Here is a 72,089-nt window from a genome sequence, read left to right as displayed (position 1 = left end):
AACAGGTGTGTGTGTCTGGAAAAGGTTAAAAACAAACAAACAAACAAACCCCACAACCCACAAACTGACCCAGTTGGCATATGGGTGGTAGAGAAAAGTTGAACTGCAAGACCAAGAACAAAAGCTGCTCTACCAAATCCAAATGCTTTCAATATTCCACTAATATTAAGAGGAAGAAAAACAGTGAATGGCAGGAAGAAGCATGAGGGAAAAAATGAGCAACAAGAATCATTTGAATTTATGGGGCAATTGATTCTATTACTTGAAGGTGGGGGGGAAACAAATGTTACTTGGCTTAGCTTGAGTTATTCTAAATTTAGGTCCTTTTCATATTAGCTTCAACCTTCACAGGAAAGAAACAAAAAATAAAAGAAAGAAAAAGAAAAGCAGGCCTTCAACTGTTTAATAGCCTAGGTGTAAAGTAGCTTATTAGTGAAAAAGAACAAAGCCTTTAAGTAATTTGGCTTCCCTGGCTACTCTTCACTAACAAAACTATGCCTCTGTCTGTAAAAAGGATGCAAGGACAAATTCCTGATGCACTGGATATAATCTGCACATTTAACACACCAAAAGGTTGTGCCAGATATACTATTGGCTTCAGTAAATGAAGGATTTTTAGTAAATTAAAGACTTCACACATGGAATTTGTTGCAAACTCACAAAAACCTTGTACCTACTTGATGAGTTCAGATGAAATGTGTGGTTAACATCACGGGTGTTGTTGTTGTTGTTTCGTGGTTTGGGTTGGGTTTTTGTGTGTGTGTGTGTGTGTTGTTTTGGTTTTGGCTTTTATTTTCCTAACTATTTTAAAAGCTAGAGTAATGACATTGGGGAAAAAATAGTATTAAGAGATGTTTGTTGACCTAAGAAAAGGCACAGAGCATTTTACAGGCTACACAAAACCAAATCTGGCCCAGTAGGTTGGGACTGTGTTGATATAACATGAGCTGCAGATATTCAGTTTTATTGAAACTAATTCAAGGAGACAGTGCATACATTATCTTGGGTAAATTTTTCTGCTGTTCTGAGCTGAAAAACATGTTTTATGGAAGGTTTCATATTCATAAGTTTTGTTCTCAGACAGAGCAGAGTTAATTTCTTATGACGTTTTGAAATGAACAAACAGTAAAATCCTAGGTGACCTTTCTGGAGAAAATAGTTCTTCCTGACCTGTGCAGTTTTATTTAACAGAACACCTTACAGCTGGATTTAGGATGGGTGGGAGGAAGGAAGAACATTGCTCAGAGTGCTTCCCATAAGTAGACAGCTTTTTCTCATGCTGCTCCAAGGACCTCGGCAGCTGAAGCTCCCCTAGCCCCATGACACACCAGATACGGGGCTATCCAAGCCCGGGGCTCTGCCTGCTGATCTCAAGGTCCAGCACAAAGCAAGCTGCTGTTGTATTGAACAAAGAAGTCAATGCATTAAACTAGAATTTGCAAGTTTGGGGGACTAAAGGCCTTACTCAGCAAGACATGCAAGAACATGACCAACTCATTATGACAATAGTCCTAATTACTCTGAACCTAATTGGGATTATTAGTGGCTATACCTCCCACTTAAATGCAAGTCTCTTCCTGTTTATGCTGCTCACTGCCCTGTGGACTCAAAAACTTCAATTATGTACACCCATTTGCTGGTAAACTGAACACAGAGCTGGAAAAAGATTAACCCTCCATATTGATTCTTTCCTCACTCTTAGTGATACTCGACAAAACACTATAAAATATATTTACTTCTAAGTTAGTAAAAGCACAGTATTCACGTATTTGGGGATTTCTGAATCCAAATAATGAGAAGAATCAAGAGAGTAAGTTCATACTCACATTTAGACATACACTAGATGTTTTTTTACCCTTATTTTCCTGTCCAGGAAAGTTCTGGAGTCCCCATCCCCAGAGGGATTTAAAAAACATGTAGATATGGTGATGTGGAGCATGGTTGAGTGGTGACTTGGTAAAGCTGCATGAATAGAATAGAACAGAATAGAATAGAACAGAACAGGTTGGAAGAGATCTTAGAGATGATCACGTCCAACATATCATCCAACACCATATAATCAACTAAACCATGGCACCAAGCACCCTATCAAGTCTCCTCCTAAACACCTCCAGTGATAGTGAATCTACCACTCCCCCCAGGCAGCCCATTCCAATGGACAATCACTCTCTCTATGAAGGACTTCTTCCTAATATCCAGCCTAAAGCTTCCCTGGTGCAGCTTGAGACTGTGTCCTCTTGTCCTGGTGCTGGTTGCCTAGAAGAAGAGTCCAACCCCTACCTGTCCACAACCTCCCTTCAGGTAGGTGTAGCAAGCAATAAATTCTCCCATGAGCCTCCTCTTCTCCAGGCTAAGAAATTCAATGATCTTAAAGGTCTTTCCCAATGTAAATGATTCTATGATTTGAAAAACCAAGGGTTATTTTTTGTAACTTTCCTATTTGCCATGCTTCTGTGGCTGCTAATGGTGACAACAGGGATATTTTCTGTTAGTCTCTCATTACAGTGCAATGTTATTTGATTATCAGTTTATCACAATTTCAGTTACCATTGTTCTGCTTTATTTTGATTTCTCAATCTGTTACCTAAAATATGTTTACACATTGTTTTCATCTCAGATTTCTTAAAAGCAATAGACAAAAAAATCTAATAGATATGGTCACGCTTAAAAAGTCTCATCAGTCACAAAAGAAACTTCAAAGAAGGGCTGAATTTATACTATCAATAAAACAACAATCAGTAAATTCTCTATACTTTGGGTAGTTAAAGACCTATAACCCTCTAAAGATTATAAGCCATAAATAAGTATCAAGTTACTGCATTTTTAACCATTATCCATTAATAATACATCTGTCTGATTAATATATATTTTTCATAACTCATTGATCCTACTAATGAACTGCAAATGGGTAGTAGCTTCTAACAAACCAAGTCTAAAGATATATCTAAAATAATTCCCCAAAATAGGCAAAACACAATATTGACTGTTTTCCTTTTTTAATTTGCCAGACTAGACAACTTTCAAGAAAAATCAACTACCTTAAAGCATTTTATGCAAATTTGATCCAGTCAAAGTTCCCATTTCACTAAAAAGTGAGGAAATGGAGGTGGTGTAGTTTTTGCTATGAGAAACGACAAGACTAGCTACGACCAAGTTTAACTGAAAAGGCTAATTAGTAGCATCTGATAGAGGGAACACTTGTGTTTTGATACCTTGAAAGAGATCCCTATATTAGATCCCAAGCAAAAAATTATGACTGTAAACCACACTTGGTTTACTTCTACAGGTAAATTAGTTTCTCTTATCCATAGTCATCTGTGGCAGTGTATTCACAAAGCACTATTTTACAGCAGCTTTACTGAGTGACACATTTCCTTACATCTTTTCTTTTATCCTTGTCAATTCATTTTATTTTACAGCATCTAATACTCCTCTCTTCTTCCCCATAAGAAAAAACAATGTCAGCCACAACCACACACACACACAAAAAGCAAACACAAAAAGTAAGTAACCAAATAGAATCAGAACAAAGGCAAAGAAAATAACAAACATACAGTAAAATAAGCTCAAAGACACATACAAGAAGCTTTGAACAGCCATGATGGAGAAACCTCCTGAAAGGAGGTTGGAGCAAGGTGGAGGTTTGTCTCTTCTCCCACATAATAAGATTTAGAGCAAGAGGAAAGAGCTTCAGGTTGTGCCAGGGAAGGTTTAGGTTGAACATCAGCGACAGGCTGCCCAGGGCAGCCTGTTGGAGTTCCCATTCCTGGAGGTATTTAAAAGGTGTGTGGATGTGGTGCTGAGGGACATGGTTTAATAGCGAGCTGATAGCACAGGGTTGACAGATGAACTTGATCTTAAAGATCTCTTCCAAGCAAAACAATTCTGTAATGCTAAAAATGTCTTATAGAAACTATCCCAAATTTATATGGAATACGAGACAACAATCACAAGATAACAGTTACTCTTAGAAAGGAAAAGATACTTCTAGAAATAAAACACTATATGGTAAAAAGTCTCTATCAAGCTAAGTATCTACTATGGAACAATACTGAAACAGAAGCAGGAGGGATAGGGGCAGATGTTTTAAATCATTGCTTTTAGTTACATAAAACTACTTCACATGGCACATCAGCTGGTACAGCATCACTGTCTGGACAGCCATTTGTGTTCTGCTTTCTCTTAAAGGCAAGCTGCAAAGCTAAAATGAAACCTAAGCTTGTTTTAGATGTGAGATGCATTCCCTTATCCCCAATAAGTAGACAAATGCTTCTCACTAGCCTTGAACAGATACCGGTAGCACGAGCACTCCAGTTTGATTCAGTGGATGGATTTTCCAATACAAAGTTAATTAGGACGCTTCTCCTCTCAGACAGGTAGCTATTAACTACACTGGGCACATCGTCCACCTTGAACTTCAGGTGGCTTCCAATCCACAGAGGCTTTGATAATACTGTGCCGCCTCACTAGCTCCCTCTATCTCATTGAAAGGGCTGCTCTTACATGATAGAAGATTATCATGACTAAATTGCCATTTCCCAGAGTATTTTTCAGAAAAGACTGGATTCCCTGACATTCTCTAGGATTACTGCTGATATGGAAAAATGTGCATATTTTAACATTTATTTCAGAAGTTTATGGCCATGTCCTCCAAATTCAAAATTCATTATGTCTTTTTTTGTTTTGCAGTTCTCTTTGAGAATGGAAAACAAAAGGGAAACTTGAAGAATCTCACACACATTCCAAAAATTTATTAGGAAATACCTAAAATTGTTGACATTAGGGACTTTCCAGGTCTTTAACCACAAAAGGAAGCTCAAAAAGAAGTGAAGAAATGGGAAATTATGTAATCTGCAGCCACAGATGCAGCAGGTTCATGTTGTTCATATCTGCCATTTCAAGTATCACAGTATGGTGGGAGTTGGAAGGAACCTCTGGAGATCATCCAGTCCAAGCCTCTGCTGAAACAGTGTCACCTAGACCAGGTTGTGCATCCAGACAGGACTTCATTCTCCCCAGAGAAGGAGACTCCATAATTTGTCTAGGCAGCCTGTTCCAGGGCTCTGCCACCCTCATATGAAAGAGTTTCTCCTCACTTTCAGATGGAATTTCCTGTTTGCCTGTCACTTGGAACCACCAAAAAAAAAAATGTCTGGCCCCATCCTCTTGATCACTGTCCTGTAGTTACTGATAAGCACTGAAATACATTCCTTTGCATGATCTATCCATGTAGAAGTCGTGATGATTGACACTCAGAGCACCAGCTTGTAATCTTTTTCACATTCATAAGTAAGCATTTTATCACAGACTAGGGTGTGCAGCTAGCTCCGATGTGTGTTCTATTTATCAATACCTTTAGTTAAATTATGTGTAAAATTGCACCAACCTTATCTGTATTGGAACCAGACTCCCCAACCTCCAAAGTACCACTTATATTTTCTTCCAAGTGCAAAGCATAATGAGTTCCTTGTGGGAACTTAAGCAGATTTAAAGTGTTCAGAAATAAAGACTTTGTAATTCATTAACAAGCAGGCTGCTGTGAATTTTGTCTTTGAGACTAATTCACACTCAAGGCCAAATTCTTCCTTTAGATCTGCATGACTGATCTCAGTTCAGATATTCTACTCTGCTTGTAAACCAAGCCTTTTAGCAATTCACATATGTACAAGATAGACATTCAGAACCCAGATCTCACATCTGGTCCCAGAGGAAAGGGCTCCTCCTCAGCGTCACAGCTCAGTAGGAAAGAACCACTCCCATACAGCTCTCATAGATTTTCCATGTCCCATGTGATCTCTGGTGGATTTTCCCCAGACAAAGTATAATGGCCATCCCCACAAAGTCGTTATCCCAAATTTAGGTCACTCACTTGTAAAGCGAGTAGTTAAAAATCTGTGTGATAATTTGGAGCCCTGCACCACAGCCCATCAACCTAGCTGATGTTTAGCTCATCAGCTACTTTAGGGCATTTCTTTTATACACTGACCATCATTTTCCACTTTGTATAGGAAGCACCTGTCCTGACAAAAGATTTATCAGAAGTGCCAAATTTCATACCTGCAGTTCTGCTCAGAAACAATTTTCCTTTGCTCAAGTTGATATCATTGTAAGAAAGAGGTGACCAGAAGAAATTCACACTCTCCAGTACTGCTGCTAAAGAATGGTATCTCTTTGAAGGGAAGTCTGAGGACTGTACTGACATGCAAACCAGACAACACACATCTCTTTTGTGGTGCTACAGAGTAGAATACAATGAGAAGGCAACCAGCCCTTACTCCTCCTATAAATACACATATGCTCCCACGGACAGAAACAAACAGTCTGCTGATCATCTACCCAGTGATGGGCCTACTGCCAAAATTTGCCTGTGAATAGCTGGCAGATGTCTGTGTTCTTTGCCCAAATTAACATTTCTTATCTTACAGACTGTGTACAACTTTGTGTTCATCAAATGCTTGTCACTCTTTCCAGATAGGTATCCTTTAGGAATGCAGTACAAAACATACGACCTTCTATTCACCTTGTGAAAGCAAACTCTCAGAACTATATTAATGGATGGTGCCTTCCTGTTTCCCAGGTTTTAAGTATTCCAGCATCCACTGAGTTGTGCAGAAAGAGAATTTATAAAGTTACTCATGCTATTCTGGGCATTTTGCTAGTTTCTCTGGTCCTGAGTAGAAGCTGAAGGCAGTCTTCACCTTACCACTTATATTGGAATATGTTAATTCAAATAGAGGTAGGACTGAAAATTCATCCTGAGGTTTGGATCGATGGAGTACATGGCTGCCCTTCCACTTTCAAGAAAAGCCAAAACCACTTTTCCTCTGCTTTATTATACATCTATTCCAGCAGCTTCTGATATTTCCCATTCATTCATTCTGAAGATAGAAGTCTACTCAATTTTGTGAGAAGTGTCTTAGAGATGGAAAAAGAAAAAAAAAACAAGTAGCAAACAAAAAAAACACAACAAAACACACAAAAAGCCCACATCAAACAAAAAAGGCAGAGGTGTTTGAAACTGTGAAGAAACAGAAGGTGGACATGAAAGACATAAGGATATAAGTATGGAAAGTGAGTATCGAACCTCTTCTGACTGCAAATATACTTCACATAAAGGTAGCTTCTTTTCATCAGGAAAAAAAAAATATCAACATGGAATATCTGGATACTTTGAGTGAAACACTGGCATTTATTTTGCACTTGGCAGAAATATTTTGATTTTGACTTAAATACTGTTTTGCTAAACAGAATTTTCTCGCAGTGCCTCAGATCAGGCCTAGCCAGCATGGATTTAGGAAGGGCAGGTCCTGCCTGACCAACCTGATATCCTTCTATGATCAGGTGACCCGCCTGGTGGACGTGGGGAGGCCTGTGGATGTAGTCTACCTGGACCTCAGCAAGGCCTTTGACACCATCCCCCACAGCAAACTCCTGGCCAAACTGTCAGCCCATGGCTTGGATGGGAGCACACTGCGATGGGTTAGGAACTGGTTGGATGACCGAGCCCAGAGAGTGGTGGTGAATGGTGCCACATCCAGCTGGCAGCCAGTCACTAGTGGGGTGCCCCAGGGATCAGTGCTGGGCCCTGTGCTCTTTAACATCTTTGTTGATGATCTGGATGAGGGCATTGAGTCCATCATCAGTAAATTTGCTGACGACACCAAGCTGGGGGCAAGAATTGATCTGCTGGAGGGTAGAGAGGCTCTGCAGAGGGACCTCGATAGGCTGGACAGATGGGCAGAGTCCAACGGCATGAGATTTAACACATCCAAGTGCTGGGTTCTGCCCATTGGCCACAACAACCCCATGCAGTGCTACAGGCTGGGGTCAGAGTGGCTGGAGAGCAGCCAGGCAGAGGGGGACCTGGGGGTACTGGTCGATGGCAGGCTGAACATGAAATAGTTCCTAGCTGCTAGTAATAATACAACTTCCTAATATGCATTTGTTGCCTTTCCATTATGGCATATTACAGATGGCAGAAGCAGGTGAAAGGGATTGGATGTACATCTATTGAAAAAAATTATGTTTTCTAGGCACATGGGCTCTTCTGTTGATAAGTTTTCACTTGGCACCAAAAATGGTCAAACTTGGAGAAATCTGTACTCAAAATAGAGTTTCCTGAAACTGAGAGAGTCATGCATACATCTTTCCCCTGCAAGATCATGGTTAATTAATGATTCTGCAGGTCTCATTCCTCATGAGATAACTATTAAAGTGAATGGATGTATCTTGCCTTACATGTTTTGACCTCTAGAGAGAATGCTGCCAGTGAGGCTAAACAGATAAGCAGATCAGTGTATCACACTTTAAAAAGATGAATGAAACACTTAGGATTTAGCAAGACATTTATCAGATAAATTTCACTAGGAATGTAGGTTTTGGATTGCTTTTATGGTCCATTTTACTGATGATATCTGGCAAGCTCTCCAGGTACACAGCAGTGTGCATCAGAGAATGAGCTCATGAGTTATTATTTTAAATGGCTCACAGTAAACAGCCTATTCTATATAAAAGGCATTCTACCCAGCATTTGGTGGATAAGCACAATGCAGGCTCAAATGTTATTATTCCCACCAAAAGACAATAGTTGATTTTTCATTTCTTTCTTTTGCTTCAAAGCTTTGAATAAAAGTCGTTGTGAGACTGTCAAAGCACTTCACACTTGGCATCTGAATGTAATTATGCCATTCAAAGAAAAGTCATGCAACACTGATTACACTTGGGTTTACAACTCCAAACTGCTTTGTGAAAGCAAATGAAACAAATACAAACAAATCTCATCTGTCTTGGTGCCTCCAGAAGCAGAGTCTTCCAGGGTAGGATAGAACTGATGTGTATTTTAGCAATGGGAAGCCCCAGTCAAAGCATCACCATTATTCACCAAACACCCTGTCTCATTGTTATCACTAACAACAAAAGCATTTGGGATATTCTATGTTTCCTCTTAATCATGGAATGGTTTGGGCTGGAAGAGACCTTTAAAGGTTCTTCTAGTCCAACCTCACTGCAGCCAGCAGGGACATATGCAACTGGATCAGGTTGCTCAGAGCCCCATTCCAACCTGATCTGGAATGTTTCCACGATAGGGAATCTGCTACCTCTCTGGGCTGCCTGGGCCACTGTCTCACTACCATCAGTGTAAAATTTGTCTGCCTTGCATACAGTGTAAATCTACTCTTTTTTTAAGTCCTGTTGTGTAACTTAAACCACAAAACCAAGAAACAGAACTAATAAAACCAAAACCCCACAAGGTTGAGCAATAGAGCCCTTGATAGAAAGACATGCATTTCTAAAAACACATGGAATCATGCTACAATTACGATTGTTTTACCTGATCTTGCATGTAAAATACTACATGTGAAATATTCATTCCCCTCAGAATTACAGGGTCTACCCCTTAAAAAGATAGAGTGAACCTTCTTGATCATGTAAAGATAACCCATAGGATTTTGGTAGCAGTCTCTTGTAAGCCTGCTCAATATAGAAACTTTTTCACATCAAGTGGGAAAATAGTCAACAAGTCACAAGTTTTCAGACAAAGGGTAGCATCTGTAACAGAGAAGGTCACACTTTGAAAAGAAATCAGTCATTCTCATTTCAGGAGATGTGAGTGCACCTCTGAATCAGTTGTATCATGAAGAGTAGAAATGCTCCCAGTCTCTCTGCCTGTAAATCGACATTTCTTCAGAGCCATCCATTCAAACACAGAAGGAATAGAAAGACAGATATATCATGGCCTCAAAACAATGTTATTACTCATCAAGTGATAAATGAATCCCAAAGTCCTAAGAAATTTTCCTCATCAAAAAATGCTATGCCAGAATGAAAGCCACAACCAAAAATGGTCGACAGTGTATGATTGCAGTAAAAATAACATTTCAAAGAGAAAAACACCTCTACAAAGATAGCAAGTACATGGGAAAACAACAAATACCCTCATTTACTGCCCAGTCTCCCCTCTACAAGTGCACGAACACAGTGGCACAAGGCAGAGAGTCACTTTTACAAAGCAGAGAACGACCACCCAGGCACTGGCTACTGGAAATAACTTTATGAATACAACACCTCTTAATTCACCTAAATCTTTATGGCCCTCTCCAGTGCTTTATTATAAAGGAATTCACTCTGACTTCAAATGGCAGGGGCAGAGTAATGTGTTAAGTTTTCCAAATCAGGAAATTGAGAAAGAAAAAAGAAAAGAAAAAACCAAGAATAAGCAGACTAACATAGGCCTATTGTTTTAAGAGACTATTTAAAACTTCTTTTAAAGGTAATGGATTTTTGGATCAAGCCCCTGGAACTTTTCAAACTGTTGGGTAGATAATTTCCTCTCCACTCTAAGCGCATTCGTATTGTAGCTTCTTCACACGTGAAACGCTTTTCTTTCTCTGAGGTACTGGAGGAGTCCCATGGGCAATTAGATCAGATACCAGCTCCAAAGAGCTTTCCCTTCCACATAAATAAATAAATAAATGTATGCATCAACAGCTTTCTTCTGGAGCCAGGATTCAAGAGACTCAAAATTACTTCACACACATGTCACTAGATGAATCACAGACATTGTGACTCCTCTCTCTGAGACTTCTCTCCCTTTGCTCATATGCCTTAAGTGTTTTTCTCGCGATGTGATTTAAAAGCCACCTTTCTCACATTTCATGATCCATGTTGCTTTTATCTGTAACATTTTCTGGAGCTATCCTCATTTCTTCAAATATTGAGATTCCCAGCAGCTCCAAAGGTTGTACCCACAGCTGATGGGGAAGAAGATGAAAGATGGAGAGAAAAGCTCTTCATTATTCAAATTCTTACTGATTTTTCAATGAGCTCTGCACAGACAGACTGTAGCTCACAGTTTAGCTCTCCTGATAAAGGCACTGGGAGATGTTTTCTGTAGGAATGATTCCAAACAGAGTCTTTTCCTGTTTTCTTCTGTGTCCCCAGTGAGCCTCACCACCTTCCACCCAACAAGTCTTACCACTGCCAAATACCAGCTGTTGCTATTCAAAGCTGTACAGATGAGAAGAAAGGGGCAGGAGGAGCATGCTGTCTTCTTCAACTCAGCTGACAAGTATCTCTCATGCTTCAAAAACAATTTAAAACTGCAATTATTTATTTTGTTATACTCTCCCTCCCAAGCAGCAGTGTTTCTGACAGAGTCAAAAGGGGGTTCTTTATGCTGAAAATGAGCAGTTAATTGAATAAAACAGTTTTTGGAACATGTGAAAAGTAGCATATAACAATACCACAGCACAAGTCTGCTTAAGTAGTCACAGTATCTGTGTATTATAATTCAGGTCATACAATTACAGAGATTTTTGTTAAAGAAAAGGAAAAGTGATTTAATGACCATCTTACAGCCCAAAATACCTATGCTACATGAAAAGAATTCCCTCTTGCCAGCTCCAATTGCAGATCCTGGCACAAATGCCTATTCCTCAGCTGTGAAAGGTTTTTAAAGAAGCAACAACCAGGTCCAGAATCAGAACCTGACCTGTGTGATGTAGTAAACACCACTTTTCTGTGGATTGAAAGCCTCCAACACCAAAGCAGACGCAGGCAGGAGACTCTGAATTCTCACTTTCACTGGGCCCTATGTGCTGCAGAACTCAAGACCTTGTATAGTGGCTTATCATCAACTTTTTGTCTTGAGACAGGCAGAATCTACAAGATCCTGCAGAGTTTCAGACTTGGGGATGGGGTGGGGTCAGAATAGTGTGGTAAATCGCTGCTAGGAGGTTATGAACTCTTTGGATAAGGCTACTGTTGGGGAGATTCCCTAGAATAATTTAAGAGACACATCCTTACCCAAAGGGATTGTTTCACATTTTTTGTAGCTCAGCTAGCATTTTTAACCTGTGTTTGAACTTCATGTGTTAGTACAGAAATTTTTTTCCTTATTTGCTGGTATAAACACTAATGAAATTCTAACATGAGACCCAAGCAGACCCATAACCCATGTGCTTATAGAATCATTAAATGGTTTGGCCTGGAAGGGATCTTTAAATATCACCCAGTCCAACCCTTCTGCAAGCAGCAGGAACACGTTCAATTAAAGCAGGTTGACCAGAACCCTATCCAGCCGGACCTGGTGGTTCCAGGGATGGGGCATCTACCACCTCTCTGGGAGATCTGAGCCCGTGTCTCACCACCTTCATGGGAAAAATCTTCTTCCTTACATCTAGTCCCAGTCTCCCTTCTTTTAGTTTAAAATCATCACCCCTTGTCCTTTTGCAAGAGGCCTGCTAAGAAGCCTGTCACCACCTTTCTTATAAGCCCCCTTTAATTACTGAAAGGACACAGGTCTCCTCAGAACCTTCTCTTCTCAAAGCTGAACAGCCCCAACTCTCTCACAGCCTGTCCTCACAATAGAAGCGGTTTGGCCCTTTAGTCATTTTTGTGGCCTCCTCTAGATCCACTCCATTAGGTCCATATCTTCCCTGTACTGAAAGCTGCAGAACAGTACTGCAGGTGGAGTCTCAGAGCTGAGCTGTAGAATGACCCAAACAACAAGTTTAAATACATGTTATTTAGCACATTACAACTTCAACTGCTCTTTGCTGTCCCGTAGTTGAATTTTCCCCCTGACAGAGGATTATGACTCAAATTTTAGTAAATCTTCAGGAGGTCACCTGTTAAAAAAGCTTGTACAATGTCTTTTAAAATTTCCATGGGTCATTTTGGTGGTTGTGCTGATTGGTATCAGTCTTGAACACAGCCAAGCATTAAAAAAAAACACTAACACATTATTTAAGTCTGATAACCAGATTTTCTGCCTCCTGTCTCAAGCCTCAAGATTTGGTCTTGACTTGTTTACAAGCTACCAGAGATAACTGTGATAATGTGTCCATATCTGAACTACCAGTGACTCAGTCAAATTTAAAACAAAATATTTCTAGAAAAGATTCAACCTGTTATTTCTACATGCCTTTACCTGAGGCAAAAAAGTGTGCAAGGAGCTACAAGAACACATTTGCACATGCATTCCTTCCATTTCTTTCCAATTCCTCATGAAGGAGTGGACTTTTTGACTAGAGAGAACTCTGCAATTCTGCTTATCTTCAGTTTAAGACAAGGTAATTGTGCTTGAAGTATTACAGCAAGAACATTATTAATACACTTCAGGTCTCTTTTGCCATTTGTATGAGCAAGGGTAACAATTAATCTGCAAATAGAGCTCATTTTGTATTTTTAAGGGAGGGATGCATGCAAGATTCAGAGAGAAATGTTTTTCCATACAGGCAACACGAAGATTAACTGACACAGGACTAGTACCACAGGAATTCAATAAGAAAACCCCACCACAAGCTGCCAGAAGAACAGTAACAAGCTCCAAAAAGGATGGAAGAAAAAGAAAATATACACTGCTATGGGAATAAAGCCAGTTAAAAATCATTTTAGAACAACAGAATCAGATAGAAAATGTAATAAAAAAAAATGCTGATTTCCCCTCCCAACACTTTAAGAAAATAGAGGGGAGCTTTAACTTGGGGGAGGGGTGGAAAGAATAGGTAAATCTAGAGTGCTGGTCTTATCTATAAGTCTCAGTATCTCAGTAGTGTGTATCATTTGATGAAACTGATTTGATTTTAAAAAGCAGCTAAGTTTCTTCTTTCAATGAATCAAGATGTGTTCTACTAGAAATTCACCAGCCCACAAAAAAAAATCAAACTTGTTTGAAAGACAAAGGTCTGTAATCCATGAGCCTTTAGCACATTTAAGCATTATGGGTAAGATTCTACAGGAATAAACAAAACAAATCAAAACCTCATGATAGTACTGGGCTCCATGAAACAGAAGCCAGAGGTGCAGGAGACTCAAAATGGCAAGTTTGACTTCCCCACAAACCCGGATCTACAGGGTTTAGACTCAAAACACTTAAATCATTTGTTGTGCATGTGCTAGGCACACTGAGTTTGGTAGCATTGCCATCTTTTAATTGAAGTTTTATAACAGCACAGTATTATTTTCTATTCAGAACTCATTTCTATTTTAGCCTGGAGAAGAGGAGGCTCGGGGGTGACCTCACTGCTGTCTGCAACTACCTGAAGGGTGGTTGTAGCCAGGAGGGTGTTGGTCTCTTCTCCCAGGCAACCAGCACCAGAACAAGAGGACACAGTCTCAGGCTGCACCAGGGGAAGTTTAGACTTGTGGTGAGGAGAATGTTCTTCACTGAGAGAGTTGTTAGGCATTGGAATGGGCTGCCTGGGGAGATGGTGGAGTCACTGTCCCTGGAGGTGTTCAAGAGGGGATTGGACGTGGCACTTGGTGCCATGGTCTAGTACTCATGAGATCTGTGGTGACAGGTTGGACTTGATGATCTTTGAGGTCTTTCCCAACCTTACTGATTATATGAATCTATGAAATGTTCTAATCTCATATATCAGGACTGCTGTGCACTTGAAAACTAATGACTCAGACATTAAGTCCCCAAAATACCTTTGTGAGCTCCAGAAAAAAAATCAAGGAAAAGACCCATGCATCAACTTGGTTTCATAGATGTAGCATATGTTTTGCAAAACAAAACAGTAAGGTAGAACACACCATTTTGTTTCCCTATTAAGTTTCAAGCCATATAATGTAAGATTTAGCATTGTGAATGGGTTTCTGGGTTCTCTTAACATCTAAATACACAGCAATGTATTTCATTGTATTAATATTTATGCTTACAATACTCAGCAGAAAGGTTGAAAATGGGCACAAAAATCTTACTTGTTGTGACATCTTCCCAAGGTTATAGTGTCTTAATTGCCTTCTTCACAAAGAAGCCCATGCTCAGTGTGTGTGTGTGGAGGGGGGGTGTTCTGGGACACACTGTCATCTTACAGCAATTGCATATCTTGCTTTAGAATGTTCCCCAGGGAACTGGAAGAAGATAGTGATGTAAAGTCACAAATTGAAACTGAAATCTTTGTTCCAAGGTGTGCCACTTCTATAGCTAATGCCCCATTTCTAACAAAGTGCAACCTTATTGTGTGTTAAAATATGAAGCAGCAACAAAACCCCCAGTGCTTCCCAAATCCTATGCCTTGGCAAATAGGCAGATATTTTCAGATGTTTTCAAAGACAGCAGATCATGCTGTACAAATAGAGATGGTTTAATTAGTCTTGATAGCCCAGGTTTAGACTAATTTTAATTAAAGAGAACAGTAATTGGCATCGAGAATAATAACATAAAAATCATTTTGCTAGTGCAACAAAGACTTGAGATATTATGATATCTTTAACCAAAGCTTTCTCCCCAAGAAGTGTTCAGTGTAATATTCTCAGCTGCTAAGAGGGAAGACATCTCTCCTGCTATGTCCATGTCACCAGGAAAACCATGACACACTCAGCCCTGACCTCCCTCACACTCCAGGATAAAATCTCAGGTTCCTTCATAGGTTCATAACACACATCCCAGAGGAACAAGAAACACCAATCACTAAACTTCAGAGATTGAAAGCAAGCGATCACCATTCCACACCCATAATCAAAATGTGACTGGGAAAGCACATCACAGGAACACTGCACACTGGAGCAGAAAGGCTTCACTTCACCCACACCTGAACCACAAGCCTGGGATATGTCCAACACCTGCAGGTGATTCTGTCTCTCTGAGGCAGAAATGCCTTTAGCAGCTGCAGCTCTGTACCCTAATCACCACATTTGGGGGGATGCCATTTCCAAGCTGTGTGTTTCTGTTACAGCAGACCTAGAGAGCTACTGAGACTCCTTTATCAACCTGTCCTGTCTCTGAAATGCTTAGTAAGTTCCAAACACGCATGCCAAAGCTCCTGAATCTTGCAAGGCGCTGCTCTTGTCTAAAATTCACACCAGATGTTACAGGGGGTGACTAAGTCCTAGGCCTTTTCTGAGGAGCAGGTTGCTTAGCTGATACCCAGCAGTTAGGCAGGCACATTACCCATCAAGCTACTTTTAGGATTCTCAGCTTCCTGATGTCCCTGTGTCATGCTTGGTTTGGTGAATGGTGTGGTCAAAGGAAGATGGAAGCCACATTCATTTCCTCCTGTTTTAAAGAGCTGTGTTTAAAACACAAAGTAATCAAGTGTTTAATAGTCTATTACTGTTTTAATACTAAAAATAATTCATATTTCCTAATATATGCTATAATCACAGTATACCTATTTCACTACATGCTTTGATAACTGCTAGAAATGCAAGAAACTGTCTTGTTAAAAGATGGTTACCTTTCCTAAGATCTGTAAAGTATATATGGCTACAATATACCCTAGAAAGAACCAGTGTTTAAGACCATGTTGGTCCTTTCCCTAGTACACAGTTATTTGTTTCAAATCTAAAGATACACACAGTTTAATTTTCTTTGTGCCACTATGCAAGCACTATATATTCTTCCTACTGTTAGAACACCATCATCACCATCTATAGCTGGCAGCAAACACATTGTCAGTAAAGATCATAGCAATATGAAAGGAAATATCTCCATCAGTGTATCCACACTCATATCTGGATCAACATAAAGCTCCAACTGATGGTTAAAGATTTAAACATATCACCATTACCTTCCCATAAAGTAAGCAAAAGATATTATTTCATTACACTATAGCACTGAAATCTGTAACATTCACACTTGATTTAAAAAGTAGTACAAACATCCAGGTATTAACACCCAATTTTTGTGACCCATTTACCTGGGTACAGTTCAACAGGTCATACTACCTACACCTGACAAGAAGAAAGGAGGAGAACATGCCTCCTTAAATACTTTCTGTGGTGCTCTTATCCCTTCTGCACATTCCCAGGCACTAACTAATTAATCAAAAATCACTGATGCAGGCAATCACTCAAGCAGGCACATGAAGACCAGAATCAGGGTTAGAACTTAAGAGCATCTGGTTCTCAATTAAGAGGCTGCTCTGCAAGAGCACAACACTCATCTGCCTGTTATGCACAAGGCAGTGGAGGCTTATTTATAGTTGCTCCTCAGGAAGCTGCAATTTGTATTAAAATATGTAATGAGTGAATTACTCTTCAGTGCCTGTACTTGAGAATAACAGTGCTCCTACCAATCCCCATACCATCTAAAACTGTAGATAATACCAAGGATTTGTTCAAAAGGCAAGCTTAGTTGGAGTGAAACATGACCTTTATACAGCAGAAAACCAACTGCTATGTTTATTTCAAGGATATTTCACCAAGGTAGAATTCTGATGAATATTAATGGGGCACACAACATTAGGCAAAATCAGATTCAGTATTCAGTATCACTAAGGTTGGAAGAGACCTCAAAGATCATCGAGTCCAACCTGTCACCACAGACCTCATGACTAGAGTAGGGAGGACACTACTGCCCACTGCAGGCTTGAACTCACAACCTTCCCATTAAGGGTCTTATGTGCTGCCAACTGAGCCACAGATGTAACACAGGAGATTAAAATCATGCATGAAATCTGTAAAACCACATTTTTGTCCACTACTAGTTTGTCCTCTCACACGCAAACACTGTCTTGAATAAAGTACTGCTCAGGGCTAAGTTCAGATGGTGCTTTAGAGCGCACCTAAAATCATAGACTCATAGAATGTTTTGGGTTGAAAGGTATGACTGAAGGTCATTGAGTCCAACCCCCTTATAGCAAGCAGGGGCACCTTCAAGTAGTTGCTCAGTCTTGTCCAACCTGACCTTGAACGTTTCCAGGACAGAGTATCCACCCTTGCCAAACCCTTCCTTGCTTCCTCCACAGCAGCCACCCCTTTACTCCACCCTGCTGTGCATCTTCCACACCTGGCAGTCAGTTCCTGGTTCCACATAATTAGTCTCTAATCTCTACCAGTTACATTATCACCCGCTCTTCCTACTAATCCCTCCCACCTTTGCCAATTAGCAAATTCTTACTTAATCCTTTCTAGTATGGAGTTGAGGAACACAATTTCTGATAGAGAAATTAACTCTTCCCTCAGTTTGTTACAGCCAGGTTGTGGTTCCTAAATGAAACACTGTGAATCCATAGTAAATCCTCACAGTGTGAGAGGAAATGTTGCAGTCTCCTACGCGAACAAGCGGCTTGTGCTTTAAGCAGGGATGCACCGTGCTTCACTCATGCCTTACAATGCCTAAGCCTTAATAATCCAATTTTAAAAGGTTATGTAAATTAAAATTAGATTACATGAAATGTCCTTGTTAACTGGTTTGTGATAGATCTGTACAATGCAACATCCCAAGGACATTCTATTTCACCCAGTAAAATCTGTAAGTAATATAATTGAATAAAGAAAGGACAATTCTGTGTGGTTTTGGGTTGTTTTTTTCCCCAGTTTTCCAAAGAGGTTTCTTCTACCTAAAACCAAAGAAAGTGTATGATTCATACACATGTTTAATGGATGCAATAACAAAAAGCAGAGCTCCACAAGACCCAGCAAAGAATTTGAATACATATTGAGCAAGCAGGCCTGTTTTGCCTAAGAATGACAGTAAATGAAGTCATCAAGTATGTGAAAGTCTGGTGCAAAGAGATCTGAACAGCCTTTGTCTCAAAGCACACAGAGCAGAGGGCTTAAGAGGCAGGAAATAAAGATTCAGGAAAAACAAAAGCAAAAAGCAGCTTTGTGGTGGCAGAAGTAACACAATGCAGGTGGTGAAAATGGGAATTTTCTATCACAGGGAGTTTCGGAGAAAGTTTAAAGGATCATTAGTCAGGGAAAGCCTTGCTTAGAGGTGATGGTGGTTACTCCAGGGCCCCGTAATTTGCTCTATTACTCTGGAAAGAGCAGTAATCCTTCCAAAAAGCTGTTACAGGCTTTACTGAAATTAAAGTGCATCTTTCTACACAGATCATTAGGTGTTTTCCTACTCTATTCTCCTGCAGAAAATAAGAGGGAATTCGCAATAAAATGAAAATATGATCCTGAGGGCAGAACATGTCCTTTAAAAAAAGGGAATTACTGAACCTAAAATATGCTGAATTAAATATGTCACTCTAGATACTCAGAGTTTAAAATAAAACCACCACAGACTCAGATTTTCCTCTGGTAGATTTTAAACATGCGATTTAGCAATTTACATCCACCAGCAGATTGGCAGAGTTCACTCAGAATATATCCACACAGCCAAAGCACAGATAGATCCTGTTTTACCTCATTCTCTTTCTTTTACACAGCTCCACATTTCAGAGCACTCCCAGTTGTGAAATTCTGCATAACAAAGTCAGCTCTCACCTGTTTCTGGAAGTAATCTAAATTTACAAGATGAAGGATTAATTATGTGATTCATATTAAGTATAGTTTGAGTACAGGTAAATTAAGAAGGATTAGAGAACAGTAAATCTATTTGGTGGACCATTTTGGGGTTTGTTTTCTTTTTAGGTGCCTGTCACGTTCATGTATCTCTGGAAATTTGCTTGACCACAGCCAGAAGGAAAGTATATGGTGAAATCAAAACTCGAGACAAGTTTCCCAACATTTACTTCAAATTAAATAACTTTCTCATTCTTTATAGCTGTGCATATCCACTTCTTGCTGAAATAATCCAAGGCCTGTATCAAGCACACACTGGAAACCATTCACTTGAGGTCACCTAGCCTATATTCCTACTTCCTTCTGGTTTATTCCCCAAATTATGCCCTCAGATACCAATTTCTAAGCTAATTTCAAGTATCTTTATGGACAGTTTCCAGCTTCCTAAAGTTTTCTGAATTCTTTCCAATATCATTCATGTATCTCCTAGTTAAAGAATTCTTTACGCTATGATTTTTCTCCATTAGCTTATTTTAAACTGTATGATACTCATGATAGCGAAAAAGGGAAGCCACAGGCCTGAATCCAGCAAAAATACTGGCATACAATTCACCTATTATTTAGATGCCTTTAAGAGTTCCTTTTCATCTCCAATTTTAAAATCCATGAAAGCCACACAAACAAAAACCCCCAAACTAAACAAAACCCCAAATCAAAACCAAAACCCCCACATTACTGCCATGTATAACTCATTAAAGATGTCTTTAATATCAGCATTCTCCTATTCTTTGTCAAAACCACTTCAAGAAAACAGGGATAGAGAAAATGATACTCAAAGACTGTGAGATTTTCCCGCTGATCCTATTAACTTGTGAATTTAGGACAAACTTCCTTTTCATATGGATTGTGAGGAAAAAGGATGCACTTGGCAGAACTATTAACAAGCAGAGATGTTGAGAAGTATTGCCATCATATTGCAAGCACACAAACGTGAAAAGCATGACAAGAGTGACATCTTTGTTTTACTGAGCTACGTCGATCAATTCTCAGGCAAACATGGGAAAACCCAATTCGCAGTCCTGGGTAGGACATTCCTGAAATCCTTTTCCACCCGTGGTTGTGAAGTGTTGACACTGACCTGGGGGCCAGCTCTGAAATCCAGTAGCACTTGTTCAAACAAACAGTGCATGCTTATGGGAGCTCCTGTGCAAACAAACTATAAATATTACCCTCAAGTTACAGATTGCTCATTTGTTCATCTACTTAAACAAGCTTAAGATACGTATTCAAAGTGAATCAGATTTCAGCCATATTGCCAACTGCCACTACAGTGTGTGGTTTTCTGGGATAAGACATTAATACAAGGTAGAACTTACATTGTTTCTACAGAAGGGTGCCACCACTCTGGATCACAACAATCAATTCCACTTTCCTGGACTACCCACCAATTTTATGAGCAGCAGCTCAATGAAGCAGGGTAGTTTAGGCTGGAGAGAAGGAGGCTCAGAAGAGACCTTCTCACTCTACAACATTCTGAAAGGAGTTTGGAGAAAGGTCAGGGTTTATCTCTTCTCCCAAGTGACAAGGAAAGGGACAAGAGCAAATGGTCTCAAGCTGTGCAGGGAAGGTTTAGGTTGAACATCAGGGGGAAAAATATCTTCCCTGAAAGGGTTGCCAAGCCCTGGAACAGGCTACCCAGGAAAGTGTTAGAGTCACCATCCCTGGAAGGCATTAAAAGACTTGAAGATGTGGTGTTGACAGACATGGTTTAGTGATGAACTTGGCAAAGCGGGGTTAATGGTTGGACCTGGTGATCTTAAAGGTTTCTTTAAGAGAGATTTCTATATTCTATTTCTAAAGAACTCCATGATACTATGAGATGTATTGTACCACATAGTGATGGATGTAGACATTTCCCTAACATTACAGAGCTACTGTAACAATAATATTGTTTCCTTTGTTTACATATAGAAATCTCTAACAGGTACATAATTCTCTCATAAATGCCACTGGATTCTTTACAATGACTATAAAAGCACTCTAGGCTTTCAGAATATTTTTATTTTCTTTTAATACCTGTCTGAGCTATAATCTTTTCTCATGCACAAAAGCCTAACTTCCTAGAAACATATCTATGGTAACTTTACAAACACAGTAATTTTTGATAGAAGTTTTTCCCTGCATAAAAAAAAACCATAGATGTTTTTTGTGAAAACCTTTCAGAATTGGGCCTTGCTTGAACTTTGAAAGACAGATAACAGAGGTTTCAGTTTGTGTGATGTAACACTCACCTGATTGAGAGAGTAGAACAATGGAACAGGGTGTCCAGGAGATATACAAGGTGAGGCTTGACAAGGCTCTGGGCAGCCTGATCTAGTTTAGGATGCCCCTGCTTACTGTGGAGGAGATTGGACTATCACAGTACCACAGCATGCTAGAGGTTGGAAGGGACCTTCAGAGATCATTGAGTCCAACCCCTCTGCCAAAGGAGGATCACCTAGGGTAGTCCACACAGGAATGCATTCAGGTAGGTTTTGAACATGTCCATGGAAGAAGACTGCACAACCTCTCTGGGTAGCCTGTTTCAGTGCTCCATCACCCTCACTGCAAGGAAGTTTCTCCTCATGTTGAAGTGAAATCTTCTATGTTCAAGCTTGTACCCATTGTTTCTTTTATTATTGTGCACCACCAAAACCAGATTGGCCCTATCCACTTGACACCCATCCCTCAAATATTTATACACAATCATCAGATCCCCTCTCAGTCTTCTCTTCTCCAGACTAAACAGCCCCAGGTCTCTTAGTCTCTTTTCATAGTGGAAGTGCCCAAGTCCCCTAATCATCCTTGTGGCTCTCCACTGGATTTTCTCCAGCAGATCCCTGTTTCTCTCCAAAACTGGACACAGTATTCCAGGTGTGGTCTCACCAGGGCAGAGTAGAGGGGTCAAAGGACCTCCCTAGACCTGCAGGACACACTTTTCTTGATGCACTCCAGGCTAGCTGACCTTTGGAGATTTCTTCCAACTCAAACCATTCTATGATAATAAAAAGGAGGCAGAAGATGAGTCATTTGTTTTCTACAAGATTAATCTATGCAGTTCAAACCACACATTATCCCCATGCAAGCTACCACCACTCCAGCAGCTTCACATTTCCTACATTTTCCAGTCCTGTTAAGTGGTATTTATGTTTAGCCTGAGACAAACTATGCAGCTCTTTAATAATGCAAATGAAAAATGCCACTTCTGCTTCTTTGAGATGTTGCAAATAACATTTTCTAAAAGGAAGGCAAGGGGAATGAACATGACCTTATCCCAAAAGCTCTGTAGTTTTCTTTCTGTCATGGAAAATGCTGCCTTTTTGTTTTTCTAGGGTAGATGTTAGTTTAACATGATGCCAATCAAACTCTACAGGTCAAAAGGGCATAGTTTGTTTATCTTCAGTTCTGCTATTAACCAGTAGAGAGATTGAAAAAGAGCTATCTGGACTTCAGGGACAGTGTGTGAGATATAACGAATGCAATATTTGGAAAATTAAAACACATGGCCTACAACTATTTATTATCTGCCATTTATTTTGGTAATATTGTTAAACTGCAAATGGATTAAAGGCATCTATAAATCATACTAACATTTAAAGATTCAGAAGTCCATACCTTAAAAACAGAAAGGGTTTAGTTTTAGCTCCAGTCCTCTCTCATTTTCTAATTTGAGAATTCATTGGAACTGGCATTGCTAACCACAGAATACAGTAGGAAAATTGTAGGCTATGCAAGAAAAGTCTGACTCTGATCTGCAAAGGATCACTATTTTGTCACTTGTTTTTATTATACCATCCACTCTAGACAAATAGTGCATTCATAAATTACTATGTTTTAAAAATACTGGGGGCTAGCTTCCACCCCCTCTCTAGATCAAAAGCATGTGCAGGAAAGCAAAAAAGAAATTCTTACTGTGCATTTGCCAGTTCTTCTAATAGTCACCTGGGTAGCTTTAGGTTTCTTTTGTGGTTGTGTTTTCTGTTTGTTTCTTTGTTGGGTTTTTGCTGTTGCTCTTTTGTCTTGGGTTTTTGTTTGTTTGGTTGGTTTGTTTTGTTTGCTTTCTTGTTTCCTTTCTGAAATTAAAGAGGATATATCAACTCCTGTTCCAGAGTTCTCTGCAAAATCCCATCTTGGGATTACACTGCCAAAGTGACTAGGTCCAGTTTACTGCATCCTTATCCATGTCATCAACTCCAAAAGACTCAGTGCTATGTTAAAGATGGAATTATATAATAGTATACTGTTGAGGATGATCAGAGGGCTGGAGCACCTCTCCTATGAGGACAGACTGAAGGAGTTGGGGCTGTTCAGTCTGCAGAAGAGAAGGCTCCGAGGTGACCTCATTGTGGTCTTCCAGTATCTGAAGGGGGCCTACAGGAAGGCTGGGGAGGGACTTCTCAGGATCTCAGGTAGTGATAGGACTAGGGGGAATGGAATGAAGCTGGAGGTGAGGAGATTCAGGCTGGATGTGAGGAGGAAGTTCTTCACCCTGAGAGTGGTGAAACCCTGGAATGGGTTGTCCAGGGATGTGGTCGAGGCCCCATCCCTGGAGGTGTTTAAGAGCAGGCTGGACGAGGCTCTGGCCAACCTGATCTAGTGTGGGGTGTCCCTGCCCATGGCAGGGGGGTTGGAACTAGATGATCCTTGTGGTCCCTTCCAACCCTGACTGATACTATGATACTATGATCTTTGATCACATACCTAGTGCCACATCTGCTGCAGGTGTAAATTATCAGCTTACATTAAAGTAATTTACATTTTCTAGAGCAAAATTAATATTAAGTAAGGTTTATTTTGGGGTTATCGGGAAGGATGGCATTTCCATACTGAGTTCTCCTGGTTTGTCTATCTCCCAAACTAGAAGAAAACTATACTAAGTGCATATAATCACAATTATAAAATGGCATCTAATTTTCTAACAAACAGCAGCAACTGTGGAATTAAATGCACATCAGAGGAGATAATTATTTTGTCATGTAAGACCCTACTAACAGTGTTTGAGAGACAACTTCAGCAGTAAACTTCTATCAGTTTCCTTCCTGGTGGAACCAAAGTTGAAATCAGCTGGAAGGGCACTACCTGGAGCACTCCACTTGCCACATTACCCCAAGGTTTACCCACAGACAACTTTCTGCATATGTATGGTGTATCCCTAGGTGCAGACCCTGACACAAGCACCACCCGTGATAAGGACACAATGTGTATGAATGCTCCTTGAACCAAAACAGCTTGTGGACAACCAACTCATGGATCCTCTTGTGCTTCTACTCTCAGCAACATAGGCACATTATTTGTACTTTTACTTATTAGCAGTTCTACTTAGGAAAGTCTGGGGTGCACACATGTGGCACTTTCTTCCTGGTAGTTATTCCTGTAGGGATTTTCTGTTCCAGTCTCCCCACGTGGAGCAGATATGGGGACAAATGGTGGGTGGTTAATTTTAGAGCTAAATGTACATGCTGCTGATGTGCATTTAGGTAAAGAAGACTAATACCCCCTCCACAGATTTTGTTAGAGAGCCGAGAGCCATGGACCTGTGAGATTTGTTTCTTTTGGCAGTAGATCTTGCCATGTGACTTTCCTGCCTTTTGGCCTCTCTGACTTAAGCCTTGATTGTTCTTTTTTTGTAAAAAGGACAACAATTTTTGAATGCCCTCACTGACAATGGCTTACTTACAGAATCATAGAATTATTTCAGTTGGAAAAGACCTCCAAGATTATTAAGTCCAACCATCAACTTAAGACCACTGCATTCCAAAGGGTCATGTCTTGAAACTTTCTGGGACCCAGTATTTGCTGCTTTACCCCTCTGACTGTTCCTCTTCTTTCTATGCTTTTTGAAGAAAGTCAGAACTGAAGAATAGTTCAAAGTTTGTTGTAGGACCCTTTGAGTTGTGGGACTAAGTTGTGGAGGGTTTCTTGCACTTGTAGCCAAGAGAGCAAAACCATATCTTGGGCTGCATCAAAAGAAGTGTGGCCAGCAGATTAAAAGAGGTGATTAGGCCACTCTGCTCTGGTGAGACCTCACCCTGTGTACTGTGTCCAGCTCTGAAGTCCTCAACAGAGGAAGGACATGGCCAGGTCCAGAGGAGTGTCACAAAGATGATCACTTCTGCTGTGAAGGCAGGCTGAGAGAGTTGGGTCTCTTCAGCCTGGAGCAGGGAAAGATCTGGGGAAACCTTACAGCAGCATTTCATTATCTGAAGGGGATCTGCAGGAAGGCTGGGGAGAGTCTGTGTAGAAGGGCTTGTGTTGACAGGAGTAGAGGCAATGGTTTTAAACTGGAACAGGGTAGATTGAGGTTGGGCACTGGGAGAAAGTTATTTACTGTGAGAGTGGTGAAACACTGGAACAGGTTGCTCAGAGATGTGCTGGAGGCTTCATCACTGGAGACATTCAAGGTCAAACTTGATACAGTCCTGAGCAACTTGATCTAGTTGGAGATGTTCCTGTTCACTGCAGGGTGGTAGAACAAGATGAACTTTGAGGGTCCCTTCCAACCCAGTGCATTCTATGATTCTTCAGTTTTCACTGCAGAATCAGAATAAATAGAAGACTTTGAGCTATGTTCTACTATGGTTTTATTTGTCAGTACACAATTGACAAGTTGATATCTTATTAACTCTGAGGTTGACATCAATAAGGGCCAAAATGTGTGATATTGAAGAGGAGCAAGAACAACATGGCATCATTTCACTTTGGGGCCACTACTATCAGAATTAGGGGAAAGCATTACTCTGAATGAATTGCAACTGATTTCATAAGGAGACCTTGGAAATAACAACCATAAAACCTCAGGATGACAACTACATTTAAAAAACAGGTAAAAATAACTAGGCATGTCCAGGAGGAGTCACTCAGTTACAAAACACAGTAAGCTTTTTTTGGGTAGTTTTCATTCTTTGCATGAACTCATGTCTTTAAGGAACTAACAGAGTCCTTACCCATTTTAAAAGATCACAGAATCATAGAATTGTTTTGTTTGGAAGAGACATCTGGGGTCATTGAGTCCAGCTGTTGACCTGGGGCCACCACAGCCATTAAACCATGTCCCAAGGTGCTGTATCCTCATGTTTCTTAAATACAGAGAAGCTCAGCCCCAGTAAGGAAGCCCAGCCAGAACCCATGGATGATACTGGAATAGTCATCAATCATTGCCCTACCTAGCCGGGGGGCCACCAGGCCCCCCGGCCTTTGTTGTCACCACCACCATCACCCAGTGTGCACCATGGGCACTCACCAGTGATGAGAGGAGGATCCCTCAGCCCAGATGGGCTCAGCTTGGGGCTTCTGCTTGCCCTAGTGGGGATTATAAAGGGGAGTGGGGTGGGGAGGGACAAGTGGCCACACCTGGGGTGGGAGGAGACTCCAACAGAGCCCAGGTGCTCTGGGTTTGAGAGGAAAAGGGGGGAAATTAGGTGGGAGGGGTGGAAAAGGGACAGACTGTGAAACCTGTGTTGTTGGGAAAGAATGGAGATCAAAATAATATCCAAATAGAAATTACTGATTTTCAGTGATTGCTAGATGCTTAATATGGCTGCTTTCAGGCTGTTCCACTCCTCTTGGATGTTAGATAATTTATTGACAAACCCAAGCATGATTTTGATAGGCCAGTATTAAGTTCAATAAACAATAAAACCTCACACACCTTCTGCTAAGGTAATTGCATAGCGTTATCCTCTCAGCAAACTCTTGATCTCAGCCCTGAGGATTTTTTTGGGGGTTGTTTTCTCACCCATCTGTGTGGGGGGGAGAGGCCTTGCTTCTGAGAGCAGGCTGTGTGAAGCCAGGACACTGATGGGCTGAAGAGCAGCCAATGGGTTTAGCTGGCAGAGTTGAACTCTCCTACAGCTAAGCAGGAACAGTCCATGCCACAATGAACCCTGTGGTCTCTCCTGTGTGAGCGTGGAGACAATCTGAGTATGAGAAGGAAACCCTTTGTTCTCCAGGCACAAGTGGAGGAGTTACAAAGAATAGTAAAGACAATAGAGAGTTCATTCAGCAGGAGAGCTACACTCCTATACTGTGAGTGGTTCTTTGATCCTGGTACATGGGCAGCAGATCCAAATTTGAGTAGGGAAAGATCTGGATGAGGCACTTGCCATGGTTTAGTTGATTAGATAGTGTTGGGTGACAGGTTGGGTTTGATGATCTCAAAGGTCTTTTCCAACCTTGATTCTGTGAATTAATTACTGAGAATGGTTTTCTGTTTACAGTGACCGAACCCCTTACAGTCACTGGACTTATAGTTGATATACACAAATCTGTGTCAATCTGTGTCATGGGTCCAAAACTGTGGATGAACAATTGGCTGAAAACATTGCAGCAAATCATTGAAACAACATGAGCCTTTGGCAGTATTCCAGCAATCAAGAGTTATGGCACTGGGCAACGAACATAGATCTGGTTTTGCAGCTGTCTCACCAAGAACTTCATTCCTGTAATGACCACAATAATCCATTTCAAGGCATTTAAAGATTTGCTAAATGTTATATTTCTTTAGAGGGTGACCAGGGTGTTTGCTAAAGTTCACCTAGTGCTTTTGCAGGTTTAGATGAAACTCACAGATCCAACTTTGTAAACTACTAAAATTTGCCAGTCAGTCATAACTTTGCTAAGCAGCTCTCCAGAGGGGCTGATCAAGTTTTGTATCGACTCTGTTTGAAACCTAATCAAAGGCCAAATCAAAGGTCCTAACCTAATCTGAAGTTTTGAATGTCTTTAAAGGAAGCTAAAGCTGTTGGGGGAAAGATGAGAAAATAGTTAATAAAGCTAGAGAGAAAATAAAACTTGGGTCTTTCTACTGTCTCTCCAAAGAAATTTCAGCAGTTCAGTTATGAACCAGAGTGTACTTCTGACCTAACTCCCTGCTTTGAATAGCACACGCTTGCAATTTAACTTGTCCCTCACTCTGAACTCTCTCCCAGCAAAGATTGTGGCAAGACTGATCCTGGTCCACATCTCTTAGCCATCGCACAATCTGCTGTATTGTGCCATGTGATGAACAACCCATGGCTTTCTCTGTGGCCTCTGATCAAGACTCAGGCTTACAAGGAGGTGGCCATGGTTCATCAGCTGCTCTATGTGTTCTTTCTTTCACTCAAATAATTTTGCATAGGCCTCAGAGCCCCTTCAGGAGCAGCAGCTGCTCTTACCCTAGCTAAGAAAACACATTCGTCACCTCAGCTGCCGTACAGAGACTTGTCCATGGATCTTTAGCTACCTCAATGGTCAGTGCCCTGGAATGGAAATGTTACAACTTTAAATTCATTGTACAGAGAAGATGAAAGCTACAGATCAAGAAAACCTTTCCACCATCAATGCCGCTTCATTAACAAAGCTAAATAACCAGTCTGTGTTAACAACAGTTTGAAAACTGGGGGCCAGCCACATTCAGAGGAAAAAGAGTTCACTGACCTGGCTAGTTCATTGAGGCATTTCCCTTTTCGTGATGAGCATTAGTTTATTAGTGCCTGAGTTTAGTTGAAACCAGATGTTTCTGATTTTTTGAAGAGAACCTCGCTGCGATGACTCTCTGTATTGATTTAACCAATACACTCCGGCAGCCTGCATTTCTCTTCAGCTCTAGGTGTATGGACAGTTTGGGAGTCAATTAAGCTACAGATCAGCTTGTGAAATTGTTCATAATTCATGATCTGCACTATTTGCTGAGCATAAGATTACAAAACTTATCTGAGACACTGGAGATCACAATGTCTTCTTACATTTATATCAAACCTCTAGTACCTAACAGCTCTTAACCTATCACTTGTTTGTAATAGAAGGATGTGTGGCCTTGTGGCATATTTTCTACATGGGAAAGAGTCTCTCCAGTCACTTAAAACATCATAAACTTACCAAAATTCCTTTACATTAACAGAAATGTTGTGATTATACTATGGTAGCAGAGAGACAGAGATAAGTTAATCACAGAATCACAGGAGTTGAAAGGGATCTCTGGATATCATTTAGTCCAACCCCAGAACAGGTTGCCCAGGACCATGTGTAGAAGGGTTTTGAATATCTCTACAGAAAAGGAGACTCTGCAACTTCTCTGGGTTGCCTGTTTCAGTGCTCCAGCATTCTCACATGAAAGAAGTTTTCCTCGTGGTCAGATAGAGATTCCTGGACTCCAGGGTGTGCCCAGTACCTCTTGTCCTAACAATGGGCACCATCGTCTTGACCCTTGCCCTTTAGATAGTGATAAGAATTGATAAGATCCCATCTCAGTCTCTTCTTTTAATGACACCCTAAAGTTAATCAAACCCCCCTCTACTCAGCTATGGTGAGACCCCCACATGGAGTACTGTGTCCAGTTCTGGAGCCCCTAGTACAAGAGGGATACAGACGTGCTGGAATGTGTCCAGAGAAGGGCCACGAGGATGATCAGAAGGCTGGAGCACCTCTCCCATGAGGACAGACTGAAGGAGTTGGGGCTGTTCAGTCTGCAGAAGAGAAGGCTCCGAGGTGACCTCATTGTGGCCTTCCAGTATCTGAAGTGGGCCTACGGGAAGGCTGGGGAGGGACTTCTCAGGATCTCAGGTAGTGATAGGACTAGGGGGAATGGAATGAAGCTGGAGGTGGAGAGATTCAGGCTGCATATGAGGAGGAAGTTCTTCACCCTGAGAGTGGTGAAGCCCTGGAATGGGTTGTCCAGGGATGTGGTTGATGCCCCATCCTGGGAGATGTTTAAGAGCAGGCTGGATGAGGCTCTGGCCAACCTGATCTAGTGTGGGGTGTCCCTGCCCGTGGCAGGGGGGTTGGAACTAGATGATCCTTGTGGTCCCTTCTAACCCTGTCTGATTTTATGATTCGATGATACCAAGTTTATGGTTTCTTTTCCCAAATCCCAGACTGCACCACATTATAGAAAACTCTCCTACTCTGACCAGATTCTGCTGAACCTTTCGATGTTGCAGGACATGACATGAGATAAAGAAAATGTACATTTTTCCCTCCTTGCTTGCCTCATGCTGACCAGAGAGGAAATGACAACCAGATGCCCCTGTGACCCAGCATTCCCCTGAGGTGACCAATCCAAGTGGAACATGTGGTCACCTCATTTGGGAGGGAGCCAAAGCCTGTTCTGTTTAATTGGCCGAATGGTCCCCTGCAGCTGCAACAGATTAGGGACAAATTCTCTTCAAATAAAGCTGTGCTTTTTTCCTTCTCCCCCTTACTTTTATTTGGGGGGTGTTGGAGAGAAATCATGCCTGGAGAAACATGTGCACATACACACCAAAGTGAAGTTAATAAAAATGTCAGGTAGGCAAACAAAATACCATTTATTATTAAATAGCAATAAAAGACCACATTGATGTGTATAAGGAATGGAGCAACCATGGAGAGAGGGAGGGTAGCAGTATCTCATGAATCATTATCAAAATTTGCTCTGATGTTTAATCCTTGCCTCAGTGAATTTAGTAAGGGGGAAAACATTTGTAATTTCAAGTCCTAAGCCCTTTCTTTCCCATTCTACATCAATTCATGGCTGAGAGAGAATCAAACCATTATGGCTAGAAAAATGATTTGCTGGAGAGAGAAGTCTAACCTGGGAGTGGTCAGCTCAGAAGTGGCTTTCATTTGGCCCAGCCAGCCAGTGAACTCTGTTAGCAGTTGATTTAAAGAGTAAAAAGAATATTTAAAAGAATAAAAAGAATATTTTGAAGAATTGAATTTTAAAGATAAAGGCATCATCAGGGCAGAAGCAGGTTGTTCATTTATCTAGAGATTCACTATCTGAGAAGCTTCTGATGGAAAGGCTATATTTAGCAGTCATTCAGCTGGCAAATAAGTGCTCTGCTATTCATTATATTTTCAAATTTTCATGAAACAAAGCTCATTTTCTTTGGCTTTGCAGAAGCTGAGTTTTTATGTGGTCTTTTTCCTCTCAGACACTTCTTACTGTGTTTTTCTTTCATTGCTTGGTCTTAATCTCGCTCTGGTGCAGAAATTAACTCTTTAGGGAATGTATGTATATCATACTAAGGACGTTCCTTAGGGAAAGGAGTTGCCAAGAGTTCCATGTCAGTTGTTCCAGAGTCCTTTAGATTCTCAAAGGATAGAGTCCTCTGGTCCTTCACAAAAGGCTCACAACTTTTTTGAGGTCTATTAATAATTCTGATGTAACATCAGGGGCTGCTCAGTCTGGAGAAGAGAAGGCTCCGAGGTGACCTAATTGTGGCCTTCCAGTATCTGAAGGGGGCCTACAAGAAGGCTGGGGAAGGACTTCTCAGGATCTCAGGTAGTGATAGGACTAGGGGGAATGGAATGAAGCTGGAGGTGGGGAGATTCAGGCTGGATATGAGGAGGAGGTTCTCCCCCATGAGAGTGGTGAAGCCCTGGAATGGGTTGTCCAGGGATGTGGTTGAGGCTCCATCCCTGGAGATGTTTAAGAGCAGGCTGGATGAGGCTCTGTCCAGCCTGATCTAGTGTGGGGTGTCCCTGCCCATGGCAGGGGGGTTGGAACTAGATGATCCTTGTGATCCCTTCCAACCCTGAATGATACTATGATAACATGAAAGTTATGCTTTCTACTTAAGGCTGAGGAACTGTTATCTTTCTTTACTGACAGACTATGGAGTGCAATGCCACTGCAGGGTGTGAGAACATCCATACATCTGACATTTGTTTTACTCCATTTGGAAAAAAGGGCAAAATATATTAAACTTGCCACATGTGTCATTGTATTTGGTTAAGAAAAAACATTGGTTTTTTTATTTATTTAGGGACTGCTTTAATTTCCCAATACCACCTAGGCACATTTTATCAGTCATTAAATACATCCACAAATTATATGGTCAAAACAGATATATAATTATACTAAATGCTCCATATTTTATTTTTTTTCTAGATAGTGTGCATACCTCCTTCATGAATTAAAGCCCCTGAAGTCAGGATCAATCATTCCTGAGGGATAATTCAACTGGAGATGTTGCCACACTTTAAATAACCATATACTTAAAACAAAACAGAAAACCTGCAGATAGATTTGTTGTTCATTTAACCAAAAGAAGGAATCCTAGTAAGAAGTTGAAACCTCTGAAGCTGAGAACAAATACCTATATGTAGGTCAGCAATGTGAATATATACAGCTCCTGGTAAGATCTGAAAGTGCTTAGAGCTGTGGACTTTGCTTGAAGACCTTTTTTACCCCTGGAAAGATGTGACAGAATGAGAAAGATCCTCTTGCTCTGAGGTATCAGTGTTTAATCCTCCCAGTTCTTATTATCTGATTTATTCACTTTCCCCCTAAAAACATTTCTTCTGAGAAAGGAGTGAATTGAAGAATAACAAAGGATGAAGTAACTCATTCTAGAGATAAGACATTTTAGAAGATTTTAAATGCTTTCAAAAACCACTCTTGCTCTCTCTGTCCACACAGAGGTGTTTTATTTTCCCTTCACTGCATACATTAGCACTAACTGGATGAGTACAAATATAAATAAGTACATTAGATCATTCCAAGGCCCATCTTGACAGGGTGGTGGGCCATCTCATTTCAGCTGTATTCTTATCCTGTAAGGTTGGGCTAGATGATCTTTGAGGTCACTTCCAACCTGGTATTCTTTTAATCTATTGAAAAAAATAAATATATGTAAATATACACACACACACACACACATATTTGTATATATGTACAATAATAAGCATTTTTAATTGTTTCTTCTATTTATTTTAGAACAATGCCAACTCCCCCCAAAGTGAAAATTCACATGTATTTACTGTGTAATCATCATAAGAGACCTTCTTGCTGTCTACAGCTACCTGAAGGGAGGTTGTAGCCAGGTGGGGGTTGGTCTCTTCTCCCAGGCAACCAGCACCAGAACAAGAGGACACAGTCTCAAGCTGCACCAGGGGAGGTTTAGGCTGGATGTTAGGAAGAAGTTGTTGGCCATTGGAATGGGCTGCCTAGGTAGTCACCATCACTGGAGGTGTTTAGGAAGAGACTGGATGCAACACTTGGTGCCATGGTTTAATTGATTAGATAGTGTTGGAAGATAGGCTGGACTCGATGATCTCAAAGGTCCTTCCCAACCTGGTTAATTCTATTCTATTCCATGTACATCTCCACACCACAAATATAGAGCTCAGGTTTTTCCAATTCTGGAAATGTGTAGTTTTGTGATCCCCCTTGCCTTTTAATTCCTGTCCTGCAGCCCAGGGCCCTAATGCACATTGTTCTGTTATTTTACAACTAAGAGTGATGAGACACTGGCACAGGTTGTCCAGAGAGGTGGGAGATGCCTGATCCCTGGAAATATTTCAGGTCTGGTTGTTTGGGGCTCTGCACAACTTGATTTGAAGATCTCCTTGCTCACTGAAGGGTGGTTGGACTTGATGACCTTTACAGGTCTCTTCCAACCCAGAACATTCCATTATTCTATGACATTGGTTGGATAAGCTTGGTCAAACCACAAAAAAAACATCAAATTGCATCTGCTTTGTGCTCTCAGGAGGCAGGATGTGTTCTATGAATGCCTTTGCTCCACCTGCTTCTGCCATCAGAGAGGTAAGAGCAACAGCCACTCCATGACATATGCTATGTCTATTTTGCATATCTCCTTGTTAACTCCTTACTTTATCTGGAGCTTTATCAATACTTTTATGTTGCTGTACCATAGAGAATGACTGTATGGATGTTTTGTCATTTTTAGTCCAGAATGGTAACAGATACTTTACAAATTATTATCAAGGACACACATGGTTCTTGACCCATTTTTTTTACTACAAATATAATAATTTTTATGCAAATACCATCTCATATTAAAAACACTCCATTTATATTTTTGGGTTCTTTGAATGCAAAAATAACTATGTTTTTGCTGACATTGTTGCATAAAATTCAGAGCATGTGAAAACTGATCTGCATTTGGAGATTAGGCTCTAATTCAAAGAATCACAGAATACTTCTGCTGGGATGAGAACTTCCAGATTGTCAAGTGCAACCACTAACCAAGCACTGCCAGGTCACTATTAATCCATGCTGCTCATGTAATTCTAACAATTGTTATCTTTAGTTTTAAATATCTTTTAAATAGATTTTTATAAAACTCCTGGGTTGGTTTTTTTTTTTACATATATATATATTGGATACAATTACGGGGCAGAGATGGGTTTGTGCTGCTTTTTGTCTGGTTAAGTCCAAACTTTGACTCTGCAGTTCTGGATGATAAGATGCCCGTTCATAAACTGATAAATGTGCTACCACCAGAATCAATGCAATCCTTACATTGCTATCAATAATATCCAGATTGTGGCAATCCTGAGATGTTTTTCAGCCTGCCTTGATTGATGGGCAGAATAAATATTCATTCTACTGCATGAGCGTTTTGGTCCTGCCACCACTCAACTCCATACTACCTATGAGGAAAGGCTTCTCTACCTCATTCCCCAGAATGAAGGATAAATCAATAACTATTTGTTAAATCACAGTTAACAGATTTCACAGAGTGAGCTGCTCATTGCAGTTATTCTTATAGAAGCATCTCAAAACAAGACTGCCTACAATTGAGGTAAACCTGTGCTTTGTAGAAAAACTGAGCAAATAGGCCAAATCCTAGACCAGAACTAATACAATTGTTTCTTCCCTCCTGAGGAAAAACTAGGGAATTCTGCCCAGTTCTGCTGACTCTTACCTGTGTCACATGTTTTAGCACCCATCCTTCAGGCAGGTTTCTGTATGAATGTGGTTTCTCACAAAAAAAGTGACAAAAATCTCTCTAGAGAATGTCATTCCTTACACTGTACACCCATGAAGTTTTGCAGCAAACTCCAGATCAATTGCAGCTCTTGACATTTATCTAACTAGAGTGCTAGAGAATATACTTTTGGTTTGATTCCTATCTGTTACCAGTGAGACGGATCAATAAGGCTTTTTCTCCCTCCTTTCAGCAAGAGGGGGTCTACTCTTGACATCTTCTTTTAAAGTTGGGCAGACAGTTTCATTCAAACTGCAATGCTCAGCAACCTCTGATATTCTAGCAGTACCCAGCTGCTCTTCTATTGTTGAGGGATGGTTCAATTCTCCCTTATAAACCCTTCTCGATTTTTTTTCTTTTTTGAGCGAGTTTAAAATGCAGCTGTAAAAAATTGCTTTGGGATGAGCCTTGGCATGCTGAGCTGACTGACTGCTAGCCTCTCTTTCTCTTGCCTGCTGCCTCCTCCCCTCTTTAAAACGTGAATTTATATTTATTCTGCCTGGAGATAGAGGAAGAAAAGTGAGTAATAAAAATAACCTATTCCAAAACTAATAGGCGTACACCAAGCCATCAGATAGCAGGAGTGAGACTTCACACTGTATTAAAACCCATCCAGATTAGATAGTTTACATTTGCAATTGTCAGACCCCAAAATCTTCACAGCATTAAAAGAAAGGATGTAACAGGTAAGGTGATGTTAAAGGTTACACATCTGAAAAAAAAAATCTTCCAGCACTGTTAGGATTTTTCTTCAGACCATCTCTACTGCAGTCCATTCAGCCACTCCAGATACTGAGGAGGTAGTCCAAGTACTGTAGCAGTGTACTTTAATATATTGCTTTTATCAACAGCAGATCAACACAATTATGTGTACTGTGCATGTTTGGTTTCAGTAGATCAGAATATACCATTGTATGCCTGTTCTAGGGCCCCTGCTTCCTTAACAGATAGTTCACTCTCCACAGTAATGCAAAATAGAGCTATTAAGAGGTAGATAGTTAATTGTCATGGATATATTTTAGAGAAAGGGTAATAATATGTGCTGTCACTGTGATGTATTCTCAATGGCTACGGCACTGATATAATCAGTAAGCTACATCAGGTTCAGAGTTAGCCTTCACCAGGGCTGGAAGTAATTAGCTATCAAATTGATCTCCAACTATTAGAGCCCATGGATAGGATGCTTTGTGTCAAGTACACAACTAGCTGTTCCAGCAGCCTTTCTTTATGCCCAAAGCATTAGGATGCACGGGAAAGGACCCTCAGCTTCAATCCAGAATTTCCATGCATTTGTAGATTTAATTAAGATTGTGTTTAGTCTGAAGAGAAAAGCAAAGTTTTGCATGTGCTATTCACACCCACATATGCAAGCACCTGGTAGGATGATGAGCATCAAATAACAAATGCTAAATGGTGATATCTTACATCTCAAAATGTTCATAAAAATTAATCCTTTTGTTTCTAAAAGAGAATTGTTGAAGTTGTATTTGGCAATGTTAGAGGCCTCCAAAGATGTGAAAGCTCCACACAAGTAGCTGTTTGTAGCTGGCACACGTGCACTTATCTAGATCAGGAAAAGAAGCTTGTTGTGTAATTTCCTTACAGCCAGGTGGCATGGCCTCCCCTTGCTGACAGCAGCAGCATGGTTTACATCAGGATGATACAGGTAACAATACAAGGGGTAGCTGTAAAACAGACTGTCAAACAGCAAATTCAACCAGCATATGCTTTGTCACACAGAGGTCTCAGATCCTTTGTCTCACCTATCATAGTTCCATTCACCGACAAAAATTATTTGGTCTTTTACTAGATTTTAGTGCCTTGAGCAGTATCATGCAGCAGTGAGTTTCACAAATTGATTTAAGAAGATGCACTCCATGTTAGATATCACAGTTTTGAAAACAGATTAAAGAAAACCAGAATCATTCTCAGTATTTTTCATGTCACGTTGCTTCATGAACAGATAGATGTATAATCTTCTACATATCACTTTAATCGCTCTTGTTTAACAGACTTAATCATTCCCTTCCTTTATCTGGGAGAGACTTCGTAACTCTTCTGATCTTTCATCATTATTTACTACTAAACTTCAAATTTGTAGTTTTAAAACATAATTTCTTTCTCAAAGAATTTTCTTGCAAGATGTTCTAGTGTGGTGAAAATATTAGCATTTTGCTAAGAGCAGTTAAATGCCAGAGTATCAAAGCTAAACAAATGACTGTTCTACAGTGAAGTAACCCCTTAACTGATTTTTTAACTGTTTCTGTGCTCTCTATTATGTTATTCTGAACCTTGCACTGGAACATGCCTTACTTCAGGGGTCCCTGGAACTATGATATTACAGTGTTGTTGCTATGAAATTTTTATCTCTGAATTTTTCTGGCCTGAAGGAACAGAAACATACTCCCAGTCCTTTTCATTTCAGGGAGCTAATCTAGGACAAATTCCAATGGCTTTCATCTTCTATGTAAAATATATAAACTGTGGAATCTAGGAAATGGGGTGTTTTATGTTACTACAGTGCTGCAGCAAGGCAGCAGCCAGAGCTACATGCAAAGCATACCAACAACAGCTATAAGGGCATCTCTGCTTCCTTCTTTGCACTGGGATGTATGAAGAGTGCACTCTATTGCCAAACTCCAGCATGGAACTTAGAGTTAAAAAAGAGGAAACCATCATTTCAAGCTTGGCAAAAATATGTAATATTTGTATATATATTTAGTTGCTAAAGTAATAATGTGAAAGCTTATAAATGAGTGCAGCTGAGTTATTTAAAGCTTAGCAGCCTTTGAGCCAATTCTCTGCAGAACAGGTATTCCTCAGAGCAGTAATACAGCATGACAAGAAACACAATGAGCTGAAGCTGCTAATTAAGTTCACTTTAACTTTCCATTAGGCATCTTGGGACAGGTACTCACAGTCTAAAGGCTTGCCACTCTTTGGGTTAAATGAAGTGTTCCTTGCAGCTGTAATCATGATGTACAACACAATTCTGGCCATGGCCATTTCCTCTCTGTGTCAGAAATCCATCCATAGCTCCAGTTGGAACCTGTGTGCATGCAAGGATTGATTTCTTGATGTTTTGTCAGTGCCACTTCTCTCTGCATGACTGCTGATCTGATTAGAGAAAGAAATGTGCCTTGGTGGAAGGCATGTGTTCCATTTCCTGCCCCTGGCAGCAACCCGCTCCATGGGGTTTCACCAGCAACTCGTGTTCAGCAGGTCCCTCCTCCACCTTGCCCTTGCCCAGAGCCGGGAAAGAGGAAGAAAAAGTTGTTTCAAAACAAACAAAAAAGAGGGAGACAGAGGAGAAAATTCAAGTACACAGCCTAAGAAATTAATAGAAGCCGAGAATAAATCTCCATAGCTAATCCCTTTTCACCTTGCTTTTCGAGCAGATCAGATTAGATTAGCCTGGTTTTAACTCTTTTTGGTGTTTTTTTGGGTTGTTTCTTTTTTTTTTTTGTAGAATGGCTTATTACAGCAGCATTTGAATGGCAGGAGAGAGAAGAGGGGAGTGAGACAATGAACTATTCACAATGTTGCAGTAAAATTTTGAATGGAAAGGAACATATTCTCAGATTTTGGTTACTGTGTAGTGCAAGCGATACCATCTCAATTTTGCTGGCTGAGGAACAGCCTACAAAGGATTGGAGCAAGCCTTTAAGCCACTGCCCTAAGAACAGTTATCATAAAGCTAGGAAAGCAAAGTCACTTCCATGCTAGCCCTCATTAACTGTTCCCATGCCATCTTGTCTCCTTTACACTCGGGCAGGCAGCCGCTTATTTCATTAGATTCTGAGAGTATGAATTAACGCTGAAAAGGAAAGACATCAAAACCAGTAAGAGGTGGAAGAAGAGGAAGGAAAGAAATTGGGGAAATAGGGACTGAGAGATGAAAGGGTTCTTAAATTATCTGAATTTACCATTCAGTCTTATATTCTTTAAAATAAATTTCCATAGTTACAAAAAAAAAAAGGGAAAAAGGAGGAAGTGGCAGAGAAACATAGAATCATTTAGGTTGGAAAGGATTTTTAAGACCTGATCTAACTGTTAAACCAACACTGCCAAAACTACCACTAAACCATGTCATTATCTAACTTCTTGTTATTTTTTTTTTCCAAAGGCATCTTTAATTAAAATAATAAAAGCCAACCAAAAAAAACCCAAACACCACCAAAACCACCTACAACAGTACCTTTGCTATAATCGTACATTCATACACATAAAATCTGCTTTGAATTACTACAGAAGATTTAATCAGTCACAGCTAGGACTTGTTTCTATATGCAGATATTAAGCAGAAGTCTAAGAACTTGTAATTTTTTTATTAGTTTTTTTTATGGCAGAAGGACACAGCAGATAACTGGTATCTTAAAATGTTCTCCCAGACCAGAAAGTGTAATTTGTTTAAAGCCAATATGCATGTTTCTGTAACAGAGAATTACCAAATAACAGAGAACAGTCTGGATTCTGATATATTAAAGACCTATTTCATGGGATTGAGGCTTTGTAACTAGAGATGCACTGTTCTGGAGAGGATTCCCAGGCAGGTGTCTGAGATTGAGCAAAAATAGAATAGAACAGAATAGAATGGAATAAATAGAATAGAATAGAGTAGAATAGAATAGAATAGACCAGACCAGACCAGACCAGGTTGGAAGAGACCTTCAAGATCATCGCGTCCAACCTATCATCCAACACCACCCAACCAACTAACCCATGCAACCAAGCACCCTATCAAGTCTCCTCCTGAACACCTCCAGCAATGGTGACTTCACCACGTCCCTGGGCAGCCCATTCCAGTGGGCAATCACTCTCTCTGTGTAAAACTTCCTCCTGACCTCCAGCCTGAACCTCCCCTGGCACAACCTGAGACTGTGTCCTCTTGTTCTGGTGCTGGCTGCCTGGGAGAAGAGACCAACCTGTGCCTGTCTACAACCCCCGTTCAGGTAGTTGTAGAGAGCAATAAGGTCACCCCTGAGTCTCCTCTTCTCCAGGCTAAGCAGCCCCAGCTCCCTCAGCCTCTCCTCATAGGGCTTGTGTTCCAAGCCCCTCACCAGCATTGAAAGATATAAAGGTCTAAACAAAATCTTCAAAAGAGAGGCAGAGTTATTTATCTACAAGCTTACTTAGCCTTTAATGTACATGAGTGGCAGCATTCTTTACCTGTGTTAAACATATCTGAAATCAAGGCTAGATTGCTCTGTTTACTCAGAGCATGAACATAAAAAGCCAAACACCAATGACCACAACAAAAGGAATAAAATCACATAATCTGCTTATAAGTAATAACTACTGTTATGGACATGAGAAGGGAAATTCTATGTCATCAGATCACAAACCAATAAAATAAAATCCCAGATGAACACGCAGTTCCATCATTAGTCTCTGTCTCCTGTTACAGTTTTCCTCAGGTGTAGAACACAGGATGGGGTCCACAAAAGCCAAAAACAAGGCTGAGAATATCAACCTTTCTCTTTTAAAATGAAAATATTTTTACTTATAGTCATCTGGACTGAATGTAGGAGATGGAAGATTTTATACCTCATTGCCAATGCAATGAGCCTTGTAAATCCATCTTTAGCATGGCAAGAGGAGACCGGGGGGTTGAGGGGGTGGGGGTGTAATGGGGAGGTGGGGGGAAAGAAGAGAAAATTATTGTTCATCAAGGTAATGTTAGAACAAACCAGTAATACAGAAAAGGAAAAGAATTTGCTTAAGTTGCACTTTAAACAAAAGGTGATGACAAGGCTGCTACATCACAACTACATTGAAGCTCAATGACTTCTGTGCACTGACTTGCTGATTCTACAGTCTGCTTCCTAGAGAAGACTGGTTTGGTTTGGTGGATACGTATTGCAAATGGCAACATCATGAGCTAGATGCTTTGGGTGAATGGAAAGACTACACTTCCTCCATCTCAGAGATGGTCCTTTACATGACATTTTCATAACACAATGAAAGGCTGAGAGACTTGGGGCTGTTTAGCTTAGAAAAGTGCAGGCTGAGAGTGGATCTTCTCAATGCTTATCAACATTTAAAGGGTGGGGATCAAGAGGATGGGGCCAGACCCTTTTCAGTAGTGCCCAGCAACAAGACAAGGGGCAACTGACACAAACTGAATCACAGGAAGTTCCACCTAAACATGTGAGGGTGCCAGAGCATTGGACAAGGATACCCAGAGAAGTTGCATCCTTCTCTGGAAGAGCTTCCAAGCCCACCTGGACATGATCCTGGGCAAACTGCTCCAGTGTCCCTGCTTTAGCAAGGACAGTGATTGGCTGGAAAGTAGCCCTGAAGAGAGAGACTTGGGGGTGCTGGTGGACAAAAAGCTCAACATGAGCTCTCAATGTGCACTTGCAGCCCGCAAAGCCAATCAGATCCTGGGCTGCATCAGGAGAAGTGTGGCTAGCAGGTCGAGGGAGGTGATCCTCCCCCCCTCTACTCAGCCCTGGTGAGACCCCACCTGGAGTACTGTGTCTAGTTCTGGAGCCCCTATTACAAGAGGGATGTGGAGGTGCTGGAACGTGTCCAGAGAAGGGCCACGAGGATGATCAGAGGGCTGGAGCACCTCTCCTATGAGGACAGACTGAAGGAGTTGGGGCTGTTCAGTCTGCAGAAGAGAAGGCTCCGAGGTGACCTCATTGTGGTCTTCCAGTATCTGAAGGGGGCCTACAGGAAGGCTGGGGAAGGACTTCTCAGGCTATCAGGTAGTGATAGGACTAGGGGGAATGGAATGAAGCTGGAGGTGGGGAGATTCAGGCTAAATGTGAGGAGGAGGTTCTTCCCCATGAGAGTGGTGAAGCCCTGGAATGGGTTGTCCAGGGAGGTGGTCGAGGCCTCGTCGCTGGAGGTGTTTAAAAGCAGGCTGGATGAGGCTCTGGCCAGCCTGATCTAGTGTGGGGTGTCCCTGCCCATGGCAGGGGGGTTGGAACTAGATGATCCTTGTGGTCCCTTCCAACCCTGAAGGAAACTATGAAACTATGAGACTAGATGATCTCCAGAGGTCCCTTCCAACTCCTGCCACCCTGTAACTTTACTTGAAGAACAAAAAGTTAGGTACCACAAGTATATATTTGCATTTATTTATTTTATAAACAAAACCAATATTTGTTGGATACTTTTCTTGTATATCACTTTGCATATTTATATGTCTATAAAAACCAAAGGCTACTTATGTAGAACTACACATTAAAATTAAAGGAGACCTGCTGATGAGTTACTGAAACAAGATTAAAAGGTCTGCATTTTGGAAGCACAACCGTTTGTGCTGCATTAAAATAATTCTAGCTGGTTTTAAAGACTTTCAGAATGAATGGCAAATTGATAATAAGCAATTTTGCTTTGATAGCATTACAATGGCAGGGATTCTTTCAAATCAATTCCTATTTCCTCCACAAAAGAGGCTTGCAGATAGTAATTGCGAAACACACATCTTTGCTGTCAGAGCAGATCAGCTTTTTTTCTCTGAAACTGAGTCAGCTCACCTCCTTCAACGGCTGTTTTGCACTGCCCTATAAAGCAGCACTGGTGTTACATAGCTGCACAATGAGATTGAGCTGGGGTGCTGGGAATGGAACAGGACTGCTCTAGGATCTGTGCATGTAAAATGCACCATACATGGTCTGGAACCCTGTTGTTTTCAAGGACAATGTTGGCTGAACCAAACCACAACCCTAAGCACCATATCTATAAGAAAAAAGGCTGTATCAGCATCAGAATGTCAGGCATCCTATTTCTCTTGAAACTATATTTGTTTACAGAATTAATCCTTCAGAAGCTCTCCCACAGCCCTTCATAAGCTAACACAAACCATGTGTTACCACCAGTGCTGTCTTTGCTGTGGTGATAGCAATAAATCATCTGTGACTTATGAAGATGTTGCATGACAGAGAGGATACAACACAACAAAGTCATGTGACATAAGAAGGCAGTATTAGCTGCCAAGACAAGAGAAAAAGCAAATAGCAACAGGCATCAAGAGGAAAAACAAAAACAACCTGTGGGCACCATGGAGGAAAAGTCATGGCCGAAACATGTTTCTGGTGATTACACGGGCACATGAGCATTTCCAAGATTACATCAGAAGCTCTCCTGCATTTGCCACAGATCAACAACAGATCTTTGTCTCATATCTCTCCTTGCATTTGCAAGAAATTAAAATGTTTTTAACTAAGTACTCCAGAGTCTTCCAGATCCCTGGTGGGCTGCAGGATCTGAGATCATGGCACATACAGAGCTCAGTGTTAAAATTAGGAAACCAACAGCTGGCACTATTTCACTGCCTCTTAAAGACAAGGTTCAGTCAGCTTCTCAGTACACAAAGTGGCTGCATCAGCTGTCATCCTGAATGGGTGCTGGGTTTCCAGAGAGAGAGTGCACTGGTTGAATGTAATGCTTTGGAATTTTGACTGAAAGACAGGATAGGAACAAAGCTTTTCATAGAACCATTGCTTGGAAGAGACTTCATAGATCATTAAGTCCAACCATTAGCCCATCACTATCAGGTCACCACTAAACCATGTCTCTTAACACCACAACTTCACATCTTTTAAACACCTCTAGGGGAGGGGACTTCACCACTTCCTTGGGCAGCCACTTCCAGGGCTTGACAATTTTTCTGAGGAAGAAAGTTTTCCTAATATCCAACTTAAACCTCACCTGGCAAAACCTAAGCCCATTTCCTCTCGTCCTGTTGCTTGTTACTTAGCAGAAGAGATCAACCCCCACTTTGCTACAATGTCCTTTGAGGTATTTGTAGAGAGCAAGAAGGTGTCCTCCAAGCCTCCTTTTCTCCAGGCTAAACAACCCCAGTTCCTTTTGCTCTAGACCCTTTATCAGCTTTAGTGCCTTTCATTGGATACGCTCCAGCACTTCAATGGTCTTCTTGTGGAAAGGGGACCAATACTGAACACAATGTTCAAGGTGTGGCTTAACCAGTGATGAGTACAGGAGGACAATCTCGCTGCCCTGGGTCTTACTGGCCAAATTATTACAAGCCAAGATGTTACTGTCTTTCTTGGCCACCTAGGATATACTTTGACATGGCTGATAAAGTGAACATCTTATGTTCAATGCAGCCTTAGCACTGAAAGTTTCAGAATAATGTGGGAGCTGATCTATCCCACCTAGAAAATTACTATCCTCTCATCACCAGCTATGCAGGTTGGCCACGAATCAACAGATACTCCAACACAGCTCTCTGTTTACAGCATTTCAAAAAAACCTTAATTTCATCCATGATCCCCAGAGTTCTTACTTCCTACAGATTACCATAAAGATTGTAGCAAAGAAGGTTTCCTTTAAATTTGCCTTTATGAACTACCCAAACCTTCAGTAGCAACCATCCCACGCTGTTTGCAGACAGTCCCAGTCCAGTGAAAGACTGTCCCAATCCAGTGAAAGATCCAGTCCAGTGAAATTGCTCACAAGAATATTCCTTTGCACTGAAGTTTTAGCATCTTTACTGCAGCATTAACTACAATCCCCAGGGGCCATTCTTCAAGAAAGGAGAGGCAATAACTTGGAACAATATGATAAAACTGATATTGGACATTAAAGACTGGGAGAACTTCCTGAATCCTATATAAGGCCATCGGTGGGAGGTCTTAAGTCTGCTACACTCCAAGATCATATCTTGCTAAATCATTACCTAATACAAACTACAAATATCTTCCTAGAATGATAAGTGATTGAGGAGACAAAGTAGATGCTCAGGCAACTGCTTCAGTATTCTGATACCATCACTCTGTTCAATTCCCAAGTTTTTTAATCTACCAACAATGCTCCTTAGACTTCACTCTTTTGCTACAGGTTGAACAAGGCACATCATCTACAAAAGTCAGATGATCAAATCCACTTTTACTTCCTTTCAAATTGAAAGAGGATTTATGGAGGGCAATGTGAAAGGATGAGAAGAATGGGCGTATAGTAACAGACACTGAGCACTCCCACCCAACAGCAATGCAGGAGGAGTTTATGGTTTGTGAGTTTAGGGGAATAAGAATTTGTTTTTCCATAGGTTCTATTTGCTTTGAAGGGAGAAAAATAAATCCCATACACTGCAGAGTCTAGTGCAATCTAAATAACTGTATTACACAGGGCACAATGTTTTGGTTTAGTAATATAAGTGTTTTTCTGACTACAAAGAACCCATGAATATTCTGGCCAGTTCTGCTCATGGCTTTCATTCCTTCCATATAAATTTCAAGATAAGCAAAATACTGAAGGCTTGTGTTTCACTGCTGAAATGAGTAACACTCTTTACATGCACTTTGCCGTGCTTGCCCACTATTGGGTTTGGCACAGCAAAGAGGTAGACTGAAGATGGATATACTGCTTTAAGTGTACAGTGAAGATTTCTCAAAGTGAGAATCACAGCATCACAGAATGGTGTGGGTTGGACCTCTGAAGATCATTTAGTCCAATCCCCTTGCTAAACCATTGTCACTCTGAGCAGGTTGCCCAGGATCACACTGTGCAAGTGGGTTTAAAATCTCTCCAGAAAAGAAGATTCCACAACCTTTCCCAGCAGCCTGGTCCAGTGCTTCAATATCCTCACAGGAAATAGGTTTTTTCTTATGTTCAAATGGAACTTCCTGTGTTCCAGTTTGTGCCCACTGCTCCTTCTACTGTTGCTGGCCACCACCAAAAAGCATCTGGCCCCATCCTCTTGCTCCCATCCTCTACATATTAATAAGCATTGAGAAGATCCCCTCTCAGTCTTCTCTTCTCCACGTCAAACACCTCCAAGTCTCTCAGTCTTCATTACAGAGATGCTCTAGCCCTATCTTATCATCTTTGTAGCCTCCTTTGGAGTCTCTACTGAAATTTCTTGTGTCTCTTCAACTAAGCAATCCAGAGCTGTACATGATACTCCAAATGTCCTCCCTAGGTCAGACAAAAGAACAAGGTTTCCAAAGTACAGCACTTAGCAGGCCTTCAGTAAGCTATCTGTGGTTCTCTCATAGCTATACCATTGACATACTTCACATCTTTGAGCTGGTTAACTTCTCACTTTCCCTTTTTATGTCTTATCAATTCATATTGTCATGTTTTGGACCACCATTTCTTGCATTCTGTGATGATATAACTATTGACAATATCAGTTGAGACCTGGTGGTGCTACTGTAATAGATACAATAGGTAATGTGACTTTGAAGGCCACATGTAAGCACACATGGTGCAGGAGAGAGTAAATAAATGATGCACAAACAGGAGTTATTCTTTACAAGTCTGTCTGGTTTGTATACCTGAAAACAGAGGATAGATACTGAATTTCACATATCCTCATTGGGTCTTTGCTCAGAAATCCTGAAGGACACTAATTGCAGTATCATGCTATCATAAGCACAAAGTAACCCCACTGAAGTAAATGACATGAGAGTATAACACCTGACAGTATTTAAGAGCAATCATTAAAAGAAGGTAACACTTCTATCAACATATAATCCCAACTCCTAACAGTGCTGCTATATTATGATTAAAGTAGGCTTTCAAATCTTATTTTGAGGAAAAAGAATTCATATGCCATTGAGATTGAAATATTTTTCTCCTTTCCCTGTGCAGAAAGCAGTTCAGAAAGGTCTCCCACAGGCTCCAGTGACAGGGAATGGCAAGGCAGCAGTGCCGTGGTTTTAACTTACCCTCTTTGTGATCCCTGAAATCACTTTACAAGTCTGCATTTTCAAGGTTTGCTTTCTACCAAAACCAGGCTTGGCCCATGATTTGGGAATGCTTTGTTCCATAGTAGGGGTCTGATGCAGTGCTGGGTGGGCAGCAGAAATCTTCAGGAGAAAATGAAAATCCAAGGGTGGAACACAGTGAAGGAGAACACCTGGGATGTCATATTGAAGGGCTAGTGGAACAGGGGGAGAGAAAGAAGTGTTATGTAACAAGTTTAAAAACTAAGAATATAAAAAGGTTTGTCAGCCTTTGAATGAAGAAAGAATTAATGTGCAGAATTCTTACCTGAGCTAACAATGACAGACAAAGACAAAAACCAGCAGACTGCACACCGCTTACCAATTGCCACCATTTCTTCTCAAGGTCTGTAAACCAGTTGTGGTTAGAAAGTTGAAAGATAAATGGTATTGATTTAAGCACATTACTAATAGTACCTTCACTGTAGCAATTGGATTTCACCCAAAATTCTGTTGCACCTTAATTATTCTGTCATACTAGCTGCTCCTGTGAAAACGCAAATTTGTCTTCTAAAAGCAGGATACATTGTGCCAAGTATCCCCATTGCAGTTATGATTGAAAATATTTTATTTGAAATGTCTGGATATTTTCAAATAGTATTCCAAAGGGCTGTCAAATTAATAGTTTAAGAAGAAAAAAAGAAAAATATTAAAAAGAATTGTAAGCCAGAGCTGTAGAGGTAATAAGAAGTTGTGCTGTGGCTGTGGACAATTGAAAACCACCAGCAGGTAAAAACACAAATCTGGAAGAAATACAGCCCTTTTCAATTGCCTGGTTTTGACAATTGAAATGTGAAATATGTATTATTTAAACAAAGAAACTGAGTGCTTACATGGGGTTAGGGGAGGAATTTCCCTGCACAGTTATTTCAGTTATCCATCTGTTTAAGCAGGGCTGCCATTCTGTTCTTAGAGCAGCGCAGGCACACACACCAAAGACCCACACCCCTACCCTGGTGTAAATGCAGAGCATTCCACTCCCGAGTACAGTTAATCCATTGTGTACCACCAGAGTTCAGAGCATTCAGTACAAGGGTCAAAGAAAGCAGCTCCTAAAGTCCATGGGACCTCCAGCACAGGATGAAGGCTGCAATTGCGATAACAGTTCAATGTTACATTTGAATTGACAGTAACAGAGTACAGATGGAAAAGTAATTCTCCCACAAGCTGCCTGTGGTTAAGACAAAGAGCTGATGCATCAAGATCATGTGGATAAGCAGTGACTAACTGCCACACTTATCTTAATTCAGGAAGCCTCCCTGCTTAGAGGTTTAGGTTCTTTTAATCAGAGATCAGTGCTTGTAGTTGTCTTGTCAACTTGCAGTTTATACCATCTTTACGGTTTTGAATGGCTTCCAGTGTCCTGGAAATGTAGTCTGCCCACCTAGAACTGACTGAGCTGTGGCAAGCTTGTCACCCTGTCTCCAGCTACAAGCATTCAGTTCTTCTTTCAGCCACGCACTGTAGTCCTGAGTGCAATGGAACAAGGGTAAGGTGTGCAGCTCTTGAGAAGAAATAGGCTCATACCTATTGTTGCGTACCTTTTCTGTCAAAGGAGAAGGTACCCATTCTTGGCAATGGGATGCTGCATAGGTGCCCTGGAGGAGGAATAGTAGGAGGGACCTCTTAGGATCTTGCACCAAAGCTTCCCTTTTTTTTCAGTAGCTCTGCACCTCCTGGCCTACACTGCATTCACATGGAGACCCCAGTCAGTAGCTGACTCCTTTGTCAGAGGTCCCTAAAGACAGCAGCAGGGGATCCTGAGTCAGGTAAGAAAATCAATTTTTAAAATTACACTAAACAGAAGGAAGTGGAGGAGGATTTGGAGGAGGCATTTAAAAAAGCAAAGGATGTAACATCAAGGTGAGAGCAGTGGCCACAAGGATCTTACAATTTTATTTGACATGCAGGAGGAGCAGAGTTAAGGTGATGGGCGACAAGTAAAGTAAAAAGGCTGCATGACAAGTGACACTAAGCCACTATTGGCATACAGAAATCTCTGTTGTTCAAACAGGGACCTGCATTAAACAGAGGCTACTTTGACTGAAGGTGAACAGATCCCAGGCTGGACACATGAAAATAGTAGCCAGAACACGGACGTGGATTGCATGGACATTAAAGAACCTGAAATTAAACAGAGTAGTCACAGTTTTGCGGGGGGTGGGGACAGAGGGTGATGGTGTGGTGTGTAGTAAGAATAGGTGCAGAGAAGAGCATTAAGTATATGTTTGTTCAACAGGAATGGTTTATCCCTGCACACATCACACATAAAGAAGCAGAAAGATTAAAATATCATCATGAGCCACTTCAGCAACTTAAAGGAAACTCATGTACATAACTTCCAAAATCCTTTTGAAAAGCATTATAAAGAGGCAAAATCAAATACCATAGACCTGAGCCTCAACCACATTAGTGGATCAACAGCATTTTTGTGGTAAGTCTTTCAAATATAGTTTTACTTTTCTCTAAAGGATCCTTAGAAAGACTTTTAAAGTTAGCTCTGCTAGCTTTGCCTAAGCATACAGAGCAAAGAATTGATTGCATTCCTACAGAAATGCCCCTAATAACTCCTTAGCATGAGCTGTGGCATTTTTCCACTAATTGTGGAAATAACTAATAGGCTCCTTGAGCATGTGTTATTAATCTGTGTGCCAATTTTGAGAGGTTTCAGTTGTGAAAAACTACAAGGCAACATTTACTTCAGAGCACACACTCTGTGCTAGTAAAAAGAAACTGCCTGTTGTGAGCTGCCAAAATAAAAAGGAATTTTTATCACACGACTGTATTATCATTAAAGATACAAAATCCTGCATTGGCTCCCCAAAGAACAGGGGATTAACCTGAGCTCAGTTTGCCTTGCTAGAGTTCTCAGAAGGGTAGAAGAAACCATGGGAAATTGTGTTCCAATGATCACAGCTCTCCAAGGGAGGGATATTAACCCAAGTAGATTTGGATTGTAGCTAAATATTTCATCCATTTCAGTGACAAGAAAAGAAGAAATAACTACAATTATCCTTCTCTACCAAGTCACTCCATGGCAAACACATTCTACTCTACCTCATTTATTTTTTTCTCCTAAAAATGCAAGTTCCACCACATCAAAACAAAATGAAGCAGAGAAACTTGAACAAAATTACAAATCCCAGATGGAGATGCAATCAAGAGCTTCTGAAAACCACTGATGTATGTCACACCTTTATTCTTCAGGCCTGCTCTCAGTTCTTGATTCCCAACTTTCTCATCGTGGGGTTTTCTTATCATGAGTAAGTCTAACATTTCGAAAATGTTAGCACTCAGCTGGAACAAAACACAAAGATCTTTCCCATTCTTCACAGACATCATGAAGTCCTCTTCTACATGTAGCTAGACAGCTAGGACATCCAGTAAGGGTGTGACATTGTAGCTTTAGGTTCCTACTTTTATCCACTTGCCCACATTCCAGCTTCCCTCCAGAACAAGGGGACACAGTCTCAAGCTGCGCCAGGGGAGGTTCAGACTCGAGGTGAGGAGGAAGTTCTTCACTGAGCGAGTCATTCGGCATTGGAACCGGTTGCCCAGGGAGGTGGTTGAGTCATCGACCCTGGAGGCGTTCAAGGGGAGATTGGACGTGGCACTTGGTGCCATGGTCTAGTCATGGGGTCTGTGTTGATAGGTTGGACTCGATGATCCTCGAGGTCCTTTCCAACCTAAGTGATACTGTGATACTGTGATACTGTGATTGTCAGGATAACAATTATGTTGAGGTGCCCAACTTCCAAATTTTCCTATTGAGACACTTCCTTTATAAATAAAAGTCCGGAACCTTAACCTAGATACTGCTGTCTGTGAAAGATTAATGACTTAAAAATGGAGTAGTGAGGTGGTGAAAATTTTGCCTAAGCTTATATCTTCCCAGCACAAGTCCAGTTTCACTATATCAGCATTTTCCAACTAAAAAAAAAGTTATCGGCATATTTATGTACAGATTTCATTGTTACATTACCCTCACTCATCTCTGCATTCTGCTGGAGCTGAACCACATCCAGAATCAGCACAAGGATAGCTGGTGTTGGCATGAAAATTATTTGAAAAGAAAAGAAAAAAAAAATATATCTTACTGTATTTATAACCCCTCCAGAGGTTCTATGCCAACAGCAACTCAGCTAGAACCCCAGGAAACCCAGCTATTTTTCCATCTGGGAAAATACCTTTTCATAGTGAAGATGATCTTCATACAGTTTTATTGCAGAAGTTCTGTAAATAAATAAATCCATTTTTGAAATGCCAAGGGTATCCTGGAGTGCATTAAGAAGAGTGTGACCAGCCGGTCAAGGGAAGTTCTGCTCCTCCTCTACTCTGCCCTAGTGAGGCCATATCTGGAGTGCTGTGTCCAGTTCTGAGCTCCACAGTTCAAGAGAGATAAGAAACTACTAAAGACAGTCAAGTAGAAGCTACAAAGATGATGAGGGGACTAGAGAACCTCTCTTAGAAGGACAGACTGAGAGCCATGGGTGTGTTTAGCCTGTAGAAGACATGACTAAGGGGATCTTGTCAATATCTAAACGACAGGGTGTTAGGAGGAAAGGGCCAATCTCCAGTCATGCTCAGTGCGAGGACAAGGAGCAATGGGCACAAACTAGAATACAGAACATTCCTTCTGAGCGTGACAAAGTTGCTGTGAGGGTGCTGGAGCGCTGAACCAGGCAGCCCAGGGAGTTTATGGATTCTCCTTTTCTGGAGAGATTTCAACCCCACCTGGACATTGTGATCCTGTGCAAACTGCTCTGAGTGACCCTGCTTCAGCAGGGGGTTAGACTGGGTGATCTCCAGAAGTCCCTGCCAAACCCCACCATTCTGTGATTCTATGAAATAAAAACAAACAAAAAACCCCAAAACCCACTGTGGGGGTGAATGGGTACCTACACTGCTGGGTGATAGATGTTCAGGTACCATATTTCTTCATCTGCCCTCCTCGTGTGCAGTTGCATAATGAGCGTTAATGGGCCAGCTTTAAACACCATGGAGTACACTTGCTGTGTAATGTGCAAAGCTTTGACTGGACAATTTCCCATTAACACTAATGTGCTCTGCGTGGTTAAATCCCTAAACACCACGTGGAAAATTGAGCTTCCAAAGTGCCCATTATGTTTGGGTGTTGGATTTTTGCTTTAAACAGTTGTTAGTCTAGTTAACATTCATCGCTCTCGCACAAGTCAGAACTTTCTCAGTTTATACAGCTAATCACAGGACATTTTTGCAACACATTCACAACTAGTTTGTTGGTTTTTTTTTACAGGAATCTTTAGAGCTGACACTGATTAATGTCTTCACACCGCCTCATCTAAGGTGCTACTAATAAATGCCAAAAGCTTCAGATAAATCTATGATCTAACTACAAGTTTTGCTCAAGAAGGCAATGTTGTTTTTTCACAAGCACAACAGGTACTATGGTTAACACAAATTTTGTCACAATTTGTGTTCCATTAAAGATAAAGAGAAAGTGAGTGTATGCTTTTTTGTTTGATTCATTAATGGTGGTGGCTTTTGTTTGTTTCTTTGTTGTTTTTTTTTTTTCTCTTTTTAATTGGGCATGTAATGCATTCATAAGAAAAAAAATCAAATCAAAGAATCAAAGAATATTAGGGGTTAGAAGGGATCTGTGGAGATCATCTAGTCCAATGCCCCCTCTTAAAGGAAGGTCACCCAGAATGGGTTGTCCAGGAATAAAACATCCAGGTGGTTTTGCAATCTCTCCAGAGAAGGAGACTCCACAGCCTCTCTGAGCTGTCTGTTTCTGTACTCCAGCACCCTCACAGAAAGAATGTTTTCAGATGGAATGTCTTGGGTTCCATTTTGTGCCTGTTGTGCCTTGTCCCGTCATGGGACACGACTGAAAGTGCCTGGCCCCATCACAGAATGGCAGTGCTGATACAGCTTTTTAATCAATCAGCTACCTCAAGGACTTTCACACTCCAGATATGAAGGTACATGAAACCAGACAAAATACAGGAGAAAAACCTGATTCAGTAGGTAAGATTATGATCATCAGCAAGCTCTGAGTGACAACAATGGAAGCATTTAAAAGTAAAATATGAGAACAGGTTGGTCTCCACCTTTCCTATGATACTATCTAAGCACATGCCTAGTTTGTAAATCATGGGATGTTAAATGAAATGTAGTATAACCTGTGCATGAGTGGGATAATCTAATTTTATTGGGGAAAGGCATGTCGTATTGAATCAGTCCTTCTGCTAATTACATTCATTAAGGAAACCAAAGAAGAGTTACCTGAGTGTATGATGCTGAGATGAACAATAGAAAATCTTGATTTTCAGACAGTAAACTGATATGAAATGTCATCTACACACAGCGATCTCTGTGGCTGAGATCTTTAAGTGGACATGAACAAATGGATTTTGCTACATTGACAACAATTTGCTTGGTATTTTTCAGTAGCTTTTATAAGTGGGGGCTTGCCATTACAGACCAGCATTTAATTCCTCAAAAAGCCCCATTTCTTCTTACGAGACAATAAAGTACTTCCTCCTGCAACAGCAGGCAAGCACTGAAGGCATCCTTAAATCCACACCTAATATGCTAAAGATACTTAATCTTTAAACTATGTAGAATGCCACTTCCTCCCTGGTACCAGGATGTTGTAAAATGTCTAATTAGTCCTTATAATAGTGCTGACAACTCCACAGCACATAAAAGAGGACTTCTACTCTACAAAAGACAACTCTGGTTGTCCTGATTTTTACCTTTAATTAGACTGCAAGACTTCATGAGATGAATAATCCATTAATTTGGTTGTTAACCAACATATGAGGTACTAACTTAGGGTTCAAGGTAGATTTGTGAGGCTTTTTAAACACAATATTGGAATATTTATAATTGATTGTTAATACACACTGTCTCATGGATTATTTAACTCTCTAATGAGGTACAAAGAAATACTAAAGCAAATATTTTAAATGTCAGGTAAATGACCCAGTTTGAAGCAAAAAAAGAGGACTTTCTTTGTGATTTTCTTGCAATAGTACCAATAACTGCTTAGATTTGGAAATTACTTTATGATGTTCAGGTTTTATATTGGTGTAATAATTGTGCACAGTAGGGTCCTGCACCTAGCTCTGAAATTCATTTCTAAAATGACAGAGGATGCGTGATGAAACATACAGAAGAGTCCAGTGCCCCAAAGAAAATGTATAATAATTGTGAGAGTAGAAGTGTTTCTGTGGCAACATGAACCTCAATAAGTCAAAATTTGCAAGACTAGTAAGCTAAAGCCCAATGACAGGTAAACACCTTTCTGAATAAGAGGAACAGTGAAAATGATAGTCACAGAAATGTCTAATGATATCACAGGAACTGAGCAATACATATCTAAGCACTTCATAAAAATAACCATCCAATTCACAATGTGCAGCACAAACCCTGAACTAAGGGGAAATCTGTATTGTCATACGTAAGGAACTTAGCATGATGTTTGACGTGAGCATTTGTTTTCATTGTCATCCACTCCAAGCAGGACAAAGGAGCAAGGCAGCCTGACAGGTCCTTTGGTTTTTGTATCAGCACATCGGGAGGTGGCAAGGAGTTGTCAGCTGCCCTCCTCTGATTCTCTTTCCAAATAGGAGCTTCAAGTTCTTTATACATCCCACTGTAATGAACACTAGAAGACACATAAGGCAGAAAAGTGGTAGAGTCCCCATTGATGGGCACTTAGGATTCATCCAGACAGCATGCTGGGCCATCTTATCTTGACCACATTTTTTTCTGAGATAGGTTGGATCAGACGATACTTGAGGTCACTTCCAACATGGTATTCTATGATAGCAAAGCTTCTAGTGAGGCTATACACTACAAGAGATAAATAACAAATATATAGGGTCTATCAAAAGGTTCCCATCTCTACTGATCTAGGAGGACCAGCTGTAGTAGGGTGGTTGGGTGAGGTGATCCCTGGGGGTCCCTTATTATACCCACCACTCTGGGATTCTATAAAGCTGCCTGAAGACACAAATTCAGACACAGAAGTAAGATGACCTGCATGTTTTGTAAAAAGTGGAGATGTTTGGGAAACAGAATGTCTGCCCTGTGAGAAAAACAGCAGACAACAACTTAGAAAAATTACAGTGGATCTACAGAACTAATTATTACAGAAATAATTTTTCTTGCCTTATTTGGAAATGCCAGCCTAGCAGTGAAAATAAAATATCATGGGCCTCAGCCCCAAAAGCTAACCATGTCCTGGGCTGCACCAAAAGATGGGTGGCCAGCAGGTCAAGGGAGATGATTCTGACAGCTCTTGTGAGATCCCACCTGGAGTACTGCTTCCAGCTCTGGAGGCCCCAGCACAAGAAGGACATGGGTCTGTTGTAGAAGGTCCAGAGGAAGGCCATGAAGATGATCAGGGAGCTGGAGTGCCTTTCCTACTAGGAGATGCTGAGTTGGGTCTGTTAGCATGGAGAAAAAAAGAGTCCAGGCAGACCTTATAGTGGCTTGCCAGTACTTGAAGAGGGCCTACAAGTAAGCTGGAGGGGGACTGCAGTGATAGGACAAGGGACAATGATTTTAAACTACAGCAGGGTAGATTTAGATTAGACATTAGGAAAAAGTTTTGAGGATGGTGTCCCTGTCCATGGCAAGGGGGTTGAAACTAGATGATCTTTAAGGTTTCCTTCAATTCAAACCATTCTATGATACAACCAGGGTATGACATCTATGCAGAGTTTTGAGTTCTACAGAGCACTGTCCACTCTTTCTATCTCTAAAAAGCAATTCCTGCCAAGTGTGTGTGGAACTGCACTACAATGTTAACAGATGGAATAAATACACAAGATGGTGCATGGCAGGGAATCCTGCCCATCTCCACCTCAGTCACAGCCATCGCCCCTTGTGTATTCATTTGTATCTTGACCTGCAGAGATTTGAAAGTTTAGCTTAGAATCAGAGAAGTACTCTGGTCCTCCACCACTGATACAGGCAGAGCTGTTCATTATGAGCTCTATCCAATGAGAGACCGAGAACCCACTCCAAATTAGAAGGTTATTAAAAACTGAATGCACCCAGCCTTACACTTCAGTGTACTGCCTGGGTAACATCTCCCTTACAAGTGTTGTCCCAGAAGTCAAGAAAAAAATTGGGGTTTTTAATAATTGAAAACCACAGCTATCCAGTCTATAAGACCTAATTAATAATTGAGAAAGCTAATAATGATCACCTATTCATTTCAAGAGAGTGCTGGAGCAGAGACAGCAGAAGATTAAATATAAATAAATTCAAATATAAAAACCACAATACAAAGTATGATGACTGTATTTGTGGCTAACACCAGAATCCCAGTATGAATCACTGAAAGAGATACTCCTCCCACACTGGAAAAGGCTGCCTAGGGAGGTGGTGGTGGAGCCTCCTTCTCAAGGGAGATTCAAAACTCACCTGAACAGAGAAGGCTGCTCTAGGTAAACCTGTTTTATCAGGGGGGTTGAATTAGATGATCCCCAGAGGCCCCTCCCAACGCCCACCATGCTGAGATCTTGTGATTCTGTGATCATATTCAACAAGGAGGAACACGTAAACTTTTCCATCCCGTATTACACGATACACATTAATGCTAATCTATGCTTTGGTTACAACTGGAGATACTTCCACAGCAGTGGTAAGCCAGGTTTCAAAGAGTGCCTAACTAGTGGGCTCAAAGAAGGAAACTTAAAATAATAAAAGCCCTCTTCAAACACAAACACAAAGAAAATGACAAGAACAGGAGTGCTTTCTTTGGACATAAGAAGATTTGGCAAGGCCTGAAAAAAAAGTACAGGAAAGTAAACAAGTATATAGAAAAGAATTGTTGGAAATGGCTGCATTGCTTATATCATAGAATAGTGTTAGGTAAAAATAAAAAAGTGACCAACATGTCTACAAAGTTGCTGTCTGGTTTTTTAATGCCACATCATGCCACATCATTATGCCACATCACCTGGGGGTGCTGATCGACAGCTGCCTGAATATGAGCCAGCAGTGTGCCCAGGTGGCCAAGAAGGCCAATGGCATCCTGGCCTGCATTAGGAATAGTGTGGCCAGCAGGAGCAGGGAAGTCATTGTGCCCCTGTACTCTGCATTGGTTAGGCTGCGCCTTGAGTACTGGGTCCAGTTCTGGGCCCCTCAGTTTAAGAAGGACATTGAAACACTTGAACGTGTCCAGAGAAGGGCAACAAGGCTGGGGAGAGGCCTTGAACACAGACCCTATGAGGAGAGGCTGAGGGAGCTGGGATTGTTTAGCCTGGAGAAGAGGAGGCTCAGGGGTGACCTCATTGCCCTCTACAACTACCTGAAAGGTGGTTGTAACCAGGAAGGGGTTGGTCTCTTCTCCCAGGCAACCAGCACCAGAACAAGAGGACACAGTCTCAAGATGCACCAGGGGAAGTTTAGGCTGGAGGTGAGGAGAAAGTTCTTCACCGAGCAAGTCATTAGTCATTGGAATGTGCTGCCCAGGGAGGTGGAGTCACCATCCCTGGAGGTGTTCAAGAGGGGATTGGACGTGGCACTTGGTGCCATGGTCTCGTCATGAGGTCTGTGGTGACAGGTTGGACTCAATGATCCTCAAGGTCTCTTCCAACCTCGGTGATACTGTGATCATGTTACAATCACTGAAACCTGAAGACTGAACTTGCATTCCCAAAAAGAGTTCACAAAGGATCACAAGATATGTGGAGCAATAGCTAATGACAGTTCACATTTAAGAAGTGAGAATATAAGTTCTCCAGCCACTGAATGAGATTTACATGAAATCAATCTATTAATAACCAAGTGAGTCTCCTGTACGATTGGGCATTTGCTTTAAGACCTATGAAGAAAATTTTAAAGTGAGATATTAATAATTCCTCAGCTGGGAGTAGTGGATGAGATTTTGGAAATTGCTTCATGAGACAGACCAGCTAAAGATGCTCCCAGAGAGACAAGCAAAAATTATTATTGGTCTTAAAAGCACTACCTATAAATAAAAGAATTGAGATTGTTTAAACTGCATAAGAGAAACCCAGAGGACATAACCATATTCTTCAAAATATAAGTTATTGTAAAGGGGACCCCACTTATCTGTGGCAGAAAGGATGAGCTCAAATAGGCTTGAAGCGCTGCAAGAAATAAGAAAAACTGTGGCTGTAGAAAAAATTAAATGCTGGAATAAATTTCCAAGGCAGTTGCAATGTTTCTTTCATCAAAAGTCTTGAAAATGTCTTGGGAAGTATTTTCAAGAGATGAGATAGCTGGAGTTATCTTAGGACCATCTTGAAACTCCTATTTCTCCGATTTTATGTATTCTCAATCCAAACAATACATATTGTGCTTTGTTTTAGAAGTGTCAGTATTCTAGAATCCTAGAATACCCTTACCCCTAGGCTGTATCCATGCTACTAACCCATCTATTAACTCCTGAGGCAAATAGCTAGTACCCTCTCTACTTCTGCCACTTCAATTTACAATGCTGATTATCTCTGAGTGATGCAAATTCTTATTTCAAACAGTTTTCAGACTAGACAGAACAGAGGAATAAGCCTATCTAGTTTTTCCCCCTAAAGTTGCCTTTTCCACAGAGATGTGGTCTTAAATTGGCTTTACTTTTAAATAAAGGTAGATTGTTAACAGATGTTCCAGAGGAAAAACATCAAACAGACGATAACCCTCTCCTTCTGTCTGGCTCACAGCCCCAGTAATGCCAGATTGGAAACCAGAGCTTTGGCCAAGTCAATCTACAATGGGGCAAAACGAATAGGGCAGGTGGTGGAGCATTCCAGCCCAGACCCAGCTCTGCTCTGAACTAAATGTCTGCAAGTGTATTTAGAAAAATGAGTTCTGTCTCATACCAATTCACCTGAAACAAAAGTACTGACAATTTAAAAGTTTTTCCAAAAGTGAGCCAATTTAAAATGAGAATCACACTTCATCTCCCTTGTCTAGCTAGAGGCATGCAGAATCCAGAAGCCAGCCTGCCTTTACACTTCTCCTTCTTCTTAGATGTACAGTTCAGAGTGTGGCCCCAAACAGTTTCAAACCATAACCATTTTGTTTACCAAAAGCAGTAAGTAAAGCAAATCTCATGAGCCTTTATAATGACCTCTGAATCATTTAAATAGCCACAACACCCAGAATACAGGTTTAGCTCAATAAAGATATACAAAATGCAAGCTCTGTTTTTCTCATTCACAACCTTTTAGATGTGGATGAACCAGTTTGTGTCATCAGTGAAAGGCTAGAGGCATTGTTTGTTACTCTAATACCCTGACAGTATTCCCTGAGAGACTGGCCTTTTTCACTCTTTTCTTCTTCCTTGAAAACTGGAGTCTCATTTCTTGTAAGGCAGATCAAGAGGGCAAAATTGTTGAGCTCCCAGATGCCACAGCTCATCATCATACAGTTCTCTGTGGAGACTTAAGGTTAGTTATCATAGCCAAAAAGAAACAAGGAGGCATTTCTCTCAGAGCAAAGGGACAATCCAAAAACAAACTGGTTTCTGCTCATCTTTAGTTTCTATGTGGTCTCACATCTTATTGAGCCTGCCATCCAGAGGACACAGCTTTCTAACAGTTTAACACAAAGTACTGACAGTACATTAAGGAAATATACATGTTTGTTTGATTGTGTTGCTGGCAGTTTTTTCAGCTTGCTTTGGATTTGTATCTAGGCAATGATGTTTACTACTTCATCTAGGGATTTTATTCTTACCAGCTAAACAAAAAGACAACTGAAGTATTTCAATCCCTTTTTATGGTCAGGGACCATATCCACTGTTTTTAAAGATGTTTAAAAGAAAGATTCATAATCATGGAATCATAGAACATTCTGGGTTTGAAGGGACCTTTAAAGGCCATGTAGTCCAACCCTCCTGCAGAGCACAAGTGCCTTCTTCAACTAAAACAAGTTGCTCAGGATCCCATTCAACATGACCTGAATATTTCCAGGGATGGGACATTTACCATCTCTCTGGGCTTCATGCTCCAGTGTTTCACTACCTGCACTGTAAAAAATGTCTTTCTTCCATCTAACTTAAATATCTCCTCTTTTAGTTTAAAAAAAAGAATCACCTCTTGTCCTGTCACTGCAGGCTTTGCTAAAAAGTCTCTCTCCATCTTATAGGTCCCCTTTAAGTACTGGAAGGCTGCAATAAGGTCTCCAGAAGAAAGGGGACAAAAAGGCCAGAATTAATTACAGATGTCTCTGCTGACAGACAAGAAGCTGGGACACGCCACTCCTGAGGCAGTTGAGCCCTGGAGCAGACTGGAAGCCCCAGGAGTGACTCAAAGAAATTCCATGCTAAACAATAAGCCATAAGGTACAACATACTCAGAACCAGTATATTTCTAACCTTTGTCCCATGTTAGGTTCTGAAAATCTGGAAAGAAAATACATTCTGCCCATACCACAGAGTCCACTTTTGGTGTCAAGATAAACATTTTTAATGATTTTTTTTTAAAGCCAGTGTCCTAGACAACAAAGATGGGAGCCATTAGAGCTTTCAACTAGATTCGAAGGGGGAGGGGGTCATTAATTTCACGCTTGCTTGTGACAAACATCAGGGCAGCTCACCAGAGGCAGAGGGATGCAGTGCTAGCAAGGGCTCTCTCCTTGTTGCCCTGAAGCAAGACAAGGACGAAGCATTGGGACACCCCAAGGGAATCAAGGGGGATTCACTTAAGAGGTGCATGGCCAGCCCAGCTGAAGTGCCTCTATGCGATTGCACACAGCTTGGGCAACAAACAAGATGAATTAAGGGCCACTGCACTGTTAGGATGCTATGACATAGTGACTTTTTACTGAAACTTGGGGGGATGAAACCAGAATAAGGAAACTGGACTGCAAGAAAGAAAGGAAAACATGGGCAAACAGGAGGACAAAGAAAGGTGAAGATATTTTCCATGCTGATATAAAAATGAGGGCAGAAGTGCTATTTTTGTTTATGGAGGCTACAGCTCTCCTCTGAGCTCATTAATGATTCATTGCCTATCACAGGATTAAGAACAAGGAATGGGTACATCAGCAAGCCTGAGCAGCTAGCCAGATTTTGACTCAACCAGACAGCGTCTGCAACAGCCTCCTCTCTCTGAAAACTCTGTTCTTCTCTCAGAAGAAAAATCCACAACTACTTTCTTCTGCAATACTGACTTCCAGTTGTAAATATTGAAGTACCAGATCCCTCACCTGACTCCAGCTAGCAGCCTTGACTGCAGCAAGCCTGTGCTCTGAGGGCCAAAAGAAAGGTGTTTGAGGCAGGTCTTGGTTACTGGAGACAGGTTGTAATATTCTCCCACCCACAGAGCTGGTGACAATAGAGGTAGAAACACAAATAAGTATTCATTGTTGAAAGTTCTTTAGTTTAAAGAGTACTCAGACAGGCCTATGTTCATAATTTAAACGCTTCAAATTAGAGGTATACGCTTCACTAATGCTCCCACTAGCGCCAAGAGGACATTTGTCAAAGGCTTCAGCAGGAAGCAAAATTATCCCTTAATGATTTTACTGTTACAAGACATATCTATCTTGCTATTGTAAATCACAGCCCACAGTCAAATCAACAGAATGTTTCAAAATCAAGGTGCAGGGACTCAGGAAGCCTTGGAAATCACCGCTTTTGTATGGCGGAAATAAAATGCCCTTCTCCGGTTTCAGTTTCTGCTGATGCGAGGCAGGCTGGATTGCAGTGCATTCTGCTAAATCAATCACACTGCAAAATACATTAACACCACTCACTCCCCAAATGCCATTTCTCATGTAATTTTAGGATGATGATGACACAAAGCAATCAAAGCAACACCATTGACATGTATAGCTAATGCTCTAGCTTCATCTCATCACGTAGTACTTCAGAGTTATAGCCCAAATGGTACTCACACATTCCACTGTGGTTTCCCTTTTACACAACACCTGCAACAGTACCTTCTCTGTTTAAATATATAATATATATATGAAATACTTAGCTTCTAATTACTAGTTTAGTTTGTGACTCTGTTGTCCCACGTGCTTTTATGACAATTGCAAAAACCAAAGGAAGCATGTTTTGTTGTTCCAGTAAAAGTGGCAAGGTATGATGTTTGGCAGACTCCTCCTTCAGAAAAGAGAGGTATTTCTCAGAAAAGCTTTCAGTCTAGTCTGGAAAAAAAGAAAGCAGAAGTTGATACTCAAGATGTCATATCTCCAGGAACTGGACCACATCCCAGCTGAGTTCTGAAAGAGAAATATGAGTATATTAAATCTAAATATATTTCATGGGCTTCCTCCAACTTGCTGAAAAGCAAGATGCCCATAGATTATTATTGAATAGGGTTATCCCTATCATTATCCTAGGCTAATGATTCATCCTGTGCCTGGTCTGATAACCAATTACTTGGTGCTATACAGCTACCTGCCAATCCCCTTACTATACTTGGTTAGATGCTTGTCATACATTTGATTGCAATATGGCCAGAATGACTGAGAGCTATATCATAAAAGAAAGAGTTGATATACTCAATATCTGGGGCTGTATGTCTGTAAATGCAGTAAAACACTTACAAATTAAAACAAACCAAAAAAAAAAAGGTAAACTTACATGAGCAAATGGAAAATTTAATTAAAAACATAGGGTGAAGATGGATTCTGCACATTTTTCAGGATCAAGTGACCTGGAAAAAGAGTAAGAGAAAGCCTTAAGTGGATAAAAGGTGTTTACAGTACATTTCAAATAATAAATTTAAGTAATTAAAATTGGAAAGGAAACTTCAAAAATATATTTAACAAGAAGCTCTAGAAATTATATGCCAAATGATATTTGACACTATTTGACACTCAAAGACACATAATTTTCCCCTCTTTAGTATGTATTTCTTCCCCTTCTACAGTCACGTAGCTGCTACAGAAATTCAGACATGATCACTGTTTTTTTCTACTTTTGGTTACTAGTATTTGCAGGGCAGTGGATCCAGACACCTCTGGTACTGATCCAGAGAGAAAATATTCCAAAATCTTTACAGAAGAATAGAATAGAATAGAATAGAATAGAATAGAATAGAATAGAATAGAATAGAATAGAATAGAATAGAATAGAATAGAATAGAATAGAATAGAATAGACCAGACGAGGTTGGAAAAGACCTTCAGGATCACTGTGTCCAACCCATCATCCAACACCACTTAATCAACTAAACCATGCAACCAAGCACCTTATCAAGTCTCCTCCTAAACACCTCCAATGGTGACTTCCAATGGGCAATCACTCTCTCTGTGCAGAATTTCTTCCTAAATTTACAAAATGGTTTGGATTCAAAGGGTCCTTTAAATGTCATCTAGTCCAAACTCCCTGCAGCATCTTCTACTAGATCAGGTTGCTCAGAGCCCACTTCAAACCTGATCTGGAATGTTTCCAGGAATGGAGCATTAGCCACATCTCTGGGAAACCTGGGCCAGTGTTTCATCAACTTTGCTATAAAAAAATCTTTTCCTTTTATCTATTCTGAAGCTCCCTTCTTTTAGTTTAAAACCACCACCCCTTGTCCTGTGAGAATTCGCCCTGCTAAAAAAGTCTGTCCCCATCTGTCCTGAAAGCTCCTTTAAGAACTGAAAGGCTGAAATAAGGTCTCCCTGGAACCTTCTCTTCTCCAGGCTTTATACCGCAGATCAGACCCTCTTTTCAGATGAAAATGGCAGGCAAGTGAGAATGGCTATACACAACTGAAGCTAGATGACTATTTTGTAAAGGCTAAAGTTTCATAGTCTTTGCCCTCCCCATTTTGCCTGACTCTCAAACAGCTATATAATCATGCCAGGAAACACTTCCTTGTCCACATAACCCTGTCTTTGGACTGTCATCCTGTTTCCACAGGAGAAGGTATTCATGCATCCATCCTCATACCATTCTACAATTACTTGGAATGGTTACCACACCATTTCAAGAACCGCTGAATTTTCCCTGAACTTTTGAACATTGCTTATCCCAAACTGTAAGACTGAAAGCAAGAGAATCAGCTACAATTTATTCCTCACAACTACAGGGCAAAGTTACTCCCTTCAGTCTTGAGTTCTGGCAATTCAGGTCACCACGAGTCATGATCTTTGCTTGCCAATTACCGTTTCAAAGCATGAATCCCCATAAGGGGAAATTAATTATTTCTACAAACCTAACCTTCAACAGCCAAGAGAAGTATCTTACTAAAAGTGCTTCTTGACATGACAAAAAAAACCCAAAACAAAACACCTACAAAACTAAAAAACCCCAAACCCTCAACATAATCACTGCAGAGTAATCAGAAAATTTAATCATCTTCAAGACATGTCACTGCTTCTGTTTCTGAGACAGACAAGTACATTTCTGACATTTGAAGCCTATTTCTGCTGCCTTTGAAGTTAAAGGCAAACCCTCCATCGGCTTGAACAGGCATAACACTATTACGTCATAGAGCAGAAACTTCATAAAAGAGCAAGGATCTTCATAGGGAGGATAGATGGCAGAACTATATGATGGTGAGGGCTGGAAGGGACATTTGGGGATCATCTAGTCCAACCACCTCTGATGAATCAGGGTCACCCAGAGCAAGAAAGAAATTTCTCCTCATGTTTAGGTTGGAATTTCCTTTGTTCTAGCTTGTGCCCAGCACTCCTTATCCTCTCACTGGGCATCACTGAAAACAGTCTGACCTCATCCTCTTGCCCCTTGATTTTAGATATTAATAAGCATTAAGAAGATCCCTTCTCAGTCTTCTTTTCTGGGGCTAAACAGCCCTAGGTAACTCAACCTTTCCTCATCAGAGAGGTGCTCCAGTTCCCTCACCATCTTCATAGCCCTGCAATGAATTCTTTCCAGTAGTTCCTTTTCTGTCTTGAACCAAGGAGTCCAGAGTTGAACACAATACTCCAGATACAGTCTCAAAAAGGGCAAAGTAGAGAGGAACAAGATCTCCCTCAAACTTCTGGCCACACTCTTCTTAATGCATCCCAGAAGACCGTTGGCCTTCTTGGCCACAAGAGCACATTGCCCGTTCATGGTGAAGTTGTTATCCCCCAGGTCTGACAGGTCCTTCTCCATGGAGCTGCTTTCCAGCAGGTCAGCCTCTAAGCTGTGCTGCTACTGGGAGATATTCCTCCACAGATGCAGAAATGCAGAGCTCAGCTGCTGCTCTTCTATAGCTTTTGTTCAAGTTTAAGTTGTCAGAAAATAGAGACCAGCGGTAATAGGATTAAGAGCTACTCTTCTTGTGAGAGGGGCCAAATTAAATTTTCCTAAGATTAATTCACCTGCCCTTTTTCTCCTAAATAAATAAACAACACAACAGCAGAACAAGACAAGCTTATTCTAGTGCTTAACTAATTAACGGCGCTAATTAGTATTTAATGGCACTGATAATTACAATCATATCCCTGTGAGTCTATTGAGGCTGCCACATCAGATGGATTGCAACGTTCCCCCTCCCTCTGCAAACTTAAATCAATATCACTTCAAACCTGACAGGGTCATTTCATGAAAGTGATCAGAGAGTCACCTTTAATTTCTTTCTAAACTGAGAAATTCAAAAGCCTTTTGAGAGGTGGGAGGAGAAAGGATAAAGCACCACTTTGAGTAATGAAATTAGTAAATGAGGTTCCTTGCCATCCCACATAAGCACCATTCTTTAGGTTTTCATTTGAAGTAGTCAAATATAAACAATTCCAAAGCCAATATCCACAGGCTCCATGAAGCTATCATGTTTCTAATAAATAATTTAACTTAGGAAGGACTTTTGTAGTCCAATCTACTGTTCAAAATAGTGCTCCCATGGCTTTGTCTAGCCAAACATTGAATATATCCAAGGATGGGGATCCCACCCTCTGAACACATTCCAGTGTCTTCATAGTGAAAAATCTGTTTCCTTGTACCAAAAAGAATCTCATTGCAATTTGTGTTATTCAGTCAGAGAAAGGCACCAGACACTTTCTGTAGCTCAAGATCTGAATGGGAGCACCCTTGCACTGGAGTCATATTTGGAGTGAGGCCTGTGGTGTGCCAAGACCCGTTGAAGCATGGTGTGCCCCATAGTTTTAAGCAGTCCCATGCTGCCTTGAGCAGAATTTCTGGGTCACTCAAATTCTGCTAACTGCTGCTACAACTGCTAGAATCTGTGCTCTTCTATAGCTATTTGAATGGGGCTAGACTCTCCCTGACAGGCTGTCGCATGGAGACAAGAGTTGTTGCACTTCTAAACTTCTTGGATGTTAGGAAGAAGTTCTATACAGAAAGAGGGATTGCCCATTGGAATGGGCTGCCCAAGGAGGTGGTGGAGTCACCGTCATTGGAGGTGTTCAGGAGGAGACTTGATGGGGTACTTGGTGCCATGGGTTAGTTGTTTAGGCAGGTTGGATTGGTTGATGGGTTGGATGCGATGATCTTGAAGGTCTCTTCCAACCTGGTTTGGTTTATTCTAAATAAAGATTTATTCTAAATAAATCAAGAAATAGCCAACAGAAGCTTCACAGTATCACAGTATCACTTAGGTTGGAAAGGACCTCGAGGATCATCGAGTCCAACCTATCAACACAGACCCCATGACTAGACCATGGCACCAAGTGCCACGTCCAATCTCCTCTTGAACGCCTCCAGGGTCGATGACTCAACCACCTCCCTGGGCAACCCGTTCCAATGATGAATGACTTGCTCGGTGAAGAACTTCCTCCTCACCTCGTGTCTAAACCTCCCCTGGCACAGCTTGAGACTGTGTCCTCTTGTTCTGGTGCTGGTTGCCTGGGAGAAGAGGCCAACCCCTTCCTGGCTGCAACCTCCTTTCAGGTAGTTGTAGAGGGCAATGAGGTCACCCCTGAGCCTCCTCTTCTCCAGGCTAAACAATCCCAGCTCCCTCAGCCTCTCCTCATAGGACTTGTGCTCAAGGCCTCTCCCCAGCCTTGTTGCCCTTCTCTGGACACATTCAAGTGTTTTGATATCCTTCTCAAACTGAGGGGCCCAGAACTGGACCCAGTACTCAAGGTGCGGCCTAAGCTTCCCATTAGGGCTGGTAGAAGCAGAAACCTCTGGAAGTTAAACCTCACAGCCAGGAGAAAGCCTGTTCCCAGCTGATGAAGCTATCAAATGTTCCCTGAAAGTCTCTGTAAGAAGGCTGGAAACTGCAGCCAACAATTGTCACCTTTCTGCTACCTATCCCTACTTATTCTTTAAAGTCCCAAACATGGACAAATCATGGACAGATGATCTGCTTATTCTTTAAAGCAAAGAAAGGTCAGTGCATTCTTTGAGAAGGATCATGCAATCCCAGAGCAGCTGAAATAAACCTGGGTTTACTAACTAAACATACTCAGAGGGGGCTGATGCAGAGTCTGGGAAGTTTCTGAATCATACTGATTAATATTCAGATCCAGTACCCATCTTGGACAACCACAGAGGACATCAGATATAAATCAGACAAGAAATTCCTATGAGAAATGGGCAAAAGTTGTCTGCACCAAGTAACCCTGCTTTACCCAAGGCCACACATGAGTACTACATGAGAAGGAGGAAGGCATATGGGGAAGCTATGGAGCAACCCAAAACTAACATAAGCATGGCATGGTACTGAGATGCACTTTCAGATATAGGTCAGGGCTTCACACACATAATAAACATATACAGCAGGAGTAATCTTATGAGTATTATAATAATGAAAACATCATGTATGAACATAAAATTCTGAGAAAAGAGAATCTGGAGCATCCAGAGGTCAGAACTGAGAGTACAGCTGATACTGTTTTCAATGCCAAAAGCAGAAGCACATCAGAGCTCAGTCTCATAGCAGCTTTTGTTGTTATTAGCTTTAAAACATGGTAGAAGAGATCTTGTAGGGGAGAGAGAATTAGCTGGGGAACACAAGCTTTTGAACTCTTAGCCAACAATTCTGCCTTATTGTGATTTTGTCTGTGTTTTTCTTTTCAGAATAATCATAAACACTAAGAAAAAAAATAATCATGAGGTTCAAGTCTCTCATTGAACAAGAAAAATTATGTTTGAATGGACACTTCAGGGGCAGAGATTTGTTCCTGAACACCATCCTTTCTCCATCTCCCCAACTAGGAATACATCTTTCCTTATCTATTGTGCTAATTCAGGGTGGAAATCAAGTATACATTTCACTAGTGACTAAAGCTTTGATCCTACAATTAGTTAAACACAAGCTTAATTTTATGCATGTGAGTCATCCCACCAACATTTCCATATGCCAGAGACTTTGTGGATCAATGCCTAAAACTGAAACCACTATGAATGAACTCCATTTCAGAGTTGCAGAATGAGAGAAATGGAGAAACTGGAACATAAATCCACACTATAAGATTGGCCTGGAAAGTACACATTTAATATTAAAACCAAAGCAAACCAAACAAACCAACAAAACACACCCAACCAAACAACAAACCAAACCCCCAAAGAGAAGCTAATTCCTTACCCTGGGGAAAAAAAGGAAAAAAAAAAATAAGAAAACAAATAAATCACACAAGAGCTGATGTCATTAATCAAGAAGTTTCATTCTTCTTACCCACAGTCAGTGCTTTTCCAACAAAAACATGGCAAAATGCTTCATTTTAATGCACTGGCTAGACTTTGGATTGAACGCTGCCTGCTTTTGGCCACTACAGCATCATAAACTTGGTACACTTCTCATTCTGGACCCATATGTTAGAAGCAGGTCTAAACCAAACTCCTTTCTATAGATGCAAAGCAAGAAGTCCTTCAGGGATTTATAGTATCAGAGAGAATCCCTAACATATATTTATCATTTTACACTTGAAAAACACTTTACAAACATTAACTAAATAATTAGAACTAAATATAAGTAATTAATATGCTAATGAACTAATCATATGGGTACGGGGTATGCTGCTTAAACTGGCTACAACATTTTAGTAATGAAATGATTCATTACAGCAGTGTTAACTGTTAGGTCTATTGCAAGGACACAGGCAAAAATTAGACCTGTAGGGTAAAAGAAGATGGTAGAGCAAAATTTAAAAGCTCAGGGTGAAATCTCAATATTCATATTACTGGATGTGGGATCCAAATCTCTCTTCACTGACAATTTTGCCACCTCTGAAAAGACAAATGTTTTGCACAACTGTTAGTCAAAAGCAAATGTGATTGATTACTTCTAAATTCAGTGTAATCTCACACTGAATCTTTCTCAGCCTTTCCACAAAGGATTTTACAGAATCATCTTCCCTGTGTACTAAGCCCACTATTTTGACATCTTTTGAATCCAGTCTCCTGTTAACCCAGTTCACACTCAACACTTAGTATCAAAACACATAAACAGTCTTTGCCAGAAGAAAGTAGGTAATTTCTTCACAAATTTCACCACTTAGTAGTTGCAAACTATGAGCCAGCAATGTGCTCTTTTGGCCAAGGAGGCCAATGGTGCATTAAGAGTGACCAGCAAGTTAAGGGAGGTTCTCCTCCCCCTCTACTCTTCCCTTGTGAGGCCACATTGGGAATATTATACCCAGTTCTGGGCTCCCTAGTTCAAGAGAGAAAGGGAACTGCTGAGACTCCAGAGGCTACAGAGATGAAACTGAAGAATGTCTGTTAAAAGGAAAGGCTGAAAGATCCAGATCTGTTGAGCCTGGAGAAAGCTGAGAGGGCATCTTACCAGTGCTTATCAATATCTAAATGGCTGTGGGGACAGGAATATGCGTCCAGACTCTTTTCATGGTGACCAGTAACAGAACAAGGGGCAATGGGCACAAACTGGGATACAGAACACTCCACCTAACCATGAGGAAATACTTCTGTGCTGTGAGGGTGCCAAAGCCCTGGAACAAAGTGCCCAGAATGGTTATGGAGTCTTCTCTGGAGATATTCCAAGCCAGCCTGGACATGATTGTGAGTAACCTGATACGAGTGACTCTGCTTTAACAGAGGGGTTGGACTAGGTGGTCTGGAAAGATTCCTTCCAGCCCCTACTAGTCTATGCTTCTGTGTTTCCATTTCCAGACTGTTTGTAAATACACTACTTGCAGGCTATGGCAGCTGGGGATTATTCTGATTTGGACTTGAATAGCAAAACCTATTTAACTCTCTTTCTTCTATTAAGCAGATTAGTTGAACAACAAAAATATATTATCTGACTTTACAAAGGAAACTTTTAATGTCAAAATATAAATTTGAAATTTAGAGTGTGCAAATATTTACCATGCTGTCTTTTCACAGTGTTCCTGATGGCAAACTTAGCCCTGACAATATTCATCTCCTGTAAACACTGGCAAAGCCATTTCAGAATTGTTATTTCTTTGCATATTCACTAGCTGTTGCTGGAGGTATTTTGTTCAGCTCTAATTAGCACAGTTAATAAGATCAATATTTTCATTACTGAATGCTGCAGTCAGGCAAAACATGCTTAAAAACTTATATTTACAAAATCCCAAGAAATGTATTTCCTGGAAAATCTTAGTCTTCTATTGCAAAAACAAAAAGCCCTCGAAAAACAGAGGAAAAAATATCTCTAGTATTGTTCTGATGACAACAAAAACTTAAAAGGTTACCACCCATATTAGTCAGGGGTGCTCCTGATTGCTTTGTTTTTTTCACTACTATTTACAGACATCCAACAACATTTTCAGGAGAAATATGCATTGAATTAGGAATCCCTCTTACAGCTCTTAGCAGTGACACCATCACCCTGGTCTACCTTAAAAATACACATACCTGAAATAAAATCAGAGATACTATAGTCTCACATCAGTGTTTTAAACTGGACTTCAGCACTGGCAAATAGAGACTAAGGGAAAAGAAAATAGGACAGGTGCAGGAGACAAAATGAGAACTCAGCATCTATACCCTGAGAATAGAAGCACCAGACCTTGAGGCTTTCAGCCAGCTCTTCCATCTGCAGAGAGCATCCACTTCTGCAGCAGATGACACAACAGGTTCTATCTTCTTTGGACCTCAGGACAGCTGAAATGGCACCAATAAAAAAGAAGCAAAATACATATGTCAGACCTCCTGTTTCTCAGATACCCAGGCTTTGTTAGTTAGCATTATTCATGTCTAGTATTAGAATTACAGAATCATTTTGGTTAATAGAGAACATTAAGATCATCAAGTCCAACCATTAACCCAGAACTGACAGGTCACCACTAAACTACATCCCTCAGCACTGCACCTCAAACATCTTTTAAACCCCTTAAGGGGTGGGGACTCCACCACTTCCCTGGGCAGCCTGTTTCAGGGCTTAACAACCATTTGGGGAAATACATCTTCCTAACATCCCCATATCCAACCTAAACTTCTCCCTGGTGCAAACGAGGCCATTTCCACTTGTCTTATTGGCTGTTACTTGGGAGAAGTGACAGACACTACCTTGCTGCAATCACCTTTCAGGTAGTTGTAAAGAGTGAGACAGTGTTATTTGAGCCTTATTTTCTTCAAGTGAAACAACCCCTGCTCCCTCAGCCACTCCTCATAACACCTAGTCTCTTGACCCTTCACTGTCTTTGTTGCCATTCTTTGGATACATTCCAGACTTTCATTGTCCTTTTTGCAGGGACTGAATAACGAGTCCAAAAGGAATCTTGAACCCATAACTCTTTTTTCTTTTTTTTTGTTGTTTCCTTTTTCCTGGCAGGAAAGCTCAAACTTGTGCTTGGAGAACACTCATCCATCCATCCATCCATCCATCCATCCATCCATCCATCCACACATGCTCTACAAATACAACTTTAGTAATGCACTGCAGAAATGTCAGTCAGGAAATTGTCACTGCAAACCACCCTAAAATAATTCCGTGCTCACATTGCATAATTGCTTTCTAAACTGCTCCTGCAGAAAAATATGATCAAATATCAAACAGATACTGTATGATTGAACAGCAAGACACAACAGGGAGTCAAATATAGGTCTAGGTGCTTTATTAAGCAGGTTGTGAAAGGTGCAGGTTGTCAAAGCAGAATGAACGCATTATATTGCACAGCATGTAACAAAATGCTGGTTCCTGAGGCAACACATCCTGCACCTGTTGAGGTTCTGCCACCCACTGTGTCCACTTGAATTGGTTTTCCTCATTTCCATGCCCACATTTTCTATTCAACTAGTTCTACTTCCTCTCCAACTAACATGCTAAATTTGCAGCTTGCAGTGTCAGAGCTGAGGAGATATTTAGATGCCAAACTAAAAGACAAGACAAATTTGACATAGCACTTCTAGGAAAGGCAAGTGAAAATGCTGATCAAACATGCCATGCATTTCCTCGAGCCTATTAGCTTTGCTATTAGCTATATGAGTTCTCATAAAAAAAGCCCTGTTCTTTTAAGATGACAATTACAGCAGCATGGCCAGCTTGATCTACTGTCCAAATATGAAACACTTAATTTAAGAAATGGAGGAAAGCTATTTAATAGGAGGAATATAAAGAGAAGCCATTTGGAGACTTACCTGATTAGTAAGCCTCACATATTCATTTTCTAACAGGCACAAACACCAGGAGCAGGCTTAGAAGTAGAGG

The 72,089-nt window shown here is 40.9% G+C and overlaps 1 long non-coding RNA gene across 1 annotated transcript; it reads right to left on the bottom strand.

Annotated features, from left to right (window-relative positions):
- Positions 1–32,633: 32,633 nt before the first annotated feature.
- On the bottom strand, positions 32,634–60,992 carry LOC137444707 (uncharacterized). The gene is made up of 3 exons (XR_010988219.1): positions 60,812–60,992; positions 46,577–46,767; positions 32,634–32,802 (listed from the first exon to the last, which is right to left on the bottom strand). It is a non-coding gene; the product is annotated as an uncharacterized lncRNA (long non-coding RNA).
- Between the last annotated feature and the right edge of the window lie 11,097 nt (positions 60,993–72,089).

Source organism: Melanerpes formicivorus, unplaced genomic scaffold (genome assembly GCF_026170545.1).
Source record: "Melanerpes formicivorus ecotype bairdi unplaced genomic scaffold, bMelFor1.0.p_v2 SCAF_12, whole genome shotgun sequence".
Taxonomy (NCBI): domain Eukaryota; kingdom Metazoa; phylum Chordata; class Aves; order Piciformes; family Picidae; genus Melanerpes; species Melanerpes formicivorus.
The sequence above is the reverse complement of the archived record's forward strand: the minus strand, read 5'-3'. Positions and strand labels throughout refer to the sequence as shown.